General features: G+C 38.4%; 1 long non-coding RNA gene across 1 annotated transcript; it reads right to left on the bottom strand.

Annotated features, from left to right (window-relative positions):
* Positions 1-23825: 23825 nt before the first annotated feature.
* LOC140231751 (uncharacterized) lies at positions 23826-58156 on the bottom strand. Its single transcript, XR_011901453.1, has 3 exons — positions 58125-58156; positions 25695-25805; positions 23826-24950 (listed from the first exon to the last, which is right to left on the bottom strand). It is a non-coding gene; the product is annotated as an uncharacterized lncRNA (long non-coding RNA).
* Between the last annotated feature and the right edge of the window lie 13933 nt (positions 58157-72089).

The following is a 72089-nucleotide window of genomic DNA, read 5'->3' as shown; positions in this document are numbered from 1 at the left end:
AATTGGGTTTGAAATGACTGAAACATCCAAAAACAAAGTAAAACAAAGCGATCGTAATAAAGTGTGGGTCCCACGCTTTATTAGAATCTCTCTTTTTTTTTTTTTTTTGATTTCCCAGCCATTTCAAAAGCAATTTTCATCAAATAAATGTTGAATTACTCATAGAATTACATGGTCTTTCATATTTCATAAGAGGTTTCTCATTATCTCACCAAAACATGCTAGAAACCTGAAATTAGGTCTTAACCAAAACTATACTATCCCTTTAAGATGATGTTATGGTATAATGAAACTTTCGCTTCTTTCTGTAAACCCTGTGAAAAAGACAAAAACTAGATGATATTCCTCGAAAATATCCCCCCCCAAAAAAAAAAGAAAGAAAGAAAGAAGGAAACTTTAAGAAAAATGTCTTCACTTCATTCGTTACATACGTGCATGGAGTGTCTACAGGTCTAGACAGATACACTTGCTTCTCTTGACATGTCACTACCTCGAGGTACAGTTGTATTTCAGGAGTACATGCATTAAGTACTCAATTGTAAACATTCATGAAGCCTTTGAAACGTTACAGCTTTAGACAACATGACAAGCAAATAGAAGAGCAGCCAAACAGATCATGAATGTTCAAGAAAGCGGAATTTACTTTATCATGTAAACACCGGGCCTCAGCCACAAATTCATTTTCTCAAAGCGTAAAGTGACAACTCAAAAAGTACGCATAATAGCACATCATCATCACCATGGTATTGTATCCGCATAAGGTAGCATCTTCTTCGTTTCATGACACTTTTTTCGTCATACATTTGAAAAATGCATATGTTATTCACAGAATTTGACCTAACATGCCTAATAAGAAATGTCTGTTTGGCTTGTGTTAACTGATGATCGTGTGAATAAATTAGCTGTAAACCGTAATTATAAAACTCGACACCAAGTGTTCCTGCAGATGAAAAATGCTGACATCGGAAGCAGTTGGAAAGCCTGCGAAAGCTCTTTTATGGTTCTAATAAAGTACACTTTCATTTTCCGCTTCTAATATTTTGCTATAAAGGTTCTCTGGGTCTCATACCGGGCCTATTTTGCATCGATGCCAACAATAGTCACTTTCAGGAGATGGATGAGAAGCCGTGCAAAACGAAAATCAGCCAATGTCGGCGGGTACATTTCTAGCAAATGATAATTCTGTCGTAAGGGTCTATGGTCCCACATAATCATTGATCATTGATTGCACTGTTAAAGGGAGCAAATATGATGATATTAATGATAATGATGACGAGGAAGGTATACTATAACGAGAAAAAAATATGGTGGCATTAACCCCCATGGCTCTTTTCGGTATTAGCACCTATGTCACTGTGTTCTAGAGGACCCAGTCATAACTATTACATCAGTATTGCCAGGCGCCCTTTTCTACTGTTTGGTCAACAGTGGTCAAGGGAAACGCGAGTAACACAGCGAGTTCGAACCAAGGATCTACAGAGACTAGAGTCTTAAACAGTCCTAGGATCATTCTAGCAACAATTTAATGATAAAGAGCCTGCGCAGCACGTCTCACGCCAAAACCAAATTATGAGAGCAAATCATCTGCAGAGTGATTTATCTAACAACATAATATTATAAAGACGCATCGCGCGAATACATTAAACAGATATGATGACATATCGTATTCCAATATAGACAGGAGACATTGACAAAGCAGGGGAAGCAAGCCTGGGGCAATAAACTCAAGTGACTTTTTCAGCTTTATTCGAACGAACAAATGAAATTAGAGCATAAAAGATCCCCACAAATCACGCGTTACAATAGATAAAAATGTACTCATTCATTTGGACCATGAGTCACAAGTTCCACTGCGCTCCGACACGTATAGGGAAACGACTAGGGAATGTAATTTTTCATTTTGATCCCTGTAAATTTCAATGCAACCTTCAAAATGGCTTTTAAAGCAAATCCTGTCTCCCAGATTAGCATTTACGCTTTATGAAGCATATTATTAAGGTACTAGTGCTAAAAGGAGAGAAGAAAAGAAGGTCAAAAAGAGAAAGAGACAAAGAGAGAAAGAGAGGTATAGAGTGATTGGGACGACGTGCGAATTTCAAGGTTCAAAATGTCCCGAGAAAAGAGATGACATTTTGTGCACTCTTGTTTAGGCCTGCCTTTTAGTGATCTCCCTATTGGCAAATCAGGCATAAACGCGAAATGATGTGCGGTAATAGTGCACCATTATGACAAGTCTCCTCTATTAGCGACAGTTATTCTCGCTTCTCTTTGACCACGCTTCGATCGTCTGGGCGTGTTATTGTCCACATGTTATTTCACGAAACTTTGCTCAGACATAGTGTCGCTGCGACAAGTTTGGGTTTCATCAAGAAAAGAGTAAATGAAACCCTTCTGAACAAAACGGGGCTATTACTTGTCTCTGACTTTGTGCGTTCGATAATCCAAGCGATGAAAAGTGCAAACGGTAGGGCAAATATTTGGTTTCTGCAGTGAAAATACCGACCTTGTTGCCGAAATATTTCTATTTTCTGTGCAGTTTGTCGATTAAATTCGATAACAATAGTAAACATTGCGGTTTGAAACCTTGTCAGATGGCAACTATGGCAGTAATTAATTGCATTATGATCATTCTGAAACCTGACAATACAACCTCTGGCTATTTCGAGTTCATGTTTCCGTCTATAGAAAAACGTTTTTGAATTCATGTAATTATTTGCGTTTATTGGACTTGAACTTGCCACGCCGACGTCAATATCATATCTTTCCAATCGTGAGAGGGTTTAAAATTGCAGTGGGTCGAATATGTCAGAAGTTGGCAACATGCAGTAGATGTTGAATTTCCCCTCTAAAACACATGAATACTCTTTGGAAGTGCTTCAACGAAAGAGCGATGCAGTGTCATTATGTTTCATAATAGTCATAAACAGGTCCATGGCCATAAAAAAGACACAGCGCAACATTTTGTCTGGAGGTAAAGAGTACAGACAAACAAGTAAAGATTGTGTTATGATGTTCTTTTACAAACTTTAGTGTAGTCCCTTCTTTAACAGTTTGCATTTGGAGCCTAATTGAATTGTTCGTCTGTATTTTCCATCATCAGATATTCGTTATTTTTTACCTAGCTAAGTTTCGAAACGAATTTCCACAGGAAAGTCTCAATGCATACAATTAATGTTATAAAAACAACATCAACAACAAGAAGTCCTTGAAAGTTCGGAAAGAAAACAAAGACGACTGCCAGTGGAAAGATAGTTTGAAAGGACAATGGTGTATACGGAGAACAGGAAAGGAGTAATACATTTTTGAGCATTAATCACTGTCAATAATTCATTTCGAAGGGCGTGATAAGCTGCAGTAGATTCTTAGCCATGTGGTCACATGACTTAAAAGTTCTAGAAACATCACTCTCTCCGCCTTTCTTTCGAACATAGTATGTCACTAATTTCACGTTCTTCCTACATTCTTCCTCCTTCGACCCTGCCAAGGGATGCTGTTAAAAGTAAAATGTTACTTCCTTTCCAGCAGTCCAGTTGTTTTGGTCACATTTTGTGGGTGTGTCTCTGACGTCTTTTGGTTTGCCGGTCAGGGAACTTTCCCTGCTGTTCTTCATCTATTTTTTTTTTTGTTAAGTTATTACATCGGCTACTTTTCTCGGAAATTCCTCTTCTGAAATTTTACTCGTTGTTGATGCAAATTCGTTTTTGCCAAAGTGAAAACATATCTCTTTATGAATTGAAATTAGACGCACATGGCACTGTTCCATCAGACCAGTTCGGACCAGAAATTTGTCTGATTTGATTAAATTCTGCAGAGCATTTCACCGAGTGAGGTCGAATAGTTTCCGCAATAATCTTCAGCAAACATTGCACTTGTTTCTTAACCATTGCTTATTTTTTTCAAATTTCATTGCTAAATCAAAATTATGTGTCATCATTAATCTACATAGTGAATGAACTACAAAGTTGGGCATATAGCAGAAGAAAAACAACAAACAAAACATTACGGGCCAGCACTGGAAAGAATAGACAAGAAGGCATACTCACACATCACCAACGAGAACAAGGTATGTAAAAAAAAAACAACATTACTCGTAGAAGTTTCTCTTTATACATTTACATATTGTAGATTATTCTGAACAGCACCACACGTAAAAACCGACGTTACCTCAGGAAGAAAACCGTGTGTGTGTGGGGGGGGGGGGTGCTTTTGAGGACTCGAAATGTTGTAATATGGAATAAAGCATTTCACTTCAAATGGAAGAGTAAATTGAAGGTAACAATAAGTTAGACACTAATGCATGAATGAACTTATACAGGGTATTAATAAGATAGACAAACTGAGCGAGGGAGAGAGAAGGGGGATTGAATTTTTCTTTGGTTTATTTTGTAAAAAGAATCATTGAGATAAATAACAAGCCTAGATGGTAATACATGTATAAACCAATCACAAGCTGTAAACACAGATGCGCTAAAAACATAAACACACAAACGCACAAACGTACTACACACATACATACAAAAGGGATGGGTGTCATACACCACTCCCCGTGTTTTCAAGGTTCCCCCTGACGTAGTTTACATTTGTAAATTGTAGCCCTCAAGCTGAAGCTCACTAAAAGTTGACGCACCTGAATTATAATCCCACGAGGTTACACAGGTATCATTGAACAATACCTTTTCTTTCTTTCTATAGATAACTCTTCCTGATAACATGTCCTTTACGAGCATTTTCTCTTTTGTAGCCTTCTTTCCTATTGTGCGGAGAAAAGGTGTATTTTACTTCCGAAAATAGCCTTTGTTGCACTATTTCCGCCTGTTATTACGAGATGCAAATTTTCTTTTGTTGTAGCGTTGATTAAGCCCTAGTCTGATAAGAAGATTCCCTTAAATACTCCCATCATAAATGGCTTCGGTTACACCACAATTCTATGCTACACATACGAACAATTCAGCCAGTCTGACGTCAGTCGCCCACTACTATACACAAAGGATATTATCGGCTAGAAGATATCAATTGTTTATCTGTCTGTTGATTGTGCACAGGTATTGACAAAGATTGAACGGTGGCGATGCATATAAATCAACGGCATACGTGTTTTGTAGGTTTCTGAAAATAATGACGATTATAACAGGGCCAACAGGATTTATTTACGTCTATACTTCGTTTGTGTCCCATTGCTTTCATTGTGGAAATTTCTTTTGTTATCTGACAGTTTAGCAGTGATTATGAATTGCCTTGAATGAGTCGTAAAATCACTGATATTCATTATGAAAATTGAAATATGAGATATCAGTCAAGGAGAACAAGCATCTTGAAGAATTTAAGTCCAATCCGCTTTTTGGATTGAGCGATGTAATATAAATTTTATAATTTGGTAATATAATATGAATTTAAGGGCAGTCCATTGACTGCATGCGGCACCTGGCATGGGAGTTCGTGATTTGGTCTTGTGCCCGGGAACGTATGAAATCTTCTACTGTATTTGTCACTTCCTCTTAGCTTCGTTTAATAACCATAATACCAAGATGATACAAAGATATCATTCTTATACAATACTGTTAACGGAAAGCGAGTCCTCGTAATGAGGATTATGTAAACACCTATGTATGATTTTGCATGATTTGTGTGTTGTTGGTTGTTGTTGTTGGGTTTTTTTTTGTTAGTACAAATTGTCGAGTGGGTTGCCGAAATTAAGGTTGATAGGAAATGAATTGACATCTGCATGTGTCAAAGTGTAAAATCGACATTTCCTGTCGGCTTGGTCCAATTTTTGTTGATAAGAATTGAACCAACTGAAAGTGTGAAATAATCTGAAGACTTGAGAATCTGTACAAAAAACAAACAAACAAACAAACAAACATCCATTTAATTTAATAAAATGTGAAAATATTTCTTGGATGTTTAAAAAATACCTGTCTGTCATTTATCGAAACAATCTAGTAATAATACCACCTTATGCCTTATCAAGATCCAAAAACACTGAAGTATGCATGTATTTTTTTTCTTTTTTCAACATAAGCATTATGTCATTTACTTTGCATAATTAAGTCTTTGCAACGAGATTCTTGTTACTGACGATAAAAGTAAGACATACAGACATACCTACGGAGGGACATGGAGAATGAAAAAAGAGAGACGGAGAGCGAGTGTGTGTGTGTGTGTGTGTGTGTGTGTGTGTGTGTGTAAGAATGCAGTGTGTTTCTATTCTGTTTGCTGTACAATTACATTTTCAATCTAATTATCATCAATGAAAATGAGACTCTCGGTGTTTCTATTATTAATCTTTAATTTCTACTTCTATGTAAAAAATAACGCATTAGGATGGAAACGTTTTATCAAATTGTCTCAAAATTATGAATATATATATTTTATTTCTTTTTTTTTTATTCAAACAATTGAAATAACTGTACTCATATCATCTGAATGGAAGTGAAATAACTACCACTGGAAAAGAGAGACCTACTGAGTAGCATGAAGATGAGCAATCTGTTCTTAGAAGGGAATTCACCTCAAAGATATACATGTATGTTCAGTGAATGCAGAAATATTATGGTACCTGTACACATACTAATTTTGAAGAAAAGGGATTACCTGCTCAATAGTATTAAAAACATGAATTCTGTGAGTTTGGTAAAATGAATGTGCCGTCATCCCTGGACATGAAGACAACAAGAAGTCACAAGTGTATAGAGATTTATACAAACTTATTTTTGTTTTTTATTCAAAGCACACATTCCTACGACTCATCGCTTATTGTGTTTTGAAAGAGGTTGAAAGTTTTCTTTATCAATTTCAATTTAAGGGTTACTGACACGCATCAAAATAAATGTAAATTGTCACTACTTTTCCATTTCTTGTGCTCAAGTAGGAAACAAACGCGCTTTTCTTGTTACCAAATTCATAATCGTACCTACAAAACACTGCATTAATAGAAAAAAAAAAAACCCTCAAAACTATATTCGACTCTTATTTCCAATGACCACGTGGTATTTGCTGATTTGTAACAAAGCTTACTGTCTGGAGAAAGCTGCATGGTGGAAGGACAAGAGACCAGCGATCATCATTTTGGCCAGACTAATCCCGATTGACCAATAGGGTTTCTAAATGCGATTTGTCTAAAAGCAGCTGAGAGACACAAACACACCTTCTGTCACTGACACTACTAATGACCACTCTTATTGCTTCAACTTCCACGAAGGAACTTATCAGTGCATTAAATCTCATAGTGATTTCATTTTGCATAACAGTGCTGAGGGTCTTAAAATCGATCAGCGGAAAAAATCGGACATGTGATAATGCTTGACTGCATTGTCTTTCATAATGGCATCATTCTGGAAAAATATGGATGTGGTCATGTTCATCGGAAGCATTGGATTTTCCTAGCCTTTGTCATGCTAACCATTTTCTTTTAACAAAGATAAATCAAATGCAGTTTACGCCTCCCTACAATTGATGTTATATTACATGCAATACTACTTGATTAACTGCAGTGTGATCGCCATTGCATGCAGCATGAAATAAACAAGTATAGTAGCACGTTTTGGGGACATGGACAAATAGTGACATACTAGTGACTGAGAAAAAGAAATATCGTGATGCTTTGCTCAAAAGCATTAAAATCATTGAAAAGATATAATGCACAAATGACCGATTCATGGTTTACACATGTATATTTAGTTTGTTCACCTGACTTTTCGTGACAAACTTCAAATCGTCCATACCCAGTTTCAAAAAAGAAAAAGGGACATAATTACCTCGTATTCAAAGGAAACATGTCGAAGAATATTCGTCGCAAAAAAAAAAAAAAAATGATTTGTTGTCTGGTTTTGAGGACACACACCTATATGGATAAACAATGTATAATCATTTACCAGTGTGAGTGATATCTATCTTATTTAATACATTATAGGAAGAAAGTTGTTGAGGGTAGCGGAGTATAGCTATGAAGCCATGGAAATCAAACTAGACTACACCCATTTATTGACACAGAGTTTTAGAGTGACATGGCATTATTGGAACGTCTCATAATGATAACTGCTGTTATGAGACGACGAGAAATACGGAAATTCTTCATTTTATTTTCCATGAATAAAAATCACAAATATGCCGTGTTCCTTAAGTTTGAAAAAAATCACACCTTTCTCAAGGAATGACAGATGCCGAATGTCATGCAAATGTGCTTTAACAAAAGGAGCAAAACTTGAATGAAAAAAGTGAAATCGGGAAGAAATATTCATCGTGATAAGCCTATACGGTTAGCTATAACAAACATAACACGAAAATAGTGGATAGATAATGACGGTCTGAAATGATCAGGGGGATTTAATGATACCAAAGTTTAAACCACTAAGACCGCAAGGATACGTGACCAATACTTTACTTCGCTCTTTTCCAATCTTATTTCAAACGAATAATCTTCTTCATAATTCAAAATTGCACAAAATGACGGAAAACACATAAATCTCATACTATTTTGACCACGAACGGAGTGTCTTTTTTAATTTCCCTTGGGTATTCCTCAGACCTAAGAAATCCAGGGACCGCGAAAATAGAAGAGGTTGATAAACTCGCGGTCATCTCACCTATAGCAAAGAACAAGAAAGACAGTGAAATCAAATCAGATTTTGTTATTCTATACATCAAATAGAGGTTACTATAGAACAAAACTTTTATCATCCTTCTAAAAGAAGAAAGCAAGAATAACTAAACGCCCCATTCAGTATCTTTGTCTTTTCCAATAGGTATTGTTCTCACTCTGAATCGGTTGTTAGCCTCTTTTCACTCTTTTGTGTTCGTCATTGTTTCAGCCGATTCGGTAAGCTGCTCTTGACGTCAGTACTTTCATCTTTCAAAGAAGAGAGTCCCCAAAAAAGTTTTTTGAGGGACGAAAGGGTGCCGAATCCCATCTTGCACGCGGTTGAATGGCGAAATCTCTCAGTAAATCTCCTCTTAGTCTAATAGACGTCTTAAAAATAGCGTGAATATCACCGTTTACACAAATACTCAGTGTAGCATTATTTTTTTTTTTTTTTATCCCATTCCGATGGAACTTTACGCCCAGGAGTGACTCCATATTCAACTTCGTTGACCACTGAAAGAGCAAAGAAAGGAGTTGCTGAATAGATGGGGTGGACGCAAACGCACCGCGACAAAAGGGACACTTTCGCTGAGTCAATAAAACAGCATTTACTGTCTGGTATTGTGTTTCGATGCAGTTAGCTCGGAGGGAAAACTTATTCAGCAAGCCTCCCTTTTATTGGATGATGCGTGTGACACAGAGTCACTCACCTTTGTCAGGTGAGTTTGTATTATGCACGCTTGGCTGGAATACCTGGAAAACGAAAGCTAACTATAAGACTCGCCAGCTTTACGCTCGGACGTTTACACCGAATGGTCTTCAGTGTTCTGATATCAAAAGTGACACATTCGGCAACATACATACGCAAAGCGTGTTAGAGTTTAATGTTTTGTTGATAATTATCTGTGCAAGGAGGTGTCAACGATACCTCCTTGATAAGTGATAAACCCCCAAAAATCATTGACAACAAAACCAATACCAAAACGTTGGAGCTTAGTCACGTAATGTCGATTATTGCAGGAGTGGTAAAGGCCATGCATATTTCAAATGAAAAGTAACTGTCTTCCAGCAGCAGTAACAACAGAAAACAGTCAATACCTCTCGCGCTTATTATATTTTTTACTATACTATTAATGAAACAACTGCAACAACAACAACAACCACAACAACCACAACAACAACAACAACAACAACAACAACAACAACAACAACACAACAACATCAACAACTCCTCCTTCCTGGGGCCATCTTCCTCGTCAAGCTTAGCTTATGATGATGGTCCCCTGCATTTCATTTTTATCATTTCCTATTGCTTCCTTTTATATATAATATTCGTTCCTGAAAAAAAAAATGTATGTATGATCCAAACGTTACGAATATTAGCTCTGTAAATGACTATGTAAGTATTTTGTTGATTTGTTGATTTGTATTGATTTTGAAATGCAGAAATAAAAACTGAACTGAACTGAACTGAACTGAACAACTCCTCCTCCTCCTCCTACTACTTCTACTACTACTTCTTCTTCTACTACCACCACTACTACTATTTCTGCTGCTATACTACTATATCACTACTACTGCTACTACTACTACTACTACTACTACTACTACTACTACTACTACTACTACTACTACTACTACTACTACTACTACTTCTAATAGGCCTATACTTAACTACTACGACTACAGTAGTATTTTACATGTGCTTCCAAAGATGCCTTGCTGTTTCTTTTGTTCAAATATCATGTCAAATTTTGGGATGTTTTAGCACAGCAATATAGGCTTAAAATAAGTAGACCTACGGGTACGGTTGAAGAGGAGCTATATACGCTGTGAAAGTGACCTGGATAAGACAGCTGGGACCTGGAATGAGAAAGAGAAAGGAACAGAGAGGGAGAGAGAGAGGGAGAGAGAGAGAAAAAAAAAGGAGAGAGGCTTAGATAAGTCAACGAACTTCTTCAAACAACGTGACTGAGTGTGTGCTGATTATGTAAGAGTATAAGAAACCAGAACGAGTAGTGATACATGTACATGTGCCTAAAAGGGGTCAAAGACCGCTTACACTTACAACACCGTGGGGCGCATAAGTTAAAATGCTTCTGAAATAGTATTTCTTCACTTCTAAATGTGTTTACTTTGTCAAAAACAAATACAACTGTAGCGACGCAATTGACAGAAAGAAGGTCAGTCAACTCGAGTGATTTAAATGAGTAAAAGCTGATGGTTAGCTCGTCTCCAGTTGGGAGGAAGATGCAAATGAACAAATAAATGAATAAAAATCCCCCAAAGTACACTTTTGTGAAGAGAGCACACAACCAAGGAAACGTATACTCCAATATGATACTTCAGAGAATGATCGGTCTCGTTGATTATCAAAGATAAAAGAGGAAGACACCTTCCAGGCAACTCGACTTTAGCGAGGAGTTAACTCGGGCGCCTTAACTTTCATTTATGATGCAATCGCTACGTAATTATTATCTGTATAATATGAAAGCTATATACTACTATACATTATTGTATATCCTATAGACTGTATAATGACCCTTCATGCAGAAACCACATTTCTGTTGCTTGATGACGCCTCTTTTCACTATAGGCGTTAAAAACTTCTCTTTGATTCATTCCTATTTTGGTCAAATCCATTTGTTTCCTGCAGTTGCAGAATTATCAGAAGTTTCTCACGAGCTATGAATTTGCAACTTACCTTTGAATTGGGAACTTTGTATTTTAGACGATTATTAGAGTAGATCTTTGGCACAAAGTGGCAAATTTGTGTAAGTCATTTTGATTTTGTGTAGATCTATTAAAGTCAGCCAGTTCTAGATAGACTTTCTCCAATATTTGATGAGCAGTAAAATGTCACTGAATTGTCAATTAATTGCGGACAAAATGTTTTATCTGCAGCAAATTGACCAGGACTTTATGGGTTGAAGCAGATGACGATGAAGTTCGTTGATCTTGAAAACTCGCCGTTAGCACTGACCATATCTTGCACACTGGCAATGTTTCACCATTATTTCATACAATTTTCTCTGTTATTTCTGTTCTGTTTGCCAAATTACAGTGTCCAATAACGACATTCCTGGCTGAAATTATGGCTGGAAAGTTACACTTTTAGCCAAAGTTCGATTACCTTTGACCTTTGAAATAGAGAGATTTGTGTGAAATCCATTCAGCGCATCTACAATTTCTACAAAAACATGTAAGTGTAAATGTTCTTATTCATGCAATTCCTGAAACATTGGTCTATGCTAACAATCAACCATAACTTAGACTCATTGCTCTGGGGATGGCGTGTAGGCAGCTACTAGATATATAGTAAAATATGTACAAATATGGAGAAAGGTCCTGTATCCATCCTGAAGATGTGAATAAAGATATCTACTGATTTGTTGAGAAATGGTTCATAATCATGACAACGTAAAACAGACGACAACCAGAACTGTACCATCCATGACTCCACCCATCACTTCATCCGTTACCCCTGGTCGCCCCCCCCCCTCCCTCTCTCCCTCTCTTTAGTTTCTGTTACCCAGGAACATCAGCCTTGATCTTCGACATCGGCACGCGAGTGGGTGTACTCCACGTCGCTTATCATGAGAGATCCGACTTCACTCCATGATGCCTCCTTATGGCTGGTGATGCCCAATTTCTCGTCTACGTTGTACACTAATGCAACACTTGCTGCAGTCGGCTTCCAATTTTGACTACGGGTAATGTGGGGAAAGATCGACTGAAACTATTACTGACACATCGGCCAGAAAATCAAATTACTGCTATAATATGAAGTTCGTCAGTTCAATGCGTCGAAATAGGTCCAGAATTTGGTCAAACTATAGTAAAAATTGGAAAGGGACTTCAGTCACAAGCGGACCAGGAAAAATCATGACTGGAATCAGAGACTGAAAGTTTAGAATGATGCAATAGGAGCAAAGACATAATTTGTCCATGTTAAAATTTCTAAATCATGCAGTAATGAGGGACATGGAGTCTCTCTGCCACCTCCATGGTGTAGAAGAAGCAAAAAACCAAAAACCAAACTAAAACAAAACAAAACAAAACAAAACAAAAAACTATCGCTGCAGAAGAAGAGGCAAAAACTAAGAATGAAATTATTCAATTTATCTAAAACATTCATATTGATGATACCAAACCACTGCCAATCTACTTTGTAACGAGTACAGTTTTGCATAATTATCTGTAAGCTTCGGACTCAAGATGATCGGACATTAGTCACAGACATAACTGTCGATGAGTACAACTGTACATTTCATTTGCAGCTTGGAAGAGAGAGAGAGAGTGAGTGAGCAATGTCATTGGAAGTAGATTGGTAATCACCAGTCGTTACTAAATTACTCCAGTCGCATTGCGATTCCATTAGCCATGGAAGGGATGGCGCACTGCATGATGCGAAGAGTCTTTTATCAAATGACTTGTTTTGATCAAACTGACAGCGCAGCTCCTGCTGCATCAATTGTCCATTAACGCGATAACTTTCATTTCCTCTTTCCGTCTAAAGTGGTCTGAATCACAGAATGGATTCACACACAGTTACTGCATAGGGGGTCTCTCCACCATCGCAGGTGTAGGATTCATACTTCAAACTCTCATGGTCCATGAGTTTATAATACGTTCACCTATATTGAGAAAACAAACCAAGATTAAAAAAAAAATGGACAAATATAAGTTGAGTAAAAGTACGGATGGCTTTAAATTTCAAGGAGCAAGTCCTCATGTGAATAAAAATGTTGAAGTCAGATCAGGTGAGTAGAATATGTTCTAGAGATAGGCTAACACATGTCCATGACCTCACTTAAGTGTAAATACCTATAAATTTTACTAATTGTGATGCCTTCTTTGACAATGGCGGAATTAATCGTTCAACAAAGAACATGGATTGTGACTAAGATATGATGTCTCAGTCGAGACGAGCTAGGTGGCTCAAAAAGTTATAATTTTCTTTTGTATGTCAATTTACAATGCCAACAACTTTGAAAGTCTTGAGCATAGTTATGAAGAAAAATGTCTTTTATGACAATATATTGTTTATCACCTTCAAACTCGAAACAAGTGAGTCTGACGTTATACTTTTATTTTAGGTAATCTTTATGACAGACTGTAGGTCCCACCGACATTACGGCGTTCAGAGGGTCACACAAATAGACTACTTGTTGCATGTCCAAGACAGAGGCCTCGCGCAGACGTGTTCGCCTATCAGCGCGCTCCGCTCGGCGCTAACGACATCGAGGGGGCCTTTGAAAAGAAAAAGAACAAGAAAGAAGCTACACCGACATTTAAAATGTCATTATCTCAAACCTGTTTGTCCGATATTGCTTAATTTCATCTGATAGTTTGCTTGTGCTGCAATTTCTTCTTGAAGATTGTTCTATATAAGATTCGATGATAATTCTCACAATCACTCCGCCAGTGCGTGATCCTGAATGGCTAAGGCATCTTAAAGAATCGAAGACATATCAACAGCTGTTTCTAGGTCAAATAGATAGAAAAGACACCAGAAAGAGAAATGTTGAATCAATACTGACACATACAGTAAATCAAACAATGAGTATGGTAGAAGTTTTATCAAAATCGAATACAAAATAAGAAAATTACAGTATTGTATACACAAGACAAGAAAACTATAGAAATGTATACCTTTACATATTTTTAACAGTGACATTGGTGGCAACCACGTCATCATCGCATCGAATTTGAATATCAGGTATCGAGTGAATAATGATATGAACTAAAATTCTGTAACGTTCCTTTTATATGTCCTTCTGGTTCGTGATGATCCAAATTCTACCATTCTGTTTTAATCCGTTGAAGTCTAGTCCAGAGCATACTTGGGCAGGTGTAGCTATATGGGAAAGAGCGTGTTGTAGGAAAATAATTACTGCCCGCCTTCAACGAGTTAAAATTTGACGTATGGTTCTCGTGCCATTCGTGATCGAGATTTCTGTGAAGACTTCAATTTGCATGTTTAGAGCATGGAGCTACTATACAGTACATGTGTTTCCATGTTTAGAGTGAGATAGAATCTGTGTTTACTGCAGTTGCATTTTTGGTGTCCGAAAGTTATCTGAAGAGAAATTAGATAACCTGTGGCTATATTGGGCATGTGCCAAGTCTGATTTACCATCTTGACAAGCAGATTGAAGAGCAATCCTCAAAATCTGCCAAAACACACACACACACACACACATACACACACACACACACACACACACACACACACACACAAACACACAAACAAAACAAGAACAAAAAACAAGCAGATGGACAAACAGAGTAGGAAGGAAGCTAAACATGCAATCAAAGAAAACATCTCGCTGCACACATCGACCTTTATACAAAATCGGGACTTACCCAAGATTATTTTCTTAATTTTTCACGAAAATTTTGAAGTTACTGATTGACTCTGAAAACTGTGTACTTGAATTCAATGTGGTTTTACAATCATCCTCGTGAACAAATAATGATAACTTCTTTGATACAATTATAAAAGGGGTGAAAATGCACTTTCTGATCCTCCCCCCCCAAAAAAAAAACACACACACACACACACACACACACACACACAAAACAAACAAACAAACAAACCCCAAAATTCGTCCTTTGAAATTCACTATATGCATTTTTGATGACGAGAACGAAAAGTAGGACAAACGGGACACACATTACGTTTCACTTGTCTTGCCATTTTACGAAGGTGTTGACTGAAAGAAAAACCGTTTTATAATTTTTCCTGTTTTGGTGTAGTTCCTGTCAGCTTATGAAGGTTTCATCATCATATGATTAAAATGAGATCAGACTGATATGATTGAAATGGACTGCGAAGTAAATTCCACATTCCTTGTTCATGCAGTACTTTAGTTCACGCATTACAAATGTTACTGACGGGGGCATTATGTTGCCCTTTTTCACACCTTTTCATGAAAGAGTTATGACGGATGCATATAAATAACGTTGAACCCCCAAGTGCTACAAGACAATTACCCTTTTGTTTGTTTTTCAAAATAATTTGGAATATGTATGGACATAGTGAGCTGCTTTATCATCAAATCCATTCGAAGTTAGTTCAAGGACGACTAAAATGCTAAAACTGCAATAATTGATGGCTTTGTTATCTCGGATAAACAAAAAACATAAATATTGTAACTTTAATAAAGTCGGTACTTTTCATCAATAATAGTAGAGTTTTTATACCATCATCATTATCATCGTTATCATTTTCATTACCGTCATTGCACTATAATCATCATCATCATTGATATCATTACCAGGGCACCATAAATCAGTAGAAGGATCATCTTGAAATAGAGCAGACAGTACATGCAGTCAGTTATCACAACAGGAGAATGTTCGGTGAAGTTATCAACCTTAAAACAACATATACCTCCTTTTAAAAAAAATGATGTCGTGTCGTTATAATTACATATAATGCAAATTAGGGCCTATATGAAGAAATGAGAACCCCTCTAGTTTAGCCATTAAAAAAAAAATCACCAAATATTCTTGGCGATGATTTCACTCAGCTATAAATCATTTGCATTCTACATTATATAGATGATGACTGGCGGGGGAGGGAACATACCGAATGTTCCACCCGAAGGGTTTGAAATGCTGTTGAGGGAAGTGACGAAGTCGAGGGACTTATAGCCTCCCGAAATAGCACTTCAAACCTTGAGGGTGGAACGTTTGGTACATGTTCCCGACAACAAAAGTCATCATCTGTTATATTATATGGGTTAGTCATGGGTCAGGCAAATTTATCCTATCGATTTATCCTATCGAAAATATGATCGTTCAATCGTTTGGTATCGTTTGTCATTTGTTACGTGAAAATGTTTTCCCATGGGAGAACATTACAAAAATGTTCTGCTCATGGGCGAACAAAACCAATGTGCCTCCATCACGTGACTGTGTTTAGCCAATCACTAATCGGTATTTGACTAACTCATTTAATATAGATATCTTTTGAAGACTGTAGTATCTTCTCCTTGACTAATATCGCCGTTTACATGGTCACAGGGAAGTAATTTCTATGATAACCATGATGGAAATTTTCACCACCAGTGACAGCGCCACTTTCACTTTCACTTCAGATACAAATAACACTCGGACACACAGGGGAGTAAAACAGTTTGTAAAGGCCTATCGAGACACAGGGATTACTGGAAGTTCCATATGTCATATTTCGGTAAAACTTCCTTCATCCCAAAAGCATCAAACTGCTGAATGATTTTCATGGTGGTTCACAAGAATGCACTTGTAAATACGTACTTGTTTAGACCACGCCCTGCTCCTGCGCTTCTCATTTAAAGGAATCATTCCTTGCATCTCTCTCGACCGCTTCAAATTTACAATATTTAGCTTTTCTAAGCAGGTAAGATATGAAATAAAGCCAAATAATCATTCATAAGGAGCAGATAATGACCAATGAATAATGATTACATGACAGGAAAGCTTAATTGTGCTAAAACCTACAAATCTCTCAGCTATCCAATAAAAACAAGAAGACATCATGACCTGTATACGACAATAAAAGATGAACGATTGTGCGAGACATATAATTTTTCAGGTCTTTATCCATAAAACAATAGTTTTGTGCATCAAAATATAGATGAAGCAATTGAACCTAGAATCCATGCAACAGTCGAACCGCTGAACCTGCACCACGGGGCCCTGTGTCTCATCCACGCCCAGGCACTAACTTTAGCTAATGAGGCGCACCTGAGTGTGTTCGACACTGACAGAAAGTCGACAGCCAATTTCCGAGCGGGGACACCGTGAAAATAAAACACAAACCACAAGAGGGAAATTGAAAATTATGATTTTCACGCCCTTTGTCCTGCCCCCTCTCTCACTTCTCTCCTTGCCTTTTCCCTCCCACCTCTCAGCCCTTCACTCTTCCTTTTCTCCATCCGATCCCGTTGGCCATTTCGGAAGCGCCTAAAACCCGAGAATCGTTGGACGAATCCATCAAAGTCATTCTGATCACCTCGCCAGAAATTAGGTGGGAAAGTTGTGCCAATGCTATGGTGTTCTCAAATTCGTGACAACCAGCATCCCGCTGTGCTGGAGGAAAACGAAAGTTCTGGTTCCGGTCGGCAGCAAGGAGCTGAACTTGAAGATACCAGAGTTCGAGATACTACAACGACTTCAGGCATATTCATCGTAGCGTTCCCAAACATATTTCCGACTACGCTTTCTATATTTGTTCTACCTACGCTAAAGAAAGAGTTTCTGAATGAAACCACTTGCAGAGAAGAAGCATGCGTTGACACTATTTGACTTACAATACACATTCTCCTTATCGAAAAGCTTAATGCACGCAGATACAAAGTCTCAGATGTGACATAAGTGTATAACAGACACACAGACAAAATACAAACGAACCAACAAGAATATCTTTGAGATACCTGCCAAAACCACTTGCTCTCTGCTTCATGTCTGCCAAAACATTCTATTTCCAGGTCAGCGAATCCTCGAACTTGTTCCTGATTCGTCGGACTCATTTGGAAGCACGATTCGAGCAGTATCAAACAGAGACATCGCAGTGCATCGTGAAGTGATTTGCTGTAATACGCAAACCAGTTGCCATCGCGATGTTTAAGATAGTTGTAGTTTTAGTTTGGGTATCATAGTAAACCCCGATGTTAATACATGAATTTATCTTCAATTTGCCCGATTTATTCGGCGAAAATGTCTTCAAGTTGGAATAAAAGTGTACATGTACAATAAATGCATAACATGGATCTACCTGTATGCTGAACGATTGCATTTTACATGCACACATCGCTCTTTAAAGTGTACATTCAAAGAAGAAATTGCAAACAGAGTTTAAGCCAGGCCAAGTTATTACGATTCCCGACCTCACAGAAAAGATTTACGCAACATAAAGCGAGAAGAATACCATTATCCTTTCTGTTTCAAAAACCTACCGAAACTCGCCGAACACGTCGATATTTGTGACGTCACTGAATGGACTAAGCCAGCAAACGCAGACTGTGCTCTATAGACAATGGACAGATTCAAAGGTGTAACTTTTTTCCCCTTACGTTTTGTCATTTCTGGCATAAACACAGCATACAATTTGCGCAAAGTCGGAATTTTCTTTGAATTTCCACTTTAAACCCGGGCCGCAGTACTTCTACTTTCCTTTTTCAAACACTGTCCTACACATCATTTTTTTTTTTTCATACCGCACAATTTTTACACATAATTTATTTAACTACAGAAGTAAATGCAAGTACTAGATGGCATTTGAGAGATACCGGTATCCGGTATCACCGGAAACCCAGGGCAGAACTTCGTCGTCTTCTACTAATCGCGCATGCGCGCAAGAAGACGTAAAATCCATCAAAACGGAATCAGAACCACGCGATATCTCGGTGAACCCAGGGCAGAACTTCGTCGTCTTCTACTAATCGCGCATGCGCGCAAGAAGACGTAAAATCCATCAAAACGGAATCAGAACCACGCGATATCTCGGTGAACATTGGTGGGCGCAGTTAGTAAACAGTGTGCCATCTATGTCAGATGATGTCCTAGGAACAGACCTTGATATAATGTCAGTCAAGGGGCGTTGAAGGGGGGGGGGTGGGGGCAGTTTCTCCCCAGTGAAAATATGGGGGGAGGGGCAAACATATCATTTTGCCCCCCCCCCCCATAAGTCCCGAGATATGGAACATTTTCTTGTTAAAAAACCCTGTCCTTACATTTCGCCCAAAGTGTGGACCAAATTGTTGAATTTCAGTTCTGACAATGCAAAATCTCCGTATCCCACATACCTCCCCCGTTCTGTCCAACTTTCCCACAGACTTAGTACACTTTTAGTTTGAAAGATTTCCGAATATTGCATCAAAAGTGTGCACCAGATCTGCTAATTCAGTTCCAGAAATGCAAAGGTTCCTTCGTGTGTGAGGGGATATCTCCCCTCAGTTTATCCCCCGTTTCCCATTGAAGATTTATCATGCAACACTTATGGATTGACAGTTCCCCAAATTCCGTCAAAAATATGTTTACGAGATATTTTCATTTAGATTTTAAAATGCACGAGCTCCCTCGTATTCAGCGGCGTCGACGCCCCTGGTTGTCAAGCTTTCATCGCGCACGAAATGCGCGAAATCAAAGATCATGAAATCATACTAGTAAGTGCGTTGTCAATTAGTAAAAACAAAAACAAACAAACAACTTTTACTCGAACTCTCTTTCTGACTGTTCCATCCGCACTGGGCATGTCATCACCACTGCGTCATAGAAGAGCTTCGCTGTTATAATTGTCGTCGCCAATTGTCACCATCGTCAATAGCATGAGTCTCGTCATAGGCATTCTCACAGAAGACACTCTCATTCATTATCGCCATCTTCACTGGTCCTAAGTTACTTTGGGAATAATTGCTAAAAAGAGTAACAACTATACATATCTTCTTCATCTGTCAATCTCTGTAATATGCAACAATTTCAGTGTCAGTGTTAAGTAGCATAATTACAAGAACAAAGAAAGATTTAATAGCAGTGTCTTGCTGATGATTCATCCAGCCGCCTTATGCTAGTTTTCTTAAAGGACCATTGCTAAACCACACCCCTCCCCTCCCGACTATTCGACGAATCTGTTCTATCCTCATCGGGGCTCTATCCTCATGATTCCATCCTCAAATATGTCCTACATCTGCTTTCACAAAATCTGTAGATACATGTGGTAATTTGCATTTTTATCAGGTTGCGATTAACAAGTCTCGTTTGGTTGTGGAGAAATCGGGAAACGTTTGACCCAATATTGTCATTCTCTTCATACAGAAAGGTATTTACATGGTCAGATCGTTGTAATCCACGTCTAGCCAAGCACAAAGGGAAATAAGCTTGCAGGGCAAAATATTGACACATCCATCAAGACAATCACTCAATCATTCCCAATTTGATCCGTGATATGGAAAAACAAATATCAATTTCATGCACGCTTGATAACAGATTCCGCTGCTATCGTACATCTGTTTTACATGTGAGCGAAATTAGAACGGTTAGTTGAAGTCGTATGATATGAAACAATAGAGGAAATTACAACCGCAGGACCCTCGTGTCCGCGCCCATGACTCCGGCGGGATAAAGACCCGAGGTCCCGGTTCAACGAAACCTGCACAAATATTTTGAACTAAATCCAGGCTTAGTCGGATACAATCTAAAGGTGTAAATCGTTGAAAAGCGTGGGCAAAAGAGAGAAAAGCTACGTGGTTGAAGAGCTGAGATAGAATATGAACGTTTAGAAAAAGATTTATGATAAGTTGCTGGGATATTGTTCTTGCCACAACACAGGCTCCGACCGGATTAATGTGTCTTTGGAGAGCTGACTTGGATAAAGCTGGCTTCGTGGAATATGTATGTCAGTACATCATTAACGAATGCCCGAGAGGTTGACCGGGAGAGGTTGTACGATCGAGGAGTAGAGAATGATGAGGAGGAAGAGAGAGAAATAAGAGGGGGGGGGGGGGGTAGAAAGAAAAATAAGAGGAGAGGGGGAGGAGGAGGAGGAAGAAGAAGAGGAGGAGGAGATAAAAGATCAGTTAGTCTCACTTGATATTGGGGTGGTCAACTCCTATTATATTATCATCTATAAACGAGAGTGACAACTGCGTTTTTATCTACTTGTCGTATAAAGAGAGCATTTCGATAAGTTTAAAGGGACTGTACAGTACTGGTTGAGGTGGGGATTCATGTTTTGAACATTCCTAAGTGAGATAATGAAAAGCCTTCTATGAAATCTGAAAGAGTATGTAATTTTAAGAAGGATTCAACGTTTATTTGATGAAAATTGGTTTTCAAATGGCTGAGATATCCAAAAAAGTGCTAATAATAAAAGGCGACATGCCCCAACTTTATTAGTATCTCTTTGTTTCACCTTGTTTTTGGATATCTCAGCCATTTCAAAACCGATTTTCATCGAATAAACTTTTGATACCCCTTAGAACTGCATGCTCTTTGACATCTCATAGAGTGATTTCTGAATATCTCACAAAATGTTAAAAGCTAAATCTTCACCTCGACCAGAACTGTACACACCCTTTAAGACATGTATCATGAAACAAAGATCAACTATTTATTGTCCATCTACGATGATACTCTGGACACTAAAGACCTGGCAGGCCTTAGAACGAATGTTGGAACTGATCGTCGAGTAAGGATGAAAATAGAGAACACGCATTCCTCTGCAAGTCAATGTGGCTGGTGTCTCGCTCCGAGTCTTGACCCATAGACCAAGAGGTAAGACCGTGTAAGGTTTGCCCCCACCCCACCTGCTTTATTTCTCAAGGCGCCTGTGCAGCTCCTGCATCCACTCTTAGCAAGTCATTTCTGGGCATGCGAGGGATTAGTTCAACTTACATTATTCGTCGGAAACAGAATCAATTTCACTGCCTATACGTTGTACCGTTAAGTTATCGTCTACTGCACAAACTCATCATTCACACTGAATATGGACACAGTTTCCACTCGTTCTTTTGTTGTTTTTTTACTTTTTTTCTCTTTTTATTTTTTATGCAACCATAAAACAAACAAAACACACAATATAAACAATGTACAAATGTCCAGCCTACAGCATTAAAAAGGGTTCAGTAAACAAGTCACATTAAACTATCTGTCATAATGGAATAACACAAGAAGATGGATGTCTATGAGATATATGAAAATAGAGGATCAACCATTACAAAAGCATGGATCACTTCCTCAAATGACATTGTAATTTACCTTTCTTTTGTGATATAGCATATTCAGTTTTCTGTTTATACTTTACTAAAGCCATAAATGCATCAAAATTCAAAGTTGAACCTTGAAATCTACATCTATATATATAAAACTTAAGACAAAGAAATAAAAAATTTATACATGTACAAAATTCTACGTCATTATTTACACCAAGTTTCCACTCGTTCTAATACCAGCTGTGGCATAGAATTGATATCTCTGTAAAGATTTCCATGTCATACTAGAGAGGGCACAGTCGTATTTTCTCATTAAAGCCGTATGGCAAAAGTAATGTTTAATCCTATGAGGATCAGTATTTCTACATGTCATTGACATTGTGTGCATATACACGTAGGTTGTTTACTGTTTTACTAAAATGATGTAATGGTCAGAAAGCAGTGGACACTGTCCTGACTATTGAGCAAAATACATGCGGACCAACTGCCCGAAGTGAAATGTCAAGATGCCATATTTGAAACATACAAACAAACAAACAAAAACAAATCCTGAAGGCGAAATGCCATGAACTCCTTATATCTAAACTCAACATCCATGTCACCAACGAATCCCTAGAGTTCGCAGACAGCAGTTTAATTGCTTTAAAAATGTTTGTTGAAAGGAACAAGGTCATTTTTCCTATCGAAACGTGACTGTTGACGTGATCGCACTTGCTAGATTTGGCAGAAGTAGTGTCTCGTCAGGGCTATTAAGACACCATGCTGATGAAAACGTGGTGCCATGGTGATGTCGCGAAACACTTGCGCTCTGTTAAAATCATTCGTAAATTACTCTACATTTCATAATCTACATTGATATAACTTTTTCTTGTCTCGAGGGCTGCTCCCCACAACTACCATCACCATAATTTCTATTTAATTCAGTTCAATTCAATATTCAACTCAATTCTATTCAAAATATTGACGTTACTTCTTTTCCACACGTATTGCCTCCAGGCTCCTTCTCATAAACAATCACTATTCAATCCCTCAATCGTTCCAATCGTCAACATGAAGGACTATCTCTCTGCTATAGACCGGCGATTTCAAAATACGTCAACCTGTATCATGTAAAACTGTTGTAGCTACTGTTGTAATGTGGCCACAGTAATGACGACTCAAGATCATCACCATCATCTGTCGACTTCCTAATTTCTCATGTCCGTGCCGTGAAATCAAGGTCATTATTATGCAACTCGTTACAACACCATGTCATGAATAGAATTGATGTGTTGCCATTGTGTCTTCATAGTCCTCCTAAATGTCATTATCCTTGACAAATTCTTCAAATATCCTTCTGGAAGGAAAATACATCATTTCATACTTTATCATCAGTAGAGCAATCATTACATTGTCATCATTACATCATCATTTTTTAACTTGTGTCTGATAACATTTGCGCTCCATACTCTCTCCTTTGATTGCTAAAGTCGTAACGAGACAACAGCATAGGTAGGAGGCTAAGCACACCCAAATTGTGACTGTTATATACTGTTATATATACTTTATTTCACGTTTAAACAGATCATCGTATGAACGTGGATACATCACTTTGTTGGCAAAATTACGCAAAGTGTACACCAAATTTCGTTGCACTCGTCATCACAATGATTACCACGATGGTATATTTCGATCAATATCAGTATCATTATCGTTGTCGAAGATGTCAACATAATCAAATTTATCTAACAGAGCAACTGAGCAAGGAGAAGTCTTCGACAGCTTTCAAAGTTACATGGGCATCATTATGATACATGTACATGCCAACTCTATTGGGCATGTTGGGGGAATCAAACTTGACGTTTGATCGGTCGAGTGGTCTTACATCCGAGGCTCTAGAATTGGAGCTTAACGTATTAACTTTCTACCCCGCGGGTTACAAGCCAGGCCGTTTCCACTGAGTCTCGATTTATGTGTCAAAGTTCAGCCCCGAGTAAGACGCCTGTCAGGAACCCGCCAAAGCGCCATGGATCACAGGGCGGGGGAAGGCACTGGGAAGGCGTGTGTTTTATGACAGATCGGGGAGACGGGACAAATTACTCATACATTAGCAGTCATCCAAACATAGGCTGTCATAAAGATATGATGACAAATATGCAATAACGTACGCCTTTTTTCCCCTCCTCCTCCCAATCGTGGAAGACGGTAGTCTCTGAAGGCGAGACCGCCCACCTGTCCAAGACGTCTTTTGCCCATAATCCCGACACCCATCTGGTTGCCTGACCGGACCATCATGGGGCAGATTATAGGATAATGTGATTCGTTGTGGGCATCGAAGCTTTGCCACTCCTTGTCATCAGGTGAATCCAAAGTAATATCTGTAACCGACGTTAATCAGAAATAGTTTCGCGCTTATTTTATTTATCCAGAGATTTTCCAGCGTAGAATCCGCAGACTACGTTGATTTGCGGAGGCACTCCTCTTGAACCTCCCCACAGGGCTGTGAAGCACTCCCCATGGGGGCCCGTCGGCGTAGGTTTCGGCGCTTCGTGCTGTCCCAATGACTCGTGGTCAACTCAATTTCGACCAAGCCTACCTTATCGCCCTCACCATCACGGGTTACTTCCACCAAGACTCCTGAGAACCTCTCCCAAAGGTGGGGTCCTCGCTTCCTAGCCATCCCTCAAGATTTCCTGGATGTGGAACAAATCGGGCATTCATTTCATGGTCACTTGTTTGTTGTAATAACCTGCCGTCGGAACAAATTGACAGTCATTTTGTTGACGGGGTCAGATCGAGAACAGCAGCTTGGTTGGCTAGACAGCAGCGGTTGCATTATGCAACTGTTAATCATCTTGTTCAATATTGTCTGCCTCTTCTTGGAAATCAAAAAAGCGAGCTCATCTATCCCTTCTCCTTTCCGATGAGTTAGTCTGAAGATAAACACGGCATTCACGGTAGAAAAAGCAAACTTGATCGTTTCATAATAACATCATTTCTATTTGGACAACCCTGGAGGCATTAAGTAATTGTTTGCAGAGTGTGCGAAACCACTCGCCGAAATATCCTCGCAGGGTATTGCGTGTTTATATGCGTCACTATGGTTACCCCGACATCGATATGAACTACGATATGTGGATAATCATTCCGTCAGTGGCTCCCGTGTGCCGAGTTGGCGTCCTTTCACACAGATATCTTTATCAAGTTCTGAGATTTGACAAACCATGCATATATAACGGCAACAAATTTACATACACAGGTACACGTCCTCCCAGGCAATTAAATCAAGTTCTGTTATGCTCTCTGATATCAACATCTGACGACAATACAGATCAGTGTGGCTACAACGGAACTTTTTACACGTGATAGCCAGTCACATATCATCGCCTACCCCCCATGGCGTCTTTCTCTATTTCTTCTTGCTTTCAAAATTTCACCTCATGTTCACGTGAAGAAGGGCTCCGTTGGAAGCAGTAGCCTATAGTTGAGCAGCCCATCCGATCAGATATTGCCTGCCATGATACTCGTGATGAAGTCTGTGGTGAAATCTGCATGATAAGTGAAAAAGAAAAAACAGTAAGAAGGAAGCATAATGTCATTGTACAAAAGTTAGGCTTTAAATATTTATACAAGACAACTGTTATTGCTTTCCACGATGTATCACAAGTCCCTCTGATATAATACTTTAGCTATCTGCCATAGCTTTGATTTCTTTTAGGAAACAAGAGAGAGATAACTAGGAAGACTTTGGACAGTGTCAAGGAGCTCCAGGTCATTTCATTCATCTTTTGCACTGCTGATCAATTAAGTTACATGCACATCCTATGTAAAAATGTTGTTCGAAGTCATACATATTCCAATCCCTGAATTTCACAGAAGATGCCATACTATTCCGAAATTGAATTGTAGGCGACACCAGACGTTCTTCATATCAAACCGTGTACCGCAATTTGTGCATATTGTTTTACTCCAAAAGATAGACAATACTAGTGTGATGGTGCTGGGGAAACTTTGGAAATGTACGTACATCGTTACAAACTGATAAGAGAGGAAAATAGGCCCTTACCCAATACTTCAAGGAATATATTTCACATTTTATTGCTGCAATACAAAGTAAGTGCCCACACAACGATGAAGGAATTCCTTAACAATGAAAAGGAGTGCGATTTATAAGCAATTCTTATATGGATTATTATGAGGAGAAACTGAAATGGCACCAATGGTTCACATCACGCGCCGTTGATACCCAACACAGCGGATTACTTGCCTGCCCGGAAGACGGTTTATTCGAATAAACAAAACTTATGATCACAAATCCATTCGTGACGGAATTATAACAAAAACTATAATCCTTGAGTCAATGTACATTAATGTACTGCAATGATAATCATGTCAATGTCGATAAATGCTGTCTCGGACCTAGTAAAACTTCTTCATATTTTGAGGTTTTCAATCTTTGAAAGGATAATCCAAGCCCCAGGTTACATCCGATACGATGGTGTACTTTTCCAAGGTCAACATTTGCCCGAATACAGATTAACACTCTGGGGACATTATAAAGTCAAGGATTCTATATGGTTCAAGTCATGCACCATAACCCAATCATCCCCCCCCCCCTTAACCCGTTCCTCTGTCCGCCCACAATCATTGAAAATAGGTGGATACAAAGCTGAAAACGGTCAAAGGTGAAAAGACATCGTTGTGTAATACGATATGCATAATTATATGGCGAGACAGTTCACATTGGGTAATTTCAAGTTCGATGGGAGTGCTGGCGCTCGTGTTGTCTCTTAACCCTGTGTGTGCTTTGAGTGCCAATTGGCACAGAAAAAGCTATAACATTTTACACACTGACCAAAGTCCCTGGCACAGAAATGGCTGATAAGCTGTCTTTATAGATCGAGCTCCATCACCGACGTTCAGATCATAAACGCAAGCGATACCGATCATATAATTATCGACCCCATTGCGAAGTCCCGCAGGAATGGCACAATGGAAAAAGTGATTGCACTTGGTTCAAGTGAAACCTGAAAAGATGCAACCTTGAATGCTTTGTAAAAGACAAGTGATGCAGAAGAAGAATTAAAATGGCACACATTTCTTAATCCGCAAAGTACAACGATCTTGATTTTGCTCCAAGGCATAGATTTATGCAGCCATGTTTAGAGTGTTCGTGTACTTTTAATACACGGATGACTTATACATTATTATAGACTATTGTACTTGATGTGAGTGGGACGACGTGCATCCATGGACGTGAATGTGGGTCTCGCACATACATTTTTAATTTTATTATCTGGTAACAAACTTTAAATGGCAAATTTGATAATCCCTATAGGGGCTGGTATTAGACAATTTATAGGAAAAAGCAAGTAAATCGCCAACAAGATTGTACTCAACAGACGATAATTAGCACCGGGCCCAATAGCTATACAGGAACTATACCTTCCTGGGTTCAATTTGCTTACACGTCTGATTTTTCAATTTCGTGATTACCACTGCTTGTTTGTTTGTTCGTTTCCTTGTCATCTGAGAAGATGGCTGGATAGCCCATATTCAGCTGCAACAGCTGGTCTTCCAAGGGGTCCAGATGGATATACTAAGGGGGACCACTTCACCGGCTAACATCCTGCTCGTTGCGATGAATTAATGAAGCGGGCTCTTATACGTGCAGGAGTTGTGACTCTCTCACACAAGGGATTTCCATTTTATGTCATATCCGAGGGACAGAGTGTTTTGCCTATTGCTAGAGGGGACGGTGTGATTACACAAAACATTCCTCAGTGGGACCCGGGAATCGAACCGGGGTCCTTTGGATCGTGAGGCAGACGCGCTACCGACTGAGCAAACTCACTGCAATGTGCTGGTGTTGAGATAGCACTGACCCAGCACTAGCACCAAACTTGAATGGTTTAGAATAGTGATTTGGAAACACATATTTTCGCATGTAAGACAACAGAGCGAAGATTGAGAGCGGTAAATAGAGCTAGCCAGAGGAAGATGTATATTGCATAGAAAAGTATGTGTGTAGGAAATCATGATAGTCCTCGATGTGCTTTATCTATATCATAAGATTGAATACAAATAGGAACTTTTTGGTCACGTAAGTCTTCCCCGACCGTATTGATATTTTGATTTATTTCCCTTTTCATCGCTTAATCCGTATTTTTTCCTCTTCCCGTTCTTCATTCACTTTCATCAGTATTATCATCTAAAGGTTTCCCGCTTCCTTGTGCTTGTAAAAGTCTTCATTAAAGGGATTGTACAGTTATGGTTGAGACCTAATTTCAGGTTTCTAACATTTTTGGTGAGATAATGAGAAATCTGTTATAAAATGTGAAAGAGCATATTATTTTATGAGGAATTCAACGTTTATTTGATGAAAATTGGTTTTGAAATGGCTGAGATATCAAAAAAGAGCGATTCTAATAAAGTGTGGGACCCACACTTTATTACGATCGCTTTGTTTTACTTTGTTTTTTGATGTTTCAGTCATTCCAAAGCCGATTTTCGTCAAATAAACTTTGAATTCCTCTTAAAATGGTATGTTCTGTACTATATCATAAGTGTTTTCTTGGTATCTCGCAAAAAGTTAAAAACCCAATTCTCATCTCCACCAAAACTGTACTATCCCTTTAAAGTCAAAAGTTATATCGTGTTCTATATTCATTTTTAAGAATAGAGGTTGTAGATGATTGACTATATACATGTAATGACGCTTGTTTATCAACTCTCAATTATCACAAGAATTTGATGAGTTTAGAAATCATGATTAGATAATAACTGATTCACATCTTATGTAAGGTCACTAGTGGTTTCAAAACACGACGTTGGACCATGGAGGTATCCAAACAAACACAGTGTGCCACACTGACCGTGTTATGTATAACTACATATACCCATATGTTCAGCACCTGCTTCCGTTTGAAAACGAAGTTCCAGATATGTGTATGGACATTACAATTTTCGTTCTTCTCAGTGTACCTGCATAATCTTTCGAGTCGAATAAACCACACCAAGACGGAACAAGAGACCCAGGGGTCTCGCGTTCACCTGAGTATTGCAAGTTCACTGGTACCTCCAACGCATTATCGCAGACTCTTGCCTGAGAACATTGCAAACTTTGGGGGCGGGGCAGCTTTGAGAGCTTCTATGGGGGCATGGTGCCATTTACACATTCGATCCCCGCCTAGCCCCTGGAGGTACCAAAGAATATCATGAAAGTGCACTCACTATTGCATTTACTCAGAGTATTTCAAGTTTCTGGGGTCCTTGTACGATGTTGTGACCCTTGTGATAACGTTCTGGGGTTTAGTCACAAATTGATTAGGTGTTTTCAAGATGAAGAAATATATTGCCCCCCCCCCCTTGTGGATCTGCCATGAACACAGTCACAAATCTACTTACTTATACTTATAGCACTAACTTAGCTCATCTCTTCGGTTCCCAGAAGATTCGTGAAGATTTCTTACATTTGGGGGTTTTGCCTCCCCCTCCCTGGGTATTGTGCCCCTTGGAGCCCCCAAGTGGGGGAATGGCACCCATTTGCACTGGCATGTATTCATATTCCATAACCCTGACGATAATCCTGCCAAAATTGGTTAAAAATCTGACCATGCGTTTTCAAGAAGAAGATGAAAATGTGAAGATTGGCCTCAACTTAGTCTCCCTCCCTCCCCCTTCAGCTCATCCCCCGATCTGCTACACTCTGACACACTGCACTACCGTAGTTTATAAATTACAATTTGAGATAAGAATATTTGTCAAGATTCCTAAATTTGGGGTTTTGTCAGTCCATGAACAAACTTGAAACTACAGCCATCAATGTCGGCCCTACTCACTCATAGTACCTGGTATTAACTTGGCTCCATCACTTCTAGCTCTAGAGAAGAAGATTTTGAAGGATTCCTTAATTTTGGTGTTTGAGCCCCCTGGGGGCCTTCAAGGGGAGCATGGTGCCCATTCGAGCAAAATGAGATCCTATTCCCATATAGGGATGGTATCTGCCAATCCGGTGAAAAACCCCTCATGCTGTTTTCTAGAAGAAGATGAAAATGTACAATCTAGGCCCTCATTTGGACCCGCCCCCCTCCCTCCCCTGGTGTCCCAAGGGGGCACCCCTGGACCCCACTAGACAGTCATTAATCTACATCTTTGTCTCTATCACTTCAGGTGAACTTCAGGCTCTTTTTTTTTTAAGATTCCTTAGTTGTGTGTGTGTGTGTGGGGGGGGGGGGTGGTTGGACCCCGCTGGGGCCCCCAGGGGGAGCATGGTGCACTATGAGCACTCGAAGATTTTGGAGTGATCCCTGAGGTCACTCTAAAACGAGTGAAAATGAACATTTTCACTCAAAATTCACTCCAATTTCACTCTAAATTCACTCTTTTTTGTATTCACTCCTTCAAGAGTGAATATTTTCACTCGATTTTTTTTTTTTTTTTTTTTTTTTTTTTTTTAGAGAGTACCTGCCAAATTTGGTTTAAAAAAAATGTTATGAGGTCTTCAAGGAGAAGATGAAAATGTACAAAGTTTACGCACGACGGACGACGCAAGACGGGCGACGCACCACGACGCACGACGGACGCCGGACGAAGAGTGATCGCAATAGCTCACTTGAGCCCTCGGCTCAGGTGATGTTGCTAATGACATGCCTCAATTCATACATAAATGTAATTACACGCTAAATATACTTTGTCGGCAAGCGATGAAAAGTACTTCTGGTCTTACCCACTCCGGACGTATTCGGTGAATATTCTGCTTCCTATCATTTATTTTAGAGCCAATGCATCCAAAAAAGAAAAAGAAAAAGAAAGAATATAAATGGACAAAAGATAGAAATCGGTTGCTCGACGCCGCTCTGCAGATATGACAGATAAGAACGATATGGTGACGAACAATGCGCGCTTGAGATAGAGGAGGGGAATTCTTTCCCTACCTTCAGGGCGTTAGAGTGGGACACAAAAGTCGAGCATGAACCGCAATTGTCAGAAAATAATGGAAGTCAGTCATGTTCTGATCTTCACCTGGATTTAATTTTCTGCTAGAAATGTAGGTTATGGCGATTGTTCGTTGCAAAGCTGATGGCGCACAATATGACTTTGATATCGACTTGTGCAATTGTGGTCCTTTGAGCTGCTAATGACAAGGCGCTACAACGTGTTCTCCATTGAAACACGACGACATGATGATAAATCATTGGAGGTGATATTTCACTGACCTCTTTGAATCAACTCGATTCTAACACCGCACGTAGCACATCACCACGCTTCTTTCTCACAAAAAGTACACGAGGACACCTTGTAAGTTGCGAAATGTCATATCAGAATATACGCGGGTTAATTATGGACCGCAAGCAGCACTTTTTGGAATTGAATGAATTCTATGATTCATGATGAGAGGTGTTGTAGATGGTTATTTTGTGAGGCATAATCTTCTAAATGAAGGCAATTACCAGATACCATCAGACCTTCCTTTTCACTGGTTTTGTGAGAGAATTTATGGGCGTAATTTACCTCATAATGGGATCAATAAACTTGACGTGGGATTGCTTTGTGTGTAGTTTGGTTTTGGAATCACACAAAAAAGTAATATTCATCCCTTGACCGAGTGGTATATAGTCCAAAGTGCAGAAGTTTCCTTGATGTTGTTCGTTCTTCACGAGGAAAGAGATAAATATCTGCTATTTTCAGTCCTACGAAAGAAAACATTATTTCAATAAGCCATGAAAAGAACCAACTATTAGCTACGATCAATAAAAATACAAGATTGGGCGAGTGACTTCTCGTTTCTTTGTTTACAAAAGTGCATTTTCCTTTCAAAGTCATGTTTTTACTTCACATTCAATTTTCATTTTTACATTGTATGAGCTGGGACATTTCAGTCTAGGCTAAGAACTCTGTTAACTAGACAATAATCAAGTCTTGGAAGCTCTCCTAGAGATTTATTTCTGGTGTGTGATCTCATGCTACATAACTCGTTTCTACAAATTATACAGTGATGACCTCATCGTTGTGACCTCAGTGCCCCCCCCCCAAAAAAAAAACAAAAAAAAAACAAAAAAACAAACAAACAACAGAAAACAACAAAACAAAACAAAACAAAATTGACAACGAATAAAAGCATTGCAAACAAAAGGAAGATGTCTAGAAAATAGACTACAGCTAAAACCAGAATTTGAGATCTCGTATCTTTGTGTACATTACATATATCCCCGGAGAGAAATCGGATCTCGAAAATCCAAAAGCATATCCGACTGCCCAAAATCCCTACTTTTGGAGGGGACTGGTTTCCGCTAACAGAAATCTGGAGCCGTGCTTGAAAAGCAAATATCTTAGAGGGTAGAACCTTCGGAAAAAAGTGCGTGGGGGGGGGGGGGGGTCACTTCTTTTAACATCAAGATATATCAATTGATGTGCGATGTTCATACCCATTGTTTTTAGATGGAGGTGCTGATAAAGACAATCGACCATATACGAGAGCTCTGGATAAAGGTTTTCCTTTTCCGCATCTTCAAACCAAGTATATCGATTTGAACGGTGCGAATCACACTGGTGATAGGCATCGACGGCAAACTCCATCGATTAGACATAATTTTCTGTTCTTGTGCGTTTCTTATGGCTTATGTGGTCAAGCTTAATGTTCAGGCAAGGTAGCCAGATTAGTTACGGGTTGTGAATTTAAGAGATCGGAAATAGAAAGAAGGCGGAAATTTGTGGCAAAAAGGATAATGACACAAAATAAAAGACTGATTGTGTTTGAAGAAAGGATGGTACAAAGAGTATGCATCCAAGGAGTAAACTATTTACGTAATTTAATCACCGGTTTATAGGCATTGTGGGTTAATTGTTGTTGTTTTTTTCTTCTCCTTCTTCAGCAACATTCGAGAGCTACAACCGATGGAGAACAAAAATGTGCCGGCAAGTCCCCGGATAAGATGAAGAAGCATTTCATCATGTTGTACGCATACGCTGATGGCTATCATGACTTAAATATTGGTCATCATAACTTCACAAAAGCATAATTTTTATGACCAACGTCAGCCTAACATGACCTCGACATGCAATGCACGATTGTTGAGATAAAACATCGTAACATTATATTACTATTCTAAAGCGAGTCTTTTATATGTTTACTTGTTTGTTTCTTTCTTTTAAGCGAATATTGCCAGCAGGTATGTGGTCCGGAGGGGGGTGTGCGTTTAGGTCCATGGTTCAACTGATAGGCAGAATGGGAGTGGTACATCAAACTTTGTCGTGACTAGGAAGTTACTCCTATCTTTAATACCAATATGTCACTGAAACAATTTCACTCCCTAAGTATACCGTACCTAACTATACCAATACAGCGTGTTGAATTGGAAAGCAAACTGGACACTGTGCAAAACAAGAACTTAAAATCGCACATATTATCTCTTTCTCTAGCTGTGGCGACACACTGAGCAATGCAATCTGGGACAAATGAAGTGGTTAAAACGTCGGCAAAACTTGACAGAACCGCTGTGCTGCGGTGAATGCTTTGTGAGTCTTCAAACATCACCTGAGTCTGGTTATTGCGGTCAAACGAACAAGGCATACTTAAATGAGCTCGCGTTCGGTTTAGGCGATTCTTATCCCAGACTCCGTCTACAATTTCGTCTCTCCAATGTGACTGTTCGCGTGGAAAATCATGGTCCAGGTCTAGCTAGGTTTAAAAACCATCAGCCTTCTTTCTTCTACGTCAAAAAACGATAATGAGAATTGGCCAGGAATTTCAGTATCGGTTAACCATATATTTAGAAAAGCCTTTTATCACGCTAATTGACCTGCGTAGGATGAAACGTTAAGAAAAAGAGACAGCGTTTAGTTTAGGTACAAAACGCATAATTATCATTACGGGTGACACAATACACGACAACCTTGAAGTAAGGCTATTGCAGGGCGATTGGAAATGTGATCATATTGACCGAGTAATTCTTCGAAAACGTTTCACTCTTATGAACCTGACTTGTGACTGGGTAGTAAGGTGCGAGTTACGGAAAGGGGCGGGGCAGAACTGGTGCGATGTAGTAAGGCAAAAGTGGTGTGAATACCGCCATTGAATGTTTCTACAGATAAACGGCGCTATACATAAATGCTGTTTCATCATCATCATCATCATCGTCATCACCTGTACAAAAAAAAAATAATAATAATAATATACCTATATATATATATATATATATATATATATATATATATATATATATATATATATATATACTATATGCCTATAAGATCTGAAAATAGAGTGAACACTTCAGTACAATAGTGTTACAATGAAGACTGCAATATAAAATGCTATAAAATACACACACATGCATTCGATCGAGATTATCAATCAATATCATACAATGAATGGTGAATTTAGGTATAAAACCTATTTAAAATTGCATCTTAAAATCAGTATAATATGAGATGTATTAACCATAATACGAAATTATCTTTTGATTAATTATATGCAAATTATTTCGAATGCGGGAGATGAATTACAGTTGTCATAACTTTTTTTCATTGCCATGGTCAAAACAGGATTATATTAAAGGGAAGATTTAACATATGCCATGACATCATGAGACTATTGACTATGAAAAATGTGTATCATTATTTACACTCTGCAGTCGTTTTTATATTCCACAGTGGTCATTTTCTGATCAATCATACAGGACTATTAAGTAACTAAGCAACATGACTACAATGTCGACTCGTACTTATTCTGTGTATATTCTTCAAGAATACTAAAAAAAGTATAGGCCTACTCTATATTAATATCATAACTATCGCTACAACTAGTACTGAGAAATAAAGATTTCGAAGTGTTTTTTTTTTTTTCGTGTTTTACATAACGGATCACAGACACTCGATTGAGCGAGAATAAACGTCCCGCAAGGCACTCCAACTTTTGTGTTCTGTTAAGTCGAAAGTTCAGACGCTCGTCAGTTAGCATGCGTTGGGCGGCAATATTTCAATATCATATACCCTTCATAACAATTATTACCAGATAGTTGTACATTACCGTGTTGTGCAGTTGGTTTGAATGGCTGCAAGAAATAAATGGCCTATAAATCCGCAATCATTCACTTTCGCTTCAACCAGAATCCACAAACATATCCGACATTTTCAAACAAATCTTCGCCAAGTATTGCTGGAATGTGATCGTGATCGTAACTGAACACCAGGGTTTGCCTTTTCCATGACCTCGACTTTTGGCCATTTTCGCATCTGATATCATAAACAGACTCAGAAAAGTCTACGCAAGCCTTACAATTTTTTTCTTTAGCTAGTGCTAGTGTAATAAGAAGCAATTTCATGAACAGAAATCTAATAATGAATTTGATCATCGATATGGTGTTGTACACGAGGTCCAGACGGGTTAATATAATTATATCACACAATAAGGTTGTGCGCTAATTTTCTTTCTCAGGATAGATATCAAGACGATTCAAAAGAGTACATATTTTTTGTACTCTCCGCTCTTATAATCACATGCGGACACGCCGCAAGTCTACACTGGAAAAGAAACCTCGGCATGACTCTTGACCGCTTTTGCCCTATGTCACAGCGGGTGACCTTTGAACTGGGAGACTTGCCTACGAAATGAGACACAGCTTGTCAAATCAGGTACTGACGTGCTGAATAATAACATGAAGACTGGACAGCCATTTTCTAAAACTATATATTATGTCACACCTTAGTCAATGTATTCCGTCTAAGTTACGAAACTTTTGCGCTAGTGAGCCTCGATGTTTAATAAGTCTCAGGCTACCTGAAAATGCATCGGTTGACATGTAAGCACGGTTGGTTGTGATTAATTCCAAATCTATTTCACTTTACGCCACATCAATTATACATGTATCAAACCGGCAATGTGTTTTCGGCATCAGGCATTCAAAGTGAACGAAGGGTACGTAGGCTGGCTCCACCTTCCAGTCGATTATAGTGAAATAATAAAGCACCCATCACTTATGTGGCCACATAAACGTATATAATATATATATATATATATATATATATATATATATATACACTATTATGTAAATGTAAACATATACATTTTCATAAATTCCAATGGTATTCGATGGTACAAAGATATTGTGGAAAGCGGTCGTATATTGTATTGGAAGGAGTGGATACCCGAAAAAGAGGTGCGCGCAGCTCTAACGTGAAAGACTTCCCTGTCCACTTAATACGTCCGTGCGTTCCATGTAATGACTTGATGTTGACTATAATACTAAATTAGTATTATCGAAGAGATGAAGGGTATATTCATAAAGTGTTTGAGATGAAAAGCTTGGCTAGATTGCCAGAGGAAGACACAGTGTCATGTGAGATTTCATATTAATGAAAATTTGTCATAGGAAGAAAGGAAGATGCCGTATGATCGTTTTTGTGTAAAAGACATAAGGTTAATGACAGTGAATGACTTCACTACTAGGAGTCCCACAGGTGGGGTAAATTTTGTTCCAGAAGGTGAAAATATTGATTAAATACAAGTAAATAGGGGCCTACGACTGAAACAGATATCAACCCCATTATAAAGCGCCTACAACCAGCTCAATAACTACGGTTGCACATAACAGGACAAACTTTCTAAAAAGGAATGTGATTTGAGTGGTTACAGCTCCTACATGCAACCAGTCACCGAGTTATTCTGCAAGATACTACGTCTACGACTTTACGAAACGCGTAACAGTCGTCCTTGCTAACGCAATTTGACAAGACATGATTTGTGCATTATTCAATTCGTCTACAAATTGTGTGTCTGGTTTGCACGTGAAGTTGGTTCAGACGGTGATTCATTTTCAAAGTCGGCATGAGAAAGTGAGAGCAAAGACAGCAACCAGTGAAATGTGAGGGAGATAACGACACCGTCGAATTTCGGCGAAATCGCGGCAGTTAAATTGGTAGCAGAGAAGACTACTTTCGGCTCTCCGCCCCGCGATGTTCTGCAGTATGGCGTCATGTGGAGCTCCCAATTGGAAGGAAACATACATTTTGATGCATACGATCCTATGTTTTTTGTTGTTTTTGTGTGTTTTTTTGTTGTTGTAAAAACATCACCTGTGGGCCTGACACGATTCCTTTCGATTTCTCGGAAATGTGTTTCGATGACTCCACCAGACGACTGATACGCAAAACGGAATCTCAGGTGTAAACATTTGATTGTTCTTCTCTTTTCGCCCTCAAGACTGGCTACATACAGACAACTTTCAGATTTTTAACCTGATTGTTACAGCGACTGAACAAATCATTAATAGAATATTGGTGTGGTTGCTGCGACTATTGCCACCAGTTAAGAAACCTGCAAATGTGCCTACCTCGATTTATGAACTTAAAAAAAAATCCAGTCAAGCAATAAAGCCAAGTACGAATTGTCATTTGCTTTAGAACAAACAATGATTCACATTTATCTTGGAAATGAGCTGCACCAAACAATCAAAATAATTCTCATAATTAGTAAACAAACTAAATTCTACAGACACACGACCAATTCATTACACAAACATCAAATCCACGCTGGAACACAATGGCGCCGAGGGCTCAACATTCTTTCATAGAGAATATTATGAATTGTATTGTAGTGCTGTTTTAATGGATGCTTTAATCGCTGATTAATGTGAAGCGGAGTGCAGCTAACAAACATGACGTACACCCGAGTAAACTCACCTCCCCCCCCCCACACACACATGCACGCATTCAAATTTCACTATTTTAGAATAACTCACCATACATGAGAACCATTGTGTCAAACTTGACAGTTCATACGTCCTGAATGTCGTTCCAGGGTAACATCTGCTTAACCACTTAGTGGTTGCCCGAGATAGTTGCGTGCTCAAAATACATCAAACACGCATTTGACTTTGGCCCAGAGCTTAGAATAAAGATCACTTTAAGAGGAGATTACATAGTACATGGGTACTCACTGCGCAGTAATACCTGATTGACTAATGGTGAGATTACCCTCGGATTCAAAGAAATCTGGGTTCTCGTGGTCACTTCTAGTTTATGGAAGTAGCCTCAATACAGTCGTCGATCTATTGCAATTTGTATTTTCTAAACCCTTTCACCATTATGTTTATATACCATCGTCATCAGAAATTTTATTTACGAATTGCTCTCTTCAAAAGCAACATTTCATAATTATGACATGAGTATCTTGCAAATAATCGTCTGAGTGGCGCGTACAGTCTTCTTTGTCTGTTCTGCTTTACACGAGAGCTCACGAATGTATGTCACGGTTGATATATTTTTATAGTTATTTAGAAATCATATCGCACAGTAAAATCAAGTATCCATAAAAAACAGAAGTGAACGGATATCTTATGTTTACGCGCATCGCTGTTAACGACAAGAAAGGAAATACTTCGAGGTTTTGAATAAGACCATCCGTGACCACCTAGGCCTACAAGAAAACCACAGCCTCATTACAATAAATCCCCTTCAAATGGCGTTAGGAAATTACACGTAAGTTCACTCTACGTCTCCGGCAAATTAACAAACAGTCTAATATCAAAGAAATTATGACGTTTGATTGATGTCTCACCGTTGAGCAATCACGTAGTTAGCGAAAAAAAAAAAAGCTCCACTGAACGAATGCCTCGGGGAGGGTCTTTCAGAATGGCCGTAATCAAGTGGTAATCGATTGCTTCCGAGGAGATGGAAAGGGAATAGTGTCACATACACAGTGCTATTTCCAGAGACATTCAACACTACTAATTTCTATGTACACTAAAAAGTCATGATAAACTCATTACATATTGAATTCAGTCACACAGAACCGGAAATTAGAGATGGACTTTTGAAAAAAAAAATATTGGAACATAATATTGAGATATGACTTTGTATTCGACAGATGACAGCTTACTTCCTAAACAGTTTACTGATTCGTTATACTTTTGTCTAGTTACTGGATTAAATGATGCTGACAGGTAGTCTAATCATTTATAAATTTTATTTTTTTTTCCCCAAAGGAGAGTCAGTCCTGAAAGCCTACATGCAAAACAGCGTGGTGGAGACTATGCATTAAACACATGCTAAATATCAAACACTGTAGTTACTTGCTTCGTTAATAAAGTTGCAAGCATGGAAACATCTAAAAAGTATCCTGTACTTTTGAATTTGGGGAGGTGATGAAGTCTAGACATCGAACGTTTAATATTTGAACACATATCAAACGTGTTGTTTGTTTATTTGTTTGTTAACTTTTTCTTTTCTCAGACCGTGTCTGCGACTGTAGGAGGGTAATAATATTACCCTCCTACATTATTATGGTGATAGCTACGTTATATACACCTATTCAATCTATCCTGGACTGTCCGTTCCACTGGTATCAATGATTACATATCTGGTTGACACAAGAGAGAATGATGACAATGTATGAGAGGCACTAAAAATAATGAGTCAATGGATCCTAATGTTCTCGCAAATTTACCCAAGACAGAAATGCATATCAATGATACGCAGCACTCTCATGGTGAAGTTCCCGTTTCAATTACTGTAGTAGTGATCGCTATGACTTATACGATAGTTTTCAAGGGTTGATTCATAACATCAGATAATGATGATAATATGAATGAAATGAACACCCTAATTCTGATAACATTTTATTCTATAGGTCACAAAATCACAGTAAAAAGCTGTAAAATTATATTTTCCTTGTTATCACCCCTGTCCCAAGCTTCATTTTGTAACTGAAAACAAAAACCAGAAATATCCAATTAAAAAGCTCTCAGGATCTGTGGCTCATATCACACGTGTCCTTGTCAAAACTAAGATCAGCGTCGGATAGGACGTTATGGCTCCTTTTTAGGAAGACGAAGAACCCGAAAAAAAGGACATTTCACATGAGTGCGATAAAGCTTCACGTACTCAATCCGAACATAAACATTGACGGTGTGTAGTCTCGTGGTGAAGTCCTCTGTCTGCAAATAACAATTTTACACAATAAAGCAAAGAGAACGCAACTATTCTGAGAGAAAACGGACACAAAAATGTACACAATGACAAACTTGAAATAGATCTAATCGATACAGCATATTTATTATTGTCATTATATTATGACAAGTAAATGAAAAACGTGAAGAATTCTGACCCCAGCTTTTGAAAATACATTTGTTCCTTGTTTGCTTTGCTTTTTTTTGTGTGTGTTTTTTAGGGGAGGGGCGAGCATCTTGCCACGAAATCCAGTATAAATGGTTCATTCATTCATTCACTTTTTTATTTATTTATTTATTTATTTATTTATTTATTTATTTATTTATTTATTTATTTATTTATTTATTTATTTATTTATTTATTTATTTATTATTTATTTATTTATTTATTTATTTATTTATTTATTTATTTATTTATTTATTTATTTATTTATTCATTGTTTATTCATATATATATATATATATATATATATATCCATTCATGAATTTATTATTTATCTATACATTTCTTTATTCATTCATTCATTTATTTAAACAAGGGTAAACCTATTCAACATAAACTGTTTTTCAGTGGGTCCGTGAATAAAATAATAAAAAATGTACAATTTTAAAGTACAAACGAATAAAGCAACTCACAAAAAAACATAAACATCAGAAAATGTATGTGTATACAACATAACAAATGCAAAAAAGTACACAATACAATCATAGATAAAACAAAAATAAGCCTAGTAATATAATGCAAGTAAATTGGGTCAAAAATGAAATAAGAGGCGAAAAAGAAGAAGCATAACGCTAAAATGGCACATTATGAATAAAATAGAAATACGACACAATCACATTCGTTGAATGTATCAATTGCTGACTTCCGTTCAAATCTGTACTATTTCTGAAATTGATGCTTCAATCTTATTGTCAACGTGTCTTTTAAATCTTTCATAGAGGCCTTATCGTCTCGACGAGTTTGTTGAACAGAGTAACAGCGATTCTGCTGGTGAGAATGACAGAATGATGCTGTTTACATGAAATGCATAAAATATGCATGAATTGTACGATTGTGAATTTGTTTTAATATTTTCCCCACTTTGGTGTCTGGTCACGGCGTCTAGCGAACATCGTATCTAGGTGAGCTACTAAGACGCAAAAATATACTCTGGTGCCTGAGTTCTTCAGGTGTATTGGTATATAATGCTCCTCTAGGCAGGGGGGATGAAGGGGGGCTTTAGCCATGGGATCAGGGGATGTCGCGACTGAAATCCCTTTTCCGCCACAGGGTCCTCTCCCCTCTCAAGCCGTCTGAGATACTGTCCAGCTAGCTGCATCTTTCCACTCCAAGTCGGATGGGGAGGGGTATTAAAGAAAACGACATATAGTGACAATGGAGACACACGATCACGAATTTACATCAAAAGAACAAGAAGAGAAAAAGAGAAACACATTAGTGTTATCATTATGGCCAAAAAAAAAAGAAACATAAAGTCAACACTTACATGTAAATCAGTTCTACATGTAACCCATGGTAATGGGGACAACTTGCCCTCTGCAGGTAAATCAATTGTCCCGCGCACATGCGAGAGGGAGCGGACATGAGCGTCTACTCTGAATATTAATGGTGCAACGTGCCCTCAGTACACCTTCTTCCTCCCTTCTGTGTCATCATCATTGACTTACAGATTGTGATACTCCACGACTAGTGGACGTCCATGCAGTGAAGGTCTGATAGTTGCCTACCTGTGTTAACAGAATTATACGTTGTGTGTGTTTGTGTTTGTGTTAGTGTATAATTATAGCTCTTGATATCATTAGGGTATGTACTGCATCTATTTCCATTTTTCTTTTCCGACAGATCAGAAAAGTAAGAGAATATTCCACCTACCCACGACGCACAACGTTTAGGGCAAACGGGGCTGCAGTATGGTCGCAGGGAAAATGTTGATCAGCAATCTACAGTAGATATCAGCTGTAGCTTATCATTATTCACAGCCTGAGCGAAGCCTTACAACAAACTCCTAACCCATATTCGAACGGCAACAACACTCATCTCTTTTAAAACCCAAATACGATCAATTAACTTCTATAAAGTGCAGATTTAATGCAAATTCTGGTTTATTCTTCTATAGTTTTGCGCACCAACTGAAGCCACAACTGTTATGTGGCAAGTTGGTTACCCTGTCTTGTTATGTAGTATATTGTTCTGTTATGAGCTTAGTTTAATTGTTTCTGTTTGTTTGTTTTCTCCTGTTTAGTTGTTATTGTGTTTGACTTGGTATATTTTGGTTTTGTCGTAATTACTTTTTGTTTACACCAAGCAAATATATGTTCCGATATGTAATTGTATATTTATATAACAGGGCTCTTTTTAAAAGCAGGCCTTTTGGCTCTTAAAAGACTACTCTGTTTTTAAAGAAGACTGAATAAATAAATAAATAAATAAATGAATGAATAGGCCTCGAGGCCTTTTTTCTCATACAAATTCAATTCCACTTCCCATACGGTATATGTACACTCGTACAAGGATGTAAGAGTATAAGGACACAAAAGACACACCGTACCGCGCCTTTGCTGAGCACATACACTTCCACCAGCACTCACCTTACCCCTATTATATACCTAAACAATATTTTGTTCTTATCGCAATACAACACTAGAACACGGATAATCTGGCTTCTTTTTCGCTATGTACACACAGCATACGCTGCATACTTTTTACTGTTTTTTCTACAGGCAGTCGTCTCGTTAAGTTCTTTGCTATTTAAGGACAGCCTTCTGCATTCGAATTTCACAATGCATTCAACCACAATTCAGTCAGATCACTGTTTATTTGCTTATTCTGAATAGTTGTGGATCAGCACGTCTTTTTATTCTGTTATCAGTCTGTTGTACGAGTAAATTTTATGTATGTTCGAGTGTCTGATCGTAAGTCTCATTGTTTAAAAAATACTGTATTTCACTTCTGCTATTTTCAAAGCAGAAAAATCCATTCAAATTTGATTACATTTTGAATTTGATTTGAAATAAAAAGAGGGGTACATGAATCCATGACGTATGACTTTTTGAAAGAGATAGTATGCAATATGCATTATATGAATAAAATCATGCACAGTTGGTCAAAATGCTTCTTTATGTTTTTCTATCGAGCTTGTGAAATGCTTAAGCATTGCTAATTACTGAAATGCAGTTTTGTCTTCTTGAAAAACTCTTGATGTAATTTACGGAAGTGACACTAATTTGTAACGTTAGAAACTTTTGTTATCGTACGAGTGAAATCGAGGAATACGAAATACTTCCGTAAATATGCAGTTTTATAACTTGCATGTCATCACCTTCGGAGCAATTCCACATTTGATTAAAGTCTTGGGATCAGAAATATTTGAATCCTGGAAACTTGCAAGCTGTCATCGTACAAGGACCTGTAGTCTCAACGCAAAACCCGAGAAGAGCACAGTCACAGAGCAGAAAGTAAAATCAGGGAGGTGCGACCACCTCCCTGGTAAAACTGAACGCACAACATCCCAATCTTTAAATAGAATTGAGATCAGACATAGCGCAATGAGCCGAGGGTGATCTCAATTCCCCACTGATTCCAATTTCACTAATCACAATAATATTTGTAGTAGGTCATCATGAAAGGACATTAATGACCATCGCCAACAGATGACAATGAAACTTGAAAGTGCAATTCTGCATCACATCATATCACTGCAAGATGAGACGAACTGTGTGATAGAAGTGCCAACGGTGAACCATTAAATTGTGATTCATGCACGATATACACGATAGAGTGAATTGGAAGAATGATTAACGGGTAAATTGAAACGCACTGTGTACGGAGAGACCCATGGTAATTACAGATGGATACAAGCAGTGTTTAATTTCATGCTATAGGTGTTTTTCATAATCCATACATGGGACTTATAAGGCGCCAAATCCATCTAATAATCAAATGTTCTAAGCGCAACCATGTGCAAGATACGAATTGCATACAGTGCGAATTGCATACAGGTACATAAGATAAAGAAAACGGAAAAGTGAAAGAGTACAGGACATACATGAAAAAAATGATAATCAATTATTTTAAGTCAAATTAAACAAATACGTCTTGAATTCATGACTTTCATACACGTGACCCTGACTGTCGTCTCGCGACAAGGCTACGTATGAATGATGATTTGCCATTATATTACAAGACATGACTTTTGTTTACTTATTAATACTCTTTTTTTTTCCTTAGACAGGCCTTATGGGACTTTTGGAAGTATATGGCACAATTTGGGAGACCGAGCTCGGAAACGGCCGTGTAAGATCTGTCAGCGAGGTGCTAGGAAATAGGGGTGATGCCAGCCGCCAGTACGGCCATGAACTCTCGCTAGGTCCAGCAACCTATTCCAGCTGATCATATCCAATTCCAAAGTACACAGTACGTGCAATGGCAGTTTCACTATTTTAGGTAGGCCTACCCGTTTATGGTGATATAGCATTATCTGTCATTACTCCGTTTATTTGAACAAACTCCCTTTTTCACATTCAAAATGTTCAAAGTGTTCACAAGTTTGAATAACTCAATGCTCATGACTCATTTATTAGATTTATCTTATCTTTTGTCTCTTTTTTTTTACAATGCATACATGAACTTAATGAAGGCCTATATATCATAATGTTCGCAATCATAATATTATTCTGTAACAGTATTTTTCATTCAACTTTTCTAATATGCATCAATGCGCTTACCAACGCCGGTATTAGTCGCTATAGAAATGCTATTATCGTCACTGTCATTATTAATCACTTATGTTCCTATGACCTGTGCAATTTTAGCACCCTTTCAATGAGCTGCCATTTGGACATTGTTTATACAGTATGAAATATCACTCAGTTATGAATGCCGTTGAAAAAACAACCACTTGATAATTCCACTATTTTTTCTACAGATGCTACAATATTTCTTTCGTTGAGTTTCCTTATAGTACACATCATCACGTAATAATTCTGATTGAGAAAACATCGTTAACTAACGGATTGTCTGGCTACCATTAAGCACTGCAGATATTTGATTTGAAACAATCTATTCCTACGTCTATAAAAACCTGACATATCTGTCGAATGCATTAAATTTTGCGACCATTTTTGGTTCACAGTGGCGTCGCTTTGCAATCACTTTGCAGCCTGTAAAAAGGCTACAGACATTTTGGGAATTCGTATTCCTGTCTCCCACCAACTCAGCACTGCCTTCATCCTAAATAAGGCGTCCAGGCCGACCCCGGTCATCAATCAAGCTACAGTCCCACTTGGCCGTAATTTCCGCGCATAAACGTTTCCAACCAAATATACAAAGCCTGAATAAAACGTCATCATGTATCACAAAAATAAACACGAGCAAAGAGAAAATGTTACAGGATCCGCCATTCCTATTGGTAGCGGACAAAAAGTATAAGGTGTTGTAAAAAAAGAAAAGAAAGAATATTGACTCACTCAGTTAGAATTCGTTATATGCATTGTATCATTATAGTTGTATACTACTCTGAACATGAAATGAATGAAATGTAACGTTAAATTACACAATTATCATTGAAAGTATGTAAATGAGGAGCAATCACAAAGACTGACAACTTGCTATGTATCCGTACAATCTATGACATATTCTAACAATCCGAAGAAAGGGGACCAAACTTCTGTGGGTTCTATATCAGAACTCTTGAAACGTAGATATTTCCTGCTAAGGATGTGTGGACAATATGACAATCAACTATCGAATTAGAGAAATAAAGAAAAAAGACGAAAATAAACAACAAAGGAATCACTTTGGAATATCCTACTGTCAAAAGGAGGACGAGGAGGGTGAGTCGATATTTTGTGGGACACTGTGTTGTAACTCGACGACAATCTGGCGGGAGAGTGAATGGTTATTATACTCCTTCCATTTCGCGTTATGAATCATGAGCTTAAAAATCACAACCTATACACCCCTTCGCTTTCTTACAATGTGCAGGCCAACCACCTAATCATCTTGCGAACTGAGGGTTGGGAGAGGTGGAGATAGAGAGAGAGAGAGAGAGACACCGATGGGGGGGGGGGGGGGGTCACGGCGAGGAGTACACATTTAAGACCTGGTAAATGAGGGGAAAAAAGAAGGCATTATCATTAAAAAAAAAAAAAAGAGTGGAGGAAAATAGAGATGAGGCAGTTGAAGAAAACAAAGAAAAGGATGAACACAAAAATTACAAAGAAATGAGAAAGAAAAGAAGATATAGCCAGGGAAAGAAAGGATGAACAGAAGAGAAGGAGTGAAGAATATACACCACAGATTTATTTCTGTGATGGAAATTGATCTGCATTTGAGACTGAGCACAAACGAAAAGAAACATAGTTATACATTATATACACGACTCAGTGAAGCCAGTAGAAATGAAGGACTCCTAAAATGTAAAGATATATATATATATATATATATATATTATGCAATAACGATTAAGAAAAGCTTGATCAGCGCTCATCAAAATAACCAAATTAAGTATTCTTTGGGAGGACAAAACTTCAATATTGTATCTGGTGGAGAAGTAGAGCAAAGGAAATGGGTCTATGTCGTATCCTGGAATAGCAGTTGATGAAACAGAATGAATATGTGCGCATATTTGAAGATGGGGAAGGGAGAGGGGGTCTCTTTAACATGTGGTCACCAAAGTTTCCGGTGTGGTGGACTTATCAGATGTGGTGCGAAGCTTCGTATATTTACTCAAGATTGAGACCAGTTCCTGTCTACAGAATAATAAATTTGAGACTCTGACTGCAAACTCAATTCAGTCAGTGATTTTATTTCTGTCCAATTCATACACACGAATGATCGCGTCATCACGTGCACTACTACCGGTACCATATCAGGGCCTTGGAACGAGTACACACTTCGTTTGAAAATTTTGTCCTCCTGAGTTTGGAAATTTAGGCAGAAGTATCCTTTGATTTTATCCAAAGGGGGAAAAATGGGGTATGGATTGCGTAATGTTTCTTCATATTATGTAGATTTTGAATCTTACAACTTCCATCAAAATAAATGAAAAACAACAACCTAAAAAATAAAGCAACCACATGTAGAAAGCCGAACTGATGTAAAAGCATCGCATCGCAGTAACTTATCGCTGTTGCGGCGACAAAACCTTGTATACGGTATCTCAAAAATGTCAAATGTTCAGGAGAAAAAAAAAAACACCAACTTACATGTATAAAAAGCATTACATAGCATAGCATCGTCTTTCCTTTGACATGCTTGACATTTTTTTTTCTTTTTTGGTAAGACAGCTAGGATATGGACAGGACGACACGCAACTGATTATCTGGCGATGTCGTTAATAAAAAAGTAACTTTCATAAAAAATTGAGATACAATTAAGGTCTTGTCACCCAGCGACGTTATGTATGTGTTGAGATTAAAAAAAAAAACTTACATCTTTTTATGTTAGTATTGCAATGTTGTCTTGATTTTTATATGCCTTTTATCATATTAACATTTTCCACACCTTTTTCTAGAAACTGTAGGCCTATGAGTATAGTGTAACGAAGGAGCGGGGGTTTAAACATGACATGTCTAATCATCCTCCTCCCTATCTTCATTACACCTGTAGGGTGTACCATTATTTCCGTCTTGGCTACAGAAAGTTCCCGTATATTGTACAGTCCGAGAACAAAACGTAAGAGAACTTCACAAGAAAACACCATTTTCCAGATTATCTGCCTAATGGTGCTGTGTTTTGTCGCCTGCACGAAGTGAATAATCTTATGAAAAGATATGCAATATTCGCATCACAGAATAACTTTGCTTGGTCTTGTTTTGAACAATTTTCAATCGCTTTTCGGTAAGAGGTTAGAACGCAAACAAGTGTAGACGGTGAAGGTAGAGGGTGAATGTGCAAGTAGTGGCTAGTATAATCCCAGGTTGTCGGTGACTTATTATCTCATAAAACTCTCGTAAACGTGCAACATTGCTTACAATATCCTCACGTTGTGGTAAACGACAAGGGTCATTCTGTGCCGTAGCTTGTTACGGAGACCAGAGGAAACGTTGGCCAGATGGCAAGTAAGAAACATGACAGATGCTAAAGACAACACGTACCCAGACACGAATTTTTCGGGCAAACGTGACCCAATGTTCAAAGGTTGCTCTAAAGGGGCCTCGTCAAGTTCAAAGCTAAATATACATTCGGAAGACGTTAAAGAGGAAGAATCTCTACAAATGGGGGCCACCCTTACGGTGTAAATATATAAACACGCTGGCGCTTTGTCATTTTCAGAGCAACCTCCCAATATCTGCATCGCCTATTACCTATGATTTTTGGGTCGTACGCTCGCTGGAAGAGAGGTAGTAGATTATAGGAAGTTGCTCACTTGGAGAAGAAGATATAGCCGCAGCGTTTAATTAAACAAACAAAAAGTGACGTTTAGAGCCCAGATTGGGCTCTCGTTTTCTTGAGAAACTGATTGATGTCTGAGATGACAAGGGAATGTCAATGGCCTAAACTTTGGATACTTGAAGACATCCAGGCGGCATCTCTTTCTTCTTGAGCAGAGAAAAATATTTGAGGTTGTGGCGTATTCCATGTACAGCCATTCGTCAAAGCACTCCCCACTCGGAGCTGGTCTTTCACACTCACTACTTGATGGTAATCATAGTACTCTGGGAGACAATACGTGACTAGTTCATACCTTAAAATGGCGACGGGTTAAAGGTAATGAATCTATTGGGCTAGTCATGGCGGAAAATGGGTTGAAAAGGAGGAATACGATCGGCTTTGCTTCGCGGCAGGACATTTGTAACTCTGTGTCTGCTGGGCTAAAAGATTTCGATTTCAATTTCTAATTTGTTTTGATTTTGAAAAACTCATATTTTTTCGTCTTTGTAAGCAGTGCGCTTCATTTTATTTTCTCTTTTGTACTCTCACATTTCTCATTTTCTTAAAGCATTTGTTCAAGTAGAACAGGGCAGCAACTTCACTCAACAAGAATTTGAAGTATAACACAAAATCACTATTTTACGACCACTATATCAGTTGAGAATATTTCTACATAATGATGGAAAACGAGAAACATGCACAATATACTGCACAATATATTGAAGGAGGTGTATGTTCTTCGCGTTGAGGGAATACTAGTATGGCCCGTCAGCCGTTCAACATTCATTGTCCTAAGTTATTGTCGAACTACTTCTATAAAGGACAAGTCCACCTTCATATACTTGTGGACTGAGTGAATGCAGTGATATCGGTAGAACACATCAGTGAAGTTTGGGGAAGATTGGACAATCCGTTCAAAAGTTATGCTTTTTTTTTTTTAAAGAATCGAAACAGTCACTGCTGAATGAGAAGACTTCTACAGTTGATGTCACATGCGTACAACGATATATAAGAAAATAAAGAGAATTTCACATTTTTTTTTTTTAAAGTGCACATTTCCTTGACATGTCACTGACGTATGTTAAGGGTAATATTATTCCCCCTGCCTTCTGAAAGAGGCAAGTCCAGCGTTCTTTTATTATGCGAAAAAAGTGAACATATGTTGAATTTTCTTTTTATTTTCTTTATACAGTTGTACACATGTGACATAACAAGCTGTAGTAGTCTTTTCATCCAGCAGTGACTGAGAAGAAACTTCAAGAATTCATAACTTTTCAATGGACTGTCCGATTTTCCTCAAACTCTCACTGATGTGTTCTACTAATATTGCTACATTCACTCAATCCACATGTCTATGAAGTTTGACTTGTCTTTTAAATGTATTAGGCGACCCACAGTTTTCAGCTCCACGGTCTGCATAAGCAACTCTCGATTTGTCCGTCAGAGTGGTAGTAGCCCAGGGGCGCCACGAAGAGGAGAATGAGACGACGATAATGGTCTTCAGGATGACACCTGTATTTTCGGCCTGCTTCAAACAGTCCCGATTCGGGAACATTAATCTGACGTTGAGGACAACCCGTCGAGACAATTTACCTGGAGTAATTGCAGCCAAGAGAGGCCCGCTGCGTAGCGAAATCCGCGGCACGGTGTATTCAGCCACAACAAAGAAGCCAACCTGGATAGCGGTACTTTGGCTGAGAATAATCATCGTGTCGCATGTGTTCAGAGTTGATTTCTTCTAAATGTACATACTTATAGGCTAACCCGTTTTCTATGGGGTTCTACAATTCTCCATCGACTGTGAACAGGACTCAATAGCAGCGAACTACATAGATTCCCATAGCATGGACAATAGATTAATTAAAGTGTAGGCCTGTATTGTGTCCGCGTGTGTGTATGCATCGTGTCTGAATGTTGACATGGAATATCTTAATAATTTTAGATGTATTTTTGAGTTCAACACAAAAAGATATTTCCAAATATAATGTGACAGTTTACATGAGGATATTCACGTGAATACACACGCTTTAGTAATTTTCACTTAACAGTTAATCGAATATGGCATTTACTTTTGTCAACATGAACGCAAGAGATTTAAAAGAAAATATAGGAAAGACGTAAAGAATAAATGAATAAACAATCTGGAAAAAGATATAATCAAAACATATAAATGAAGTGATGTCGGAAATAAATGCACTGCATGTTATATACAGGGTGTCTCAAATAAAACTATACACTTTTGAAATGGCTGCCGAATAAGAAATATATAATTATGGGGGGGGGGGGGGAGGTCTATATGTATGGATAGCTTATGGACTCAACTTTCATATGACACCAAAAGGTCCACAAATAATTCATGCTTGAATGAGCACTACTCACTTTTGTAAAGGTATGAAAATTAGGTTGCGCAGGAATTAGCCTTTTAAATTTTCGACAGGTGAGTCCGTTGGAGCTTACAAAACTGAAGTTAATATGATAAATTTATCAATTGCGATCTGTTTGGGTTTGCTGAGTGAATTTTATGGTTTATTAAACCAAACTTTTATGCCTGAGTAAACCGCAGTTGCATTTATTTTGTTCTAGCATTGCAAATTTCCCTGGTAGACTCAGTGGTGTGTTCATGTGAGTAAGGATGAGGTGATGGTACATGTTGCAATTTCCATGTTACACACTCTTATTCTTTACATCTGTGACTTGAATGAAAACCTTCGCCCCACATTGCAGTTATTTTCAGATTAGTAGAATAGCTCATTGATTTACTTAATAACCAGATGGGGATTGTCTAAATTCATTATTCAAATGCATTTTGCTGAAAATTTTGCTGACTCGCATGAACACACCACTGTGTCTACCAGGGAAATTTGCAATGCTACAATAACATGAATGCAACTGCGGTTTACTCAGGCATAAAAGTTAGGTTAATAAACCATAAAATTCACTCAGCAAAGCCAAACTGATCGCAATTGATCATAAGTTTATCATATCAACTTCAGTTTTGTAAGCTCCATCAGACTCACCTGTCGCAAATAAGGCTAATTCCTGCGCAGCCTAATTTTCATACCCTTTACAAAAGTGAGCACTGCTCATTCAAGCATGATTTATTTGTAAACTTTTTGGTGTCATTTAAAATTTGAGTCCATAAGCTATCCATACATATAAACCTTTTCCCCGAGAATCATATATTTCGGCAGCCATTTCAAAAGTGTATGGTTTTATTTGAGGCACCCTGTAGAACGTGATGCAAGAAGCACGTTGTATGGTATCCCATTTCTCTGAGTCATTCCGTGTCTTCAGACTACTCCTTGCCTCACCTGTTTCACTCGTCAGGTATCATGGCGAGTATCTGGACTACCTGCTGAATGGTGAATCGACTTATACAGGCAACTTATATTCCATTCCCTGGAATACTCCTGGATCCGACGATCGAACCCAAGACTGAGAGGGTATAGATCACCATTAAAAACGTTTTCATGTTTGTTTGTTTGTTTTTTTTCGCAATTGGGAGAACAATTAGTTAATTTCGTGCCATCTACAACGTACTAAATTCGATTCGTTTTTAAGCTTGTCGGTATAGTGTATTTTCTTCTTCTGTCAAGTCTGTGGTGCATATTTATCTTATATTTATCTTATATTACTGGTTATCTGACGTTATCAGTTTTGACATCATAAAGGGTAAAGAAATACATTAACTTGGTTTGATTCCTTGGGCGTGATTTGATAGTTTGACATCTATGAGTTGATTATTTATCATAATGCATCATGATGGGGTTTATTTGTTCCTATTGTCCACTTTTTTGTGCTTCTAAAGTTTTCCGTGATAAATGTTTGTCACTGGTGGCGTATACCCCATGTCAGAGGTTTTAACTGAAGCCCTCTGTCTAGGCACGCTGAGACGTGACTAACGTTTTCACGCGCCTACTTATGCTCTGCGTCCAAACTTTAAAAACAACCAGCTTCAAGGGCGCCTACTCTTCATGATAATTGCTAAGCAACTTTTCATTTTTCCTCCACGGGAAGCCCCTCGTTAAACCTTTGAAAGAAATCTCATTATAACAACAATCATAATCATATATAATCTATGATTAGGCGTCAAAACAAGTTGTTTACGGGTGATAGGATTTTAAACACATACGACGCGGGTCTCAAAATTTGAATCAGACAATTTACAAGGGATCACTATTGCCTCACTGACATCTGTGGTGATTAAGATGATGGATGAGAGGGTAAAAAGACTGCAAAATATCGTTGAATCAAAATGACGTTCACGTATTCTATTCAAATGTGTGCCAGGGGTCTGCGGAAGGGATTCCTTCCCTTGGCAGCGCAGCGATGGGTGACGGGGCGGAACGAAACAGGTACCCCCGACCCTCGACTTTTCGAAGAACACCTACAATCACCGGACCCAAACAGACAGGTGAAAGAATGTATAAAACATTTCTTTTCAAAAGGGAAACAAGCAAATAGCAGAGAAAATGGAAGGAAATGAGATTTTCCCTCCCTTTCTTTACAATGAGTAGATATGAATCACTGGAAGAATTGGAAGATCAATCAAAAGTTAGCAAAAAAAAGACTTTGTTTGACGACTAAACCGCATTTCCGTGGTTTCACGACACTGTCATTTTGCCTCCAAAAACGCCTGTCCATACCTCGATATGGCTACTTCATGGCTTTCCAATTCTGTTTCCTATACTTCTATAATTTCTACTTGTAAAAAAGGCAACAAACCTTTGGGATAACTTAACAAATTTAACTGGTCCTGAGTTGCCATTTATGAGCAGCGTCGGAGAGTAACGTAAAAACTGTTTTATCCCATCATAAAATATGCAATCAAAATGACATTATGCATAAGACTCACATTGATACATTTCTCAGGGGGCAGCACACTGCTGGAATTACGACATGCAGTGAGTGCCAAAATCTGTTAAAAATTGTGACTGTAACTGAAAACATGCATTGAGAAAACCCTGTAATCTTTTGATGAGACAGCAAAGAGATCTATTTTCAACTAATCATCTGCAAGCCTGTAACCATTAAACTTTGTTCGGATGAATGCTGCGCAACAGCTCTTGTTTGTTGCACCAATGCATTATACAATTCCAACGGATATAAATGGAGAGCTGACAGGAATAGCCTAAGGGAGACCCGAGGCTAACATTAGCTGATTTCTAGTCTCTGTTTGTCAGATAGCATGATCATCAAGTTCAGGGAAACCGCAACACTGCGCAGAGGAAGAACAAATCTCAGATACAATGCCCGATTGTAGCCCTCTTTTGTTCTTCATAATGCTTGTCGATATTAATGACAGCACACACGTTATAGATAAAAAAAAATCACCTTCGTAAGCAGATAAGGGAAGATTTGTAAGAAATCCAATTGCTGTTATCGCGATTAGCGAAAACCCCACCAACTACAAACATTAAGTCGCTTTTGACATTCGCGCGAAGTAAGCCAGTTTCATACATGTCACTTTTGACCAATCAGAAGTCGCTTTTCCCCCAGTCGCTCCATGGAAGTCAGTGATTTGGCTTCAAGTCGGATGCTACTTTTCACACAGATGTGATTTCAGCTACTGGAAATCCACGCCATCTGCCTCATTCTCATTAGCTGCTTCATTGTTCCTAAGGGGGAAAGCATCCCATGCGCCTTTGTTACATTTCTCCTAGCAGATATAAGATTATGGTCTTTCCTCTGAAAAATGTGCAAGACCATAGTCCATGAACTATAATCATTGAAAATTTCAAACATCTGTGATCTTAATTTCAATATACAAGAGTTCATGGACATGTCGGGCTGATAATATCCATTTTTATTACATATTCCCCGTATACTACTTTGAAATTTTCAACCTTTTCCCCTCTTGGCAGGTTCAGTGTCATCATTTTCTACTACCGCTTTAAGTTTTAAAGTGGTCGCCCGAGACGCACTATTTCCGCCTGGATTGATAAAAAGTGTCAGGACGCCGTAAGTTATGGAGCATGAAAAATGAACGACATTTATTTTACTGCTATCCAGAGGACCCTACGTTCAGTTGCTTGAGATTAATTTAGAGGTTCCATTAGTGTCCATGGTATGATCGTGCTCTTTTTTAGTCTCGTTCACCAACCAAAGTCTGGGTGTGTTTTTTTTTTTCTCTCTCTCTCTTCGATTCTAAGAGCTCGGGACATCACAAATCATTTTGAACAACGATGAAGAAGTTATATAAGTTATGTTTCATCGAAGCTTCACGTTAAAAACAAAACAAAACAAAACAAAACAATGAATGTATGTGCCTCTACAACTTAGATAGAGGAAAGTTAATACATGGACAGGTAAGTGGTTGCTGTGTTATCAATCGTTATGATTTCTGTATATAATTGAATCATTTTTGCACTTGATTACTAGACACCCTGAAGAGGTGACATTTCCACATTTTTGTCAAATGTGCTACTATCTATACAGTGTCATTTAACATTTAAGGAGACATTAAATCGATTATCTTATTACTGCCGCGGAAACATGACTTCAATGACTAATTCACTGTCTGACTTCATAATTGCCACGATCAATATTTACGGTGACGTCAGTTTGGCAGTATTAAAATGTGCCTTCTTCATCTTTTCATGACAATAAGTGAATAAGCTTTGAAATTAAAACATAAATTGTGTAGACAGTCAAGGAATTCCCTGTCGATAGTATGGTTAAGTCAAGGTTACACATCAATATTTACCTGTCAGAGATGGGTAGTTATAAAGGATATGAATAATACTACTTTGATCTGACTGGAACCAATCAGTACTGAGCGATCCCATGCAACGTTGGACCTATATGGTCCATGGAAAAATATATTTATACGATGGCTAACCAATCGTACGTGAAATCGTAATTTAGGACTTGTCAACGTTAAATATGCGGTAGTGCTATTAACATCATTTTGAAATGTACGAAAGTATACACATATGGGTGGTACATGTCGACCGTGATGCGAATAGTGCATTCAGGCTTGTGAGATCGTATTCACCAGCGCACTTGGCTCTGCTTCTCGTCTACTGTCGCCTAATTCTGGCGGGAAAACATCGGGCAAGATGTATTTTTGGCCTGCGCATCTGGCTATCATTGCGATCTGGCCTTATGTAAACCAACCATCCATTTAGGAGCCTACTTAAGTCTCTCCACTCTCCACCAAAGCCGTCTCCAGGGACAGCAGGAGAAATCTGAGGTCTCTTTTTGCCGAAATCTGAAGAAGAATTTATTTGGTACATGGCTCTGCCAGAGGCATATTTTGAGTCTTTCAATGCTGATTGACTCTGAACGTGATCTGATTAAGCGGTGATTTACATGTTTGCGTAATGCGTCCAATATTCAAAGGGCACAATTCAATTGTGCTTTATTTCCATCCAACAAAAGGTAATACAAATATAAAGTATACATCTAATAAATCGCAAGACAAAACACCAGATTTTTCTGCCATTTTTCCTCTTTGCGTCCGATCCCCGAATCGGAAGTCATGACTTCGAAGTCAATGCAATTTGAACCTTGTTTGATGATCACATAATATCCAAAGTACCTTTACATTTATTCTGTTGTAAGTTCGATGTATTAAGTGGCCCACATTTCTGCAAGCTTGTCTTTTACACGTGGGTCTCTCTTTTCCAAAAACGCAATTATTTTGAACAATTAATTCCATAAGTATATGCACATGATTGTATTGTTGTAATACGTTGTACGTTCTGTTTTCTTTGAATCTGTATGGGTAACAAAAATGTGATATTGGAAATAAAATTTAATTTGAGTTAAATTGAATTGAAAAAAAAAAAGTATTGCAATAGTAAAGACGAGAGCGTTCCCTGTCGTCTGCACACTCGTATAAAAAAAAGACTCGAAAATTCATTTTATAAATTTGCCGCAGGAGTATAATTTTATCTCAGCATCAATCCTTATGTCTTTTAAAAATATTTAAGTGATATTTATCGAGGACCGACCGATCGTCATTAATATTAAGAAAAGGTTATAAAAAAAAAAATCCCAACCGTCTATAGACGCTGATTCGAGCGTAATCACAGTCTTTGAATGATCCACATCACAGGCAGCCAATACATATGACGTTCTCGAAAAGGCTATTTATGGAAGCCCATTGAAAAAGAACACCTATCGACGTACTGGAGGAGGTATGTATCGCCAAGGTAACTTATCGAAACACAGGTCCTATTCAGAAAATATTACCCGTACTTCAAAAATATGAATTCGAGAATGAGATCAAAGAAGTCTAGAATAGAACCATACTACAAATGGGGGGGGGGGGGGGGGCTGTAAGATTAAAGGAACAATATTACTACTTTAATGGCTATAACTTGTTCTGCCTATAGAGGACAACGATTTTGATTTTGACCTTTACCCCATGAAACTATATCGCACATATCTGTCTATTCATTTATTTGTTTGTTCACCTATACCGATTGATCAATTTTCAATTGGTTACCAATAATGAAAACCAATATCTGCAGAACTATACAAACAAGGGAAAATGTAGTTTGTTGCAATCAAAGTTCAAAAGACTAAGCTGCATGCAGATTAAGTCACTATAAACAGGAGAAAGTCGGGCAAAATGATAAGGCGACAGTCTGACGAGAAAAAAAAAACAACAACATTGATTAGCATTAATCATGACATAACAAGAATGTCACTTGCTGCTCTATATTGCTTACTCTTCTTTTAAACTCTATTCTACATTCTAAATAATGGAAATCATGCCGTCTTGGTGCACTCTCCTAGTGCTACTGCACAGCCTGAGAGAAAGGCCTCGGTTTTTAAGCTTGTAATTACTTCATTACATGAATGCTAGTATCATGCTTAATCTATAATCATCATTATCGGTGCTATGTTTTGATGATCATCATCGGTTATCATTGATTACATTCATACTCAATCAATCCATTGCATTATCAGGGCACTTCAAAGAGATGGTCCAAGAAGCCAATAAGGAACAATCCTAGTTCGGTAAGCTAAAGAGGGATGCGAGATATGAGAGGTGGTGATATTAATCCTTTAATTGTTACGAGATCTATAAAATATTACTGGTCGGATGAGATGAATCATAAACTATGCAATTTTCATATTTGCTCGTTTGGCTCATATGTGTTTATCCTCGTTCGGCTATTGTTTGATGTTAAACGATTCTCCGGTTTCATCTGACCCTGCCGTGCACCCAACTCTAAATCATATCTCTTTTCACAGCCATTTGAGAATCGCCATCTGAAATTGCTCCAATTTAGTTTCCTCCTTCCGTTACAGTGATGTGAGAAGAAACAAGAGATGGAGGGAATTATGTAGGAGTGGGGATGCTTTACACTAGAGCTCGAGCAGGGATACAGCATTCAAGGGCAACCACTTTATATACCATCTCTTTGTGGATTCGGGGATCGAGAGGAAAAAATTTCGTATAACGACTCATGAACAACATCACTTCGTTGTTGCGCACACCTCACGATACTGCAGTAAATAAAACAACAAAACAGGTCTGAAGGACTAACAGATGAGATGAAATTAATGATTTTATGTAGACTTACCACTGTGAGATGAAAATATCGTGGTGAGGATGAAAAATAGACACAGAATATACATAAGGAATAGCATGATGAAGTGATATATAGCCCAGCAAATAAAAGACGTTGGTAATTGAAAAACTATTTGATATTGCATTGCCTTGACAGCACCAGTGGCGCATGAAGTTGAGAAAATTGTGTACAAGTTGTGTGTATTTTGTAAGTTTTCCCTTAAGGAAAGAAAAAAAAAAAAACGCGGGCGCACTTCTACCAAGATTATACCGTTAGTCATTGAAAGTTACCTTTCAGACACATGTGTTTGAAAGGTAACTTTCATCGCTTCAGGAGTTATTTTGAATGATCGCGGAGAAACAATAGAGGCGCCATGGCACTAGGTATGTGGCCCACCTAAATCAGATAAGTAAATGGGGTTCCACGGACAGATTGAATGCAAGTACAACATTTCTACGCAATGCGACATCCCGCTGTGATATATTGCACAAAATGTTATACTTGTTATAATTAAAGACATTAACAGAATGCTCTAAAAAGGAACTGATATACATAAATGTGCATTAACAGCTCCCATAAAAAATGAGATGGAAGGAAATGTATAAAACAAGAATGGCAAAGAGAAAACATGTTAAAAGAGATAACTGCATAGATATCAATGGCACTCATGTCTCATGACACATGCATGATAGCAGAAATAACTGCTATAGAAAGACGCTAAAAAATTACATCAGTAAAAGAAGAAACTGCATATAGTTCGGCTGGAAGTGGAATTTCACATATACTGTTGTCATATGGGCAATTCCACGGTAACTCGCGTTACAAATAATGGGTACATTTATGGGATAATGTGCCAATATCTTTGTAATTGGAAGGATCCACAAGTTACTTTTTTCATCATTGGTTAAGTAGACATATAAACACCAACTAAATGAATCCAAAAAGAAAAATAAAGGACAAACATGTTGGGATTGGTAACTCGCGTTACACAAAAAGGACATGGTCAATTCTATAAAGGCCTCTTTTCGGAAAGTCTCCTCATACTGGACAATACTGATAAAAGTTTTCCTACCTTGAATTGATAGTGGGCTAGGACTCATGAATTAACACTATCAAAGTTGAGTAACAATGACCTGGTAAAATGTAGGGAGCCTTTATATCGGTAACTCGCGTTACGGTAACTCGCGTTACATTATGTCCACTAACACAGGGTGACACAAATTGATGACATACAACTGTTCTGATGGCACTGAATCTTGTGTTGAATATTTCGAGAGATGCTTAGTACATAGTAAAATGAATAAATGTTAAACATATATTTTACTAATCAACCCAATTGATAGAGAAGAATGTGTTTAAGACTAAAAAGAGCTTCACTCCTCAAAGAGACCTGAATATGTTTCAATATATACCCAGATGATTTAGGTGTATAAGTACATAATTTTCAGAGTGTACAAATGAAAGATACTGAATTTTTTTTTTAAAAACAAAACATAAAGTACCAAACCCTATCGACAAGTTTACAAAAAAGCCTACAATCTTTCAAAAATTAAAATCCTGTCTTTTTGAAAACTCTAATTTCTTTGCAACTGATTGACAAATAGACCAGTTCGTAATTCCACTTTGCGCATGAGCAGAAAAAGTTCATTTATACCAACAGGCATTTTGGTTTGTAAATTCACTGATATAAGCATCTGTGATGCGATGATTATTCATGTGATCCTTATCTAAATGATGCTTGCCAGCACATCCACCTCACAGCAAGAATGGTATTTCGCAATATAAAAGGAAATAAGCTGTTACTGCATTCAATACAAAACAATGAAATGGATGCTTGCTAAATTATAAACTGATGGGAGTATTCTGATCCCCTGATCCAAATGCAAGTTCATTCTTTTTTTTTTGAACATGAATTCCATAAATTGTTATGTCGGACAAGTTTTATGCATTATGCCGCTTTGAAAAAGAGTGAAGTGCCGAACCAACTGAGAGAAAAGAAAGGTCATTTGTACCAATGTGACATGAGCTACAGTGTAATTACGAACTGGCTTATTACCCTACAAATGTACATCAACTTAAATAAGCACTCAATTGATCAGTGTTTTAGTAGTAGCCATGATAAAAAAAGTCATGGGCGTGCATACTCGAGCAGTGTTCGAACTAAGACCTCCTGATCTCCGGACGGGCATCATCTCGGAACTAGACCACCGAACTTCCGCCCGACAAGAAGTGTTGGTTCTAATCCTTATATCATGCAGCGGGTACTGTGTAATTATTCAAATTCATGAAATTCTTTCGTTGAGATGTTACTGCAACTAATTGAAAAATTGCCCTACATCTACATAATAAAAACTGAATTGATCAGTGTTTTATTAGTAGCCATGATAAAAAATCATGGGCACACATACTTGAGCAGGCCGGATTCGAACCCACAACCTCCTGATCTCCGGACAGGCGTCATTTTCACTAGACCACCGAATAAGGATTAGAACCAACACTTGCTTCTTTATAGCATTCTGTAATAAAAATTCTGTAATACTAATGCAGGAATTTCAGAAGATAAATTTTAGGTTAACCTCGTTCACTGCTGGATGTACGTACACATGCAGTGAAAGCCTGGCTAGACTCCTCAATGTGGCATGTGATCAGTGGCCTTGATGCTAGTATTATACAATCACAGTTTATTAGGCTACTCTCCTTTGTTTCAGTCCAGCATAGTGTGTATAACACTGGATTTGATTGTTTTCACCATGATATAGCTCAACAAGGAAAAGTAGAAATTACGCGGTGCGTAATATATGTCCCCGCCGGAAGTAGCATTTTGTAGCAAAATGTACAATATAGGTCAAAAATCAAGGTCAAAGGTCAAAGAAGTCAAAGGTCAAAATTCTGTGTAGAAGTGTTGAAGCCCTCACCTAGTGCCGTCACATAAAGCAAACGGAATCGAAATCGGGTTAGCAATGGCGAAGGAGTAGCATTTTGTAGCAAAATGTACAACAAAATGTAGGTCAAAAATTAAGGTCAAAGGTCAAAGGTCAAAATTCTGTGTAGAAGTTTTGAAGCCCTCACCTAGTGCCATCACATAAATCAAACAGAATTGAAATCGGGTAAGAAATGGCGAAGGAGTAGCATTTTGTAGCAAAGTGTACAATACAGGTCAAAAAATCAAGGTCAAAGGTCAAAGAAGTCAAAGGTCAAAATTCTGTGTAGAAGTGTTGAAGCCCTCACCTAGTGCCATCACATAAAGCAAACGGAATCGAAATCGGGTTAGAAATGGCGAAGGAGTAGCATTTTGTAGCGAAGTGTACAATACGGGTCAAAAAATCAAGGGCAAAGGTCAAAGAAGTCAAAGGTCAAAATTCTGTGTAGAAGTGTTGAAGCCCTCACCTAGTGCCGTCACATAAAGCAAACGGAATCGAAATCGGGTTAGAAATGGCGAAGGAGTAGCATTTTGTAGCAAAATGTACAATATAGGTCAAAAAATCAAGGTCAAAGGTCAAAGAAGTCAAAGGTCAAAATTCTGTGTAGAAATTTTGAAGCCCTCACCTAGTGCCATCACATGAAGCAAACGGAATCGAAATCGGGTTAGAAATGGCGAAGGAGTAGCATTTTGTAGCAAAATGTACAATACAGGTCAAAATCAAGGTCAAAGGTCAAAGAAGTCAAAGGTCAAAATTCTGTGTAGAAGTTTTGAAGCCCTCACAGCAAAATGTACAATATAGGTCAAAGGTCAAGGTCAAAGGTCACGACTGAAATTCTGTGTAGAACTTTCAAAGCTCCCATGTAGTGCTATCATATAAAGCAAACAGAATCAAAATTGGCTCATAAATGACAGAGAAGTAGCAAATTGAAGATTTTGATCACACACGGACGCACACACGGACGGACGGACGGACACACGGACGGACACACACACGTACGGAGCCCGTTTCATAGTCCCCTGCTCGAACTCGTTCGGCGGGGACAATTAAGTGTTAAAATTTGCTTACGTTGGTGGAAACTCGCGTTACATACCGGTAACTCGCGTTACATGGTAACTCGCGATACACTTTTCATTTACATTTTTTAATGTGATGACAGTGTTTATTCAAGTCAACATCCTGTGTACAGTATCAGGGTGTGATGAATTTAGAAAATTATGATTCCCAACAAATTACCTCCACTGCTTCCTTCAGAATGAAAAATATTTCTTGTTTCGGTAACTCGCGTTACATGGCTCAAGGGCTGAACTTTCAGATGGTGATAAAAAATTTTTGATGGTGGCATAGAAATTTTCTCATGGGAGACTGAAGTAGAACCAGTTTGCTTCTTTAAAATGAATTAACTGAAGTGCTAGCAGAATTTTTCTTTAAAAAAATGTATATCAAGTTAAGCATGCATTTTAGCAATTTGGATGACTGAAAAATTGTCTTGAACATTTGTAGCTGTTTCTCGGGAAATATTTGACCGATTGATATAATTCTATGAGTTTCTTCAACTTCAATATATGGGTAATACATAATGAGTAATTCTTTTGCAATATAATAAACTTGAAATTTTAGTGCCATGTCCACATTCCCATGGAATTGCCCATATAATGATATTAACAAGAGACTAAACTGGAGAAATAAAAGCGGTATTTCGGTAAATATACATAAAAGAAAGTTAATTAAGCAAGGTCCCTCGGACAGGACATTAAATTGAAGTCCATGATCCCACTTCACTCAACCCGGTGGAGTGGCCTACCTATAATACCCACCACGATAGACTGCATAGCTTTTTGAAAATTGAGAAAAAAAAGGGGAATATCAGAAGAGTTGTGATACAAATAGACTGGTTTATTGTGTTTCTATATTTACTATTTAAAACAATGTCTTAATAGCAGACATAGATTACAGAATTATCCCTCTTCATTTGCCGCCATCCCTTCAAGATTCCAGTAAAAAAATAAAAATGATAGTATAGTATAGTAGTAGTAATAATGATAATTATGTCACATTTATTGAACGAGGCGTTCATTATTCGCAAAACTAATGCTTGGTGTATTTTAATTTTCCTTCCTTCCTTCCAATGGTCATAATGGCTGGATATCTAGCCCATATTCAGCTAGCTAGCTGGTCTTCCATGGGGTCCAGTTGTGAGTAGGCCTACTTGGGGAGGATCACTTCACCGGGTTATGCACCCTGCTCTTTGTGATGAATGAATGTAATGGGATCTTTTACATGCGTGGGTTGTGACTCTCTCACACATGGGACCTCCGTTTTATGTCCTCTCCGATCCGATCAAATCGAGGCAGAACGTTCTATCTCTACTAGAGAGGACGGCATGATAACACAACTATTGTGGAGCTACAAGATATCATACAACATATTCGTTGATTATCTGTTGAGTGTCATACAATAAAAAAATCAAGATGTAAAGCAGTTCAGTCGATATGAGATACGTCGTTTCGTTAGTCAGCGTCCAGACGTATAAATTCATCGTATAGCTATACCGCTTTATAGTATAGCTATACCGTTCTAGTATAAATTTTTTGCGTCTGAATGCCCTGAAAGAGTCCAGATCATGTACACTGCAAACATAAAGGGTCCTGCAAGCTATAAACCTGTTACTGTGGGAGGACCCTATAAATTATAATAGCTATAAAGGTGTCCATCGATAAAGGATACGGGCATCTATGGAGTAATATCTTTTCACTATTACACAAAATGCTCCATTCTGAATGGTCTGGACCACAAATCTGCAGTGGCTTTGTTTTGGATTGTTGTTGTTGTTGTGTTTTTTAAAATGTTTTATTTCTCAACACAAGTAACATGAGACGACTGTTGAAAACATGCTTTCAAAAAATGCCTTTAATCACTCCATTAGGAAGAGTAGAAGATGAGCCAGTGCATCTCAGATCATTTTTCTCTGTGAAGTCAAAATATCCGAAACATCTGAAAGTAACCTCATTTCTTCTCGCACAGAATTTCAATTCGCCAGAGACATTACACCACTTGCAACTCTATAAGTGAAACTGACCCTCGTTAGAAGATGACAGTGCTTTACGAATTTCGCCTGACCTCATGGAAACGTCAGGCTATATTAAAGTCAACCATCACAGATAGAAAGTAATAGTATACCCTAAGCATGTCTTTGTCGTTGGTAGAATGTTTTTGTGAGATTCGCTTGACATAAAGTGTAAAAAATACAGATTATTCCTAAAATGTTTTTTTTTTCCCAAATGACAGCAGTATCTCCTGTCTAAAACATTAAAAATCATTGAACTGTTGGATTTGATATATCATTCGTCACTGGCAGTAATGTTGTCATCATCACTTCTGCCGTCACTTGACATTATTAAGCTTCATTGTCATGATTGTCGCAACTAGGCGCACCCATGAAGATTACCAACCCGCAACACTTAATATCTCGTTATGTTGTCATCACGATGTTGACTGTCCTCATTCAAATTCAACTCGTCAGCTCCTCTACATGTTAACCACACTAACCATTTAATTTCGACATATTCCACTTTCGTTTCCAATCATTCATTCCCAAAGCTCTTGAACTTACAATAACCAATGATTTCACGCATCAGTTGTTCGCATGCAATCATTAAATTCATCTAGTTGTTGAGAATATTATCGACCATCGGCGTTTCCCACTCTGACAAGAATCTCCAGCAGCCGTATCGTTGATATGATATGATATCAAACAAGAACGTCTCATACACGTTTCCCATTGCGGGAATCAGTGACCTACTTTCGGCTCATCATCCGTCACGCTTTGGCAGCGGCAAACCACTTCTGACAGTTCTGGAAGGTAACTTTCAAGGGGAGTCTTCCATTACTCGGTAGTAATCCTTTGATTCCTGCGAATCAATCTTACTCGCCCCACCCACCCTAGAGGATGCCTGGAGTGGAACTGCACTTGCTCTTCCATCGGAAATATGAGGTCCACTTTCAGAATAAATGAGCGGATGTTAAGACCTTAAAGATCCCACTGACGGAGAGTCACTGCACAACCAAGGAGTTTGGCAAACACACATTACGCAAAGACACCCCATGACAATTTTCATTGTATTCCTAGAAGGGTTGCTAATGAAAATGATTGACTGGTCCTTGCTACAACCTGTGATGACGCTTCCAGTTGGGGAATGTAATCTTTGCTGGCATAGAACTTTTTGACAACACGCTCTAACATTGTGTTTTAATCATGATGCGCAAAATAAATATCCTTTATTATTAGCATTATCATTTCTGACAATGTGCAGGTTTGCAATACAATTTACCAAAAAAAAAAAAACCCTGAAAGATATCATGTTGATAAAATACACGCTTCTGCATTAATAAATGGGATAAGAATAACATCAAATGTAGACCAGAATTTGGCATAAATGGTAGGCATTAAAGCGAGAATCACTGCTCTGTCTAAACATAGCGCACACATTTCATGACTGATAAAACTACACATCATGTATTGTTATAATTACGTCACGATGTATGTGAATGTAAAATTCTCCTCCTATTATCTGACATTACCATTGGAGATGAGCGAGAAACAGAAACATAATGTGCTTTTCTAAGCAGTGATTCTTTGTGCAACGCATAACGTGTAAAGCAAATCATTGTAAAGTGCATGATGAAGAACAAGGCGGTTGAAAACCCGTAAGGACAGTTCTGAGCGCCCTTGCAAACAAAACTCAATAAGCTAACGGAAACTTCTCCTTTCGCTCCTATACTTGTCTTCAAATCAAAAGGAATAGAAGAATAGGAGAGAGAGAGAGAGAGAGAGAGAGAGAGAGAGAGAAGCAAGAGGACAACATCCCCTAGAAAGATAAACAAGAAAAGAAAGGCTTGTGAACTCATCCCACATACAGTAGACTAGTTTCTCTGCGATCACTGTTTTTTTTTTTTTTCTTTCTTTTTTTCAAACTCTTCGTCCCAGGAACACGAGGACGCCACTCCAAGCACCCCTCATCATTCAGGGACCTGGAGAACCGAAAATTTGATCGCGGTTTGTAAATGTTGAAGGTCAAAGGTGACAGACATTATGCTATCTTGTTTCAGCAGGATGTCGTCACAGGATTGATCTGTTCATCATTTGAGATAAAGCCCTCCCCTGGCCCTCTACGTGATGAAATGGACAAGATTTTTGTGCTATTCCTATGTGATATTGCTATGAAACTTGCCACGCCACGACATGACGCACTAAACGTAACTACCAACACGAGAACGGACGTATCGCCAAAGTGATAACACAGGCAGTGACTTCACATAAGTTTGGCCGTGAACATGAGTAGATTTAGACGTCTTACTTATCTTCGTCAGTCGCTGTGATTCGTCATCAATGTAAGACAAAACACGAATCTTACATTGATTGATATAACGCTGTTACGCATGACCAAGATCATCTCCGTTGACATTGTAAAGTTATATTTTTTTTTGGGTAATATTCGTTACTTTAATTTCTTGTAAAGAAATCATACAGATGACGTAACAACTGAAATACGCATCCCGCATACACGAATAATGTGGGTGAAATTTCGTAAAACATGTAGTATATTACAGTAAAGTTAGCGTTACTAATCCCAGACTTGTCAATAACGATTTTTTTTTGGGCCCACCCATCCTTATCCTGATAATATACGATTCTTGAATCCACACGCCATCCTTACTTTCACCTTCTCGTCTCATGTCCAATAACTGTTCATTTATTCTGCAACGAAGGTAACGACAAAACGAGTTTCAGCTTTACCACGGCACTCACTTCTTCGTCGTACCACTATCATTCTCATAAAATATTTTTTCTTATGATTATTATTATTTTCATAACTACCACAACGAAATTCTTTCTCCCGCGTCATAACATCGGAACACCGTAAATCTAATGGAAGTTGTTTCCCAATGAATTGTAATGGACACGTTATCGTGGAAGGTGAAAGTTGAAGCAAGCGTCAACTTACCATGTGTCAAAGGCGAGATGACGTCAAGTACAAGAAACAGCAGCCAATAACTGACTTGCTTTTCGACAAATAACATCGCCCTGGATGGGATACGTAATAAAATGTCTATGTGATTGAAATAACAATGACAAAAATATGGAGTTCTTGCCATCTCTTGTTAAAAACAATACACGTGCAAGTCGCTTGCATTAGTTTGTGAAACAACGCTGTCCACGTGTCAGGGTTATACCACTTACATGGCGGCATGGTATGCACGATAAAACTAGATAAAACAGACTTAGTGAATGCAATGGGCGGATCATTCAAATTTGAACACACATCCCTAAAAATGTGATGTAGACAACTGGGTTTGTTCACAAAGAATATCACGGAATATAGTACACTGTACAGGATTCAGGATGACCCCATACTAGTTTTGTTTGTACACGTATATATGTAGTCTTCACGTTGGACTGACGTCACATAAACTCCAGCCCTTTTTGTCTATAAATTCATTGTGAAAATATTGAAACGATTTTCATTGATCGGTTTAACATTTTCCCCCCTTTTTTTAAAGATAACCATACAGTATTACTCAACACATAGTTTGGTTTTTAGTGTTAATTGTTCGTCTATGTTATATTATTACACTCGAATATCATAATATCACATCCTTCTAGACGGGGGGGGGGGGGGTTCAGGTTTGATGATATGGGGGAGAAGGAAAATAAAACTCTTTGATTTTATTCAAATGGAATTACACCCTGCCTATTGAATCGACCTGCCGTTTTTCTCCCACAATATAGAGCTCAGAGGGCTAAAACCTCAACACCATCCCACATGGTATTTCTAAATAGCTTTTAAGTGAAATACCTCCCTGATCCTCCCAATGTCAACATCTAAACTTCCACGAGAAGGAAAAAAAAATCCATCGCGAACTTTCCAAAGGCCCCACCCAGAGAGTCAAAATACGACTATTGCTTCACACCCAATGCGATCTGCATGGATAACTCTCAGAAGCTTTTGTTTCGAGTTCTTGTAAACAGTGGAGCAGCCAGGCTGGACAACGGTGTTGAAAAACGGCACGAAAACTTGGTGAAGTCTGAGATGGAGTTTGATCATTACAAAACGATAGTATTACTGTTACCGGAGTTATGAAGACGAAGTGGAATCTATTTTTTTTTTATTCAACAAGAGGTTATAGATGTGAAATAGCACAAAACAAGTTACACCCCTAGAACTACAGTTGTATCAAAATGAATTGAAATCTGTCGACGGTACTTTTATTTTGAAGACCTCAGTCAGACTCCTGTCTACTGTACCAAAAGTAAAAATTTTATCTTCGATTGCGCATTCAGGATAGTGATACTCAATTTCATAAAGAAAACAAAGAAAACAATAACAGTGTCAACATTCTGAAGTTGAAAATAGCTCGTTCGCACTGAACTTTCATTTTCAATCCGAGCACCGTTCCATATTGCTAAAAACGTGCTGCAGGGATGCAAGAAATTTACCATTCACAGCATGCACGCTTGCAATTTCAATAAGTAGTTTGTGGTAACGCATTGCAGTCTGGTTCACGTGTTTTGTTTTGTTTTTGTATTAATGAACATACAGCTATGAGTTGATTCTGATCACAACAGCCATACAAGGTTTCTGACCCACATAAAGGCTAGGGCCGCGGTGATTCAGCGCACCTGAGGACATGAATGTATACACAATGCATGGAGAGGTGTTATTATGCCATTCATAAATGTCGCATCACCAATACAACCGTTGTCCCAATGAACGATAAACGGACTTATTAAATACCCGTTCATGTTATTCGAGCGACAATTTATGGCATGACTTTTCTATCGTCTATGTTTGATTTAATATATGTGCATCTTTCGTCACTCCCGTCTAAACCGTATTTATGTCCAGCCCACCACTTTTGACACCCTAATCCTGACACCCCCGCCCTCAGCCGCCTTCTAGCCTCAGGTGAGACGTGAGAGGGGTACTTGAACGGACTCCAGAAGATTTCCAGTTTCATTTCATCTCATTCATTAAGTCACTCTGTGCTGGAGTTACTTTTGATAAAAAGAGTCAGTAGTACCTGTAGTATGATATATGGACAAATACTTCGGAAAATTAAGAAATCCAAATTTCCTGTGATTGCACAAAATAAAGCTAATCTCCTCATGTATGTAATTACTTTCTGATTACTACAGGTATTCTGTTTGTCTGAGAGTTTGACGGCATGAAATTCAGACTTTTATCATTTAATATTTTGGATCGGCCGTCTCTTTCCATGAGCCCTTGACAATCCCCAAATGGCGCAATCACTGTACAAAATATTTTAACATGGCCACAGTAAATAAAGAAACGTGAAAAAGATCAAATTTATGGTATTTGGACGATTGAATGTGGGTAGTCGCAAAGTGTGCGGCAGATGTAAACGAAGTTGTGTGTATTGTTGATTTTGTAGCTACGGATGCAATTCAGAGCGTGCTTTTATTTATGCAACTCTGGCCATTTCGGAGAACGAAAGGTTACACCGTGGTTTCGTCGCCACTTCATCATTAGTCATTAGATGCGAACTGACCGGGCCACACAACAGTGTGAAAAGGCATGCACAATATATCTCGCAATATCAAATTAGATTCTATGAAAAACAAACATTGTCAGTGTGATACCAGTTTTGGTCACGTGATTACAACTTCTCGTGAAAAGTACCCCACATTGTGTCTACAACCGTAAAGTGACAAAAGATACTCGAAGTGTTCGATTTTGTTTGTGAAGACATGTCATGGTGATGAAACTTGACATTACTAATCGCATACAAAGTCGCATGCTGACATTTCTTATGAGAACAAGAATAAGGGCTGCTGGCATAGGAAATGGGTATATACAATATTTCGCAAACAAATTACCAGTAGTTGTCGTTCTCATGTGTCCGCGGCGGCCATTTTGAGGTTGTCGCAAGGACAATATGATGTGAACTGCCTGACTGGTATTCAACATAATGAGCTTTAATTGTCTAGTTCTGCCACTATTATCCAAGTTTTCAATTCTAAATTTGTCTAAAGGCTTCATTCCGTTTTAGCACACATAACAAGAATTTTCTCTCATCTGTTGTTCGTTCGTGATCCTTAGGTTGACCTGCAGTTAGACGAGTGGGCTCGGAAGACCCTCCCCAGGTCTACCGAAACACTAGAGATAATGAGGAGGCGGGGCGTTGGTTTTAACGAGAAGACAGCGATGATAAAAAAATACCGGAAATGTTTTTACAAACAGATCATGTGGAGATCATTGGGCAGGGAGGAGGGCTGGGAGAGAGGGGCCACACACGGTGCGGAGGGCATTGCTTTGGGACGGGAAGACAGCAGGTTGATGTAATGTTCCTCTATTTCGGAGGGACAGGGAACCATGAAACGTGATGAAGAGCTCGTTAGTAACGTTAGTTCTAGCTACAGACAGATGTGAACGGCCCTACAGGATATTTGCTTGGTCTTGGGCGAGGATCCGTTGAGGGAATATATTTGTGTGTTTGTTTATTTCAAACAAACAAACTTTTTTTTTTTTTTTTTGGGGGGGGGGGGGGGGCTTAATTCACTCCCCTCAATAAGAAGTTGTATCTGCAACTATCATAAGTCTGGCCCAACACTACATGTACAGGGTGTAATTTCAGGAATTTTCCACTTTTTTATGAGGAAAAGTTCTAGACGTGTGAGTCACCGTACATTTGTCATAACTTTCTCTCTAGCATGAGAAGAAAAAAACTCTCATGTTGGCTCGCAAACTTTGCAACGACGTTTACAGTTTTGGAGGTAAAAGAAAGGAGATAATCCGATTCCCTTCTTACTACACTTAGTTTCTGCGTCTACTTATCGACAGAATCCGTTAATAAAACGAGGTTCCCGCGATCCCTCTGTCATCCGTTTATACACTCTCGATTAAAAGTGTACACAGGCAAGTGCTTTTGATAATGACAGAGCCAAACGTCTTGTTCAAAGTCATAGCTTATTGCAACATGCCAGAAACGCTATCTGTTTCAACGTAAAGGAACACTAATTAGCTCAGCCGTTGCGTATACATTGGAGTAGGGTTCTGTCAGTCATTTCTGCGGAGAGTGGAGGAAATTTGCATAAGTGATAAACGAGTGATTGACACCACGCACTATGTTTGAGCAGTGCTCGAAGCAGGGAAGTGGAAAAGGAGGGTTTCTATACCTTATACAGCTTGAAGGCTCAACAACCTTGCCACCGCTCTTTTCTCCTGGCATTTTTCTTCTCTTCCAAAGTCCTCCCTTCTTCCGCTTCTTACCCTTATTCCATTGTTTCTTACTTCCCTCCTTACGAATATAAATATGCACAGACACAGATAACAGAACAATATATATCTACAATCACAGAAAGAAGACATACTCATCATTATAATTATACCACTTATGATTAGAGCCGCCATGTAGGCCTACTTCAGAATGGCCGACTTGAATATACTTTTCTGTTTCCGCTTTCAGTGTATTTTGCAGTCATATCCAAAGCTCTTTTGTGAGCATCAAGTCGCGGTGAAAAATGATTCATCACGATCTCAGACGAGATTTTCATGATACATCCGGAAGTAATACGGTTTCTTTTCTTATTTTTTTTTCTCTGGAATATCTGAGTTGCCCACAAGGCTTCTACCCAGTAAACCTCATGAAGGCATTGTCGAATATACCTAGTTTGCCGAAAATATTCCTTCCCGAATCTCCTTGGACCAAAGGAACGCCGAAGTGCACTCATTTCAAAATGATGACAAATTTTGCCATGACATTGAGATTTCGGATAACACTCTAATAAGACAAGTAGTATAAGTGAAAATACCATCGATAAGATGCATATACACGGCTAGCAATAAATGGTTTTCGGTTCAAGGGCATGGGGTATAGATTAAAAAAGAAGAAGTAATAATCAGTAACTATACTCCCCCTTTTCAGCTTGTACACATTCACGCAGATCAGTTTCTTGATTTCTAAATTTTGATTTTCCATGAAATGTTTACTTATGGCTAAGCCATCGTTTGCCCACGTGTTGACACACTGACCA

The sequence above is a fragment of the Diadema setosum genome, chromosome 8 (genome assembly GCF_964275005.1).
Source record: "Diadema setosum chromosome 8, eeDiaSeto1, whole genome shotgun sequence".
NCBI lineage: Eukaryota > Metazoa > Echinodermata > Echinoidea > Diadematoida > Diadematidae > Diadema > Diadema setosum.
The sequence above is the reverse complement of the archived record's forward strand: the minus strand, read 5'-3'. Positions and strand labels throughout refer to the sequence as shown.